The sequence below is a fragment of the Tetrao urogallus genome (genome assembly GCF_951394365.1).
Source record: "Tetrao urogallus genome assembly, chromosome: 2".
Classification (NCBI taxonomy): Eukaryota; Metazoa; Chordata; class Aves; order Galliformes; family Phasianidae; genus Tetrao; species Tetrao urogallus.
In genome coordinates this window covers 33252175-33318170 of record NC_136814.1, presented here as the reverse complement: position 1 = coordinate 33318170, position 65996 = coordinate 33252175, and the positions used below count along the sequence as shown (strand labels likewise).

Genomic DNA, 65996 nt, shown 5'->3' with positions numbered 1-65996 from the left:
CTTCAGACGTATTTGTAACGTGTGATCGTATACACCTACCTGCTCCCCAAGGAACTGCTGTTATACCCATGGCTTCAAAAAGTTTGTCAGAACACACGGCAGGAGGTTTCACTGCTCCAGTAACCAAAGGATCCAGTCTGAAGAAATCACCGTAAATTACCTTTAATTGTCCATCCAGGCTATTCTCTAAGGACTAAACCACATTAAGTTTCAGTTGAAGAAATCTGAATGCAGTAAGCTGCCTTACCAAACACTCAGCCCACACAAAAAATTACTCAAGCGCTACCGAAAATAAATATCCAGTGAGAAAGAGTCAGGTCTCAGAGCTGCTTCTTATAACTGACTGACAGAATAGCTTCCTTTATTACGCAAGGCATTTTTGTGCTGCTCAACTGGAGCTTTAAAACCTTCCCCAGGCGAGTCATAAGTATTAATCTGCACGAACCACTACATTTAAGTGATTTACAACCGCAATCTTCATATACGCAGAGAATCATGCATAAAATATGACTTTAGAGCACATTTTAAAACAGGTGAGAGTTTCAAATTCCTCATCTCTATTGTAACATAGTCCATGCAGTGCAAATTCTAAGGCTCTGTGTCTGAGAACATTTGAAACCATGCAATGCCAAAGTGAAGAGAAGAGGCAATGCTTGTCAAAATTCCAGTATTGCCAGCCAACAGCAGGACAACGGATTAAATAATACTGTGAGATTATAACCAACACTATCTTCATAAATTTTTGAAAGCTACATTGCAGACATTCTGCCTAAGCACACACTGCTACAATGATTTTGATGAGCGTTAGTCCCTACTTTATGTATGGAACTACTCACAAGGAGACAATAAACTCGAATGCATACAAGATGTCGGATGAACAGGTTACAAAATAGACTGTTACTAAACATGCAATGTAAAACCAAGCAATACTTAATAATACTCAGCATCATCTCAGATGTTTCAGGTAATGATTACTAGCTAGTTCCTTTTTGATCCAACAGTTACTACGCATTTCTTAGTTCCCTTCTTACTTCTCTCTTGGATCTCAGATATGGGATATCGTACCAGATACATACCTGTAGTTTTGAAAGGAAAGCTGGGTGACTTTCTAGAGCTACCACTCTGACACCTGCATTGAGCAGGGTTCGGGTCAAGACTCCAGGACCTGAAAGGAAAAAAAAAAAAGAAAAAAAAACCACCTCACATTATTTTTTGAAGTGATTTTCTTGTGTTTTTCTCAACATAGCCCCTGGATTGTGTCACCTTCAATATATATACCTCACGTTACCTAAGCATGCTTCAAAACAGTTAGAAAATACATTTACACACAGCTTTCCTCTGATTATTCACTGCGTTACACTGAGGGAACATCAGGCCTATCTCGAGTTTTTCTGCTGCTTTTTCTTTTGCCAACTGAGAGACATTTTGAAACCTCACCCACATTATCCATGCAGGCAAAAGAGAATCATAGAATCCTCAGGGTTGGAAGGGACCTCTGAAGGCCATCTAGTCCAACTCCCCTGCAACAAACAGGGACACCACAACACTCCGTGGAGCTGGTCGTATCGCTCCTGTAAGGGGAGGAAAGGGCTGACCAGATTTGCAAGCGTAAAAGCATTCGGTAACTGCAGAGGATGAGCTCTGTGAACGGCCCGCAGTCTGTGGCCATGCAGAGGCAGCGTCAACCTACAAGACCCGCCGCCACCACCCAGAGAAGGACTTCAATCCCTACTTCATAGCGAAGTGTTTAACGGCAGTGACTCGAGCCCCAAGCAAACACTCACGCTCCCGCCGAAGCTCCGTACAACCCAAACGCCACATTCACACCCCACGAGCAGCCCGGCCTCCCCCGCTGCCCGCCAGAGGAGCACACACGGGAACCGGGCAGGGAGCGGCGCGGCCCCGCAACCGTTTCGCGGCCCGCACCGACTCCGCAAGGTCACCGGGACGCGCCGAGCCCCAGCAGCGGCTCGGGCGGGAGAGGCGGTTGGCTTACCGGGCGCGCACTCCAACACGACGGGCTGCGGGCCGGAGCCGGCCTGCAGGCAGCGCTGCACGGTGCGCGCCAGCTGCGGACGGGCGATGAAGCGGCCGCAGGGGCCGCCGGCCCGCAGGACCTGCTGCTCCGCCTCGGCCGCCTGCGGCACCCTCAGACCCGGGTTCGGCCACCGCCCCGCGGCCCGCCGCGCCGTCGCCCAGCTCGGCCCCGGCCCGGCCGGCAGCAGCAGCGGCCGCGGCCCCGCCACGAGGAGGCGGCCGCAGCCCGCGGCGCCCGGCAGAACCCGGCACGCCCGCATGGCGTCCAGCCGCCGCCCGCGCTCCGAGCCCCGGCCGCGATCTCCGCGGCAACGGGGAGCGTCACTTCCGCCTCGGGCCGGCCTCTCTAGCGCCCTTCCGCTCTATCGTCGGCGAGAGGTCCTCCTGGCCGCCGTCTTCTCTACGGAGGCAGCCCCGCGCGGCCAGCTGCTGCGGAGCGAAACGGGGAGAGAAAGAGGATCCCCGCTCTCCCGACACACGTACACACACCGCGCTATGCCGAGCGCCCGCTCCTCGCTGCCCTCAGCGGGCGCCTGAGCCGCAGCCGAGACGAGGTGAGCTGGGGGGCTCGTCCTCGGGAGGAGGAGCAAACAGACAGACAGACAGACAGACAGGGAGCAGCGAAGGGCGAGCGTCACCGAGCGCGGGGGGAAGCCGCCGTCTCGCCCCGCGCGGCGCTAGGCGGGCGGAGGCGGCGCGGGAGCCACCGCGGAGCCCCGCACTGCCACCCGGCGCCGGGAGGGAAAGCGGAGAGGCCGCCGCTGGGCGTGCGGGGGTGCCCGGGGCCGAGTGGAGCCCCGCGCCTCTCCCGGAGCGGTGCCGGGCAGGGCGGCCCCGCCGGCTACAGGATCGCTATGGCCCGTTCCCGGTCGGCGGCTGTGGTCGGGGGCTGCTGCAGCGCGCCGCGCCGGTTGCGCGGAGCGCTGAGTCTGTGTTTGTGTGTGTCTGTATCTGTGTGTGTGTGTGTCCCGGGAGCTGCGTCTTTCGCTTGAGCTTGTCTCGGCTTTCCGACGAGGCTGATCCCCGCGGCCGCAGCTGAGCGATCAGCCCGGATCCCGCAGCGGGTGCACCGCGGCGCTGCTGAGGACGGGCCCGGAGCGGCCTTCCCGCTCGCTGTCCGCGCTCTGAGCAGCACCGGAGGTGGTAATCCCGGTTTCCCAAATGCTTTCCTAACAATGTGTGCGTGTTGAGTGGAACTCATCGCATCCTGCCTTCACCTGTGGGCAGATGGGTGACCGTGCGAGACACGGAGCTCTGGAGACAGAACCAATGCATGTGGGTCGTGCAGGAGGTGACAGGGATCTGCGACCACGGAACAGAGCGGTCTTCAGATCAGTGGTTCACAAATAGACATGCTGTGGGTTGTGTGCAAGTTCTCTGTCTTCACAGAATCACAGACTGGCCTGGGTTTGAAGGGACCACAAGGATCATGAATCTTCAACCCTCCTGCCACAGGCAGGGCCACCAACCTCCACATTTAATACTAGACCAGGCTGCCCAGGGATTGTTTTCACAGATCTCATTTCCCTATTCATAAAATAAGAAATGAACACTCATCCACTTACTGAACAAAGTGTCATTCTGTTTGATATATCTCCACCCCACGGAGCTTGGGACACAGAAATGTGGTTTTCCTATCTTCTGTCTGCCAGATGTGTGCCCAGGAGCTGGGCTGAGATGGGTGAAGCCTGCAGACCCTTTGCTGACTGCAGCGCTTCTTCCCGTCTGCAGTTTATTTTTAAATATTCTGCTGTTTGTACTGAGCACTATTTAATAGTTTTCCTTGAGGGAAATGGACGGGATGATGGGACAGATGTCGATCCATTTTTAAACTGGACTTTGTGTTTTAAATAGCTTTTTTTCCTCTCTTACTAATTAGTGTGTTAATTCTGTAATTTGTAGGTCTTTCAGAACATCAAAGGGAACTTGGTTTTCCTATACATGGTGGTGGTTAGTAATGGCCTAATTCAGCATTTCTTGTTGAAGTTTCGTGGTAAGCTATGGCTTACGGTAGTTATTATACCATCATTTTCTATGCCATAGCTTCAGAGACTAAATAAAGAATTTTGGAAATATCTGTTGCCAATCAGCTGTCCCTTTGTACATATTACTTGTGAGACCACATCTTAGATGTTGTGTTTGGTGCCTACAGAAGGGACATTGAGTTGCTCGAGTGTGCGCAGAGAGCAGTAAGGAAGGGATGAGAAAACAAGACCTACAAGGAGCAGCAAAATGAACTGGGGCTGTTTAAATCTGAAGCTGAGGGAGCTGAGAGAAGACCTCACAGTCCCCTGCAGCTGCCTGAAAGGAGGTCACAGTGAGGAGGGTGCTGGTCTCATTCCTCTGGTGACAAATGATAGGGCATGAGTCAGTGACCTCAGGTTGCACCAGGGGAGGTTAGACTGCATATCAGGAAGAACGTCTTCAAAGATAGAGTGTCCAGGCATTAGAAAAGACTGTCCAGGGAGGTACAGGAGTCCCCATTCCTGGAGGTATTAAGAGATGTGTGGATGTGACACAGAGGGTCACGGTTTGGGATTCGGAGGGTCAGGCTAATGACTGGACTTGATGACTTTGAACATCTTTTCCAACATAGATTTTTTTTTAATTCAAATCACCTGGGAGCATTAGGGTCTTCTTTGTATGGGCTGGTCAGAGTCGTTGAGATCATTCTCAGGTGTTTGCTAAGTGAGGCCCAAAGCTATGCCCTGACATTCTTTGTACACTAGAAACTATTTGTTTTTCTCCATATTTTCATTTAACTTAGCGTATTGCTTGCCTACATTTAACCACAGATTGTTACATTATACATTTATGATTGTCTTTTTTTAATTTTTTCCCTTGATAAAGGAGCCTACCCTATTTAAATATACCAAATCTTGCATGCATAGAGGACTACGTGGCTACCTCTTTCTGACCTGGTCATCATCCTTGAAAAAACACTGAATCCTTAGGAAAATGGTAAGTTCTGTACATCTCACATTTAGAATTACAGTGCAGAAATTTAATATGCTAATGTATATCCCAGAGCCATTTGAACAATCAAGTTGGGGTTATTTGTAAGTTAACAGCTGATCACACAGCTTATATTTTCTAATCTAGCTATTACCACAAACAAATATTTGAATTTACAGACTTACGTCATAGGGCCATATGTCTTTGTAATTTTAGATCATCGTTGGTTGCTCTGAAATTGTTTTCTCTTAATTATTGTTTTTTGAAATAGAGGACAAATAAGAAGCATTCCAGCCTGTTTCAACCTAAAGAGCTCATTACTGAGCTGGGTCTTACTGGGTCAAGAAGATCAGTAAACGGATGCTTTTCTTCTCAGTGGTTCTAAATGTCTTTTGCATTTACTTTTGTCTCCAAACAAGTTTTTTTGTTTATTTGTTTGTTTTAATTTTAAAGAGTTAGTCTCTTCATGTTATTTTGCTATGCCAATATTTACTACTCAACAACAGTAAATATTGACAAGCACTTCTGAAGGGGAGGATTGCCATAGTATAAACATATTGATCTCAAGCTTTTCGAACTCTTATGCAGACACTGTATATACAAACTCAGTAGAACTTCTGTCTTGTGCTAAAACAATTCATACGTTAAAGGAAGTTTGCATGATCATACTTTTTCTTATCTTGGTCGCAATACTCATCATCTGACTCTCCTTGGCTCAGAAGACAGATTGGTTTGCTAGCTTTATTTCAGAAACTTTCTGGTTTATTCATCATATCACATTTTGTCATTGCATCATTGTGAGAGGTAATCTTAATCATATTAGCTTCAGTAGTGTGAAAAGAAAAGAACTTGCTGTGTGCTTGAATTGACAGAAATAACTCTGTGCCTTACTGAGATGCAGAGTGTTACAGAATTATTGTTTTCACTTGCACTTTACCTGGTCTGTTTCATTCATCTTGTTGTAATACTTCGGATGGTGACCAAGGAAAGTGATAGATGAGCGGTAAGAGATACCTTCAGAAGTGCTGTAAGCATCTGCACTCATCAAATGGCAAAGTAGTATCAAAATTTTGGAAATAGGCCATAGGAATATATATATTTTTAAATTGTCGTGTAGTCTCATTATTTTGTCTTGTTCCCTTCTCATCACCACCCCTCCATTGCAGTACCATACATGCACCAAAAAAGAGTCCCAGAGATGCAGTAGCATTTAATTCTGTGCCACAATTTGGTTTAAGATACAACCAACGGGTAACAAACTTTGTGTTGGAAATCTTCCAATTAAATGACAATTTGTTCCTTATAATGAGCTCAGTAATTTTACATTTGGAGCCACTATGCTTTATAAAGCTTGACTTATTGCTATTTTATGTGTAACCTGTTGACAGTGAAAAGTAGCTGGGCTCTTGGATTTGAGGGATTCAGTTTTGGGGTGGGTTTGTTGTTTTTTTTTGTTTTGTTTTGTTTTTTTGCTGTTTAGCCAAATTATCAGTAGTAAGAGAAGCAGAAGTCCAAGGTTCCTTAGAAGCTTGCCTGCTACGTGTGACAGCATAGCTTTCAGCCTAGCATTACAAACACATAAAACCTCATTAATTGGGAATTACTGACCTTTTAAATGAGCTAGATGAACTATGCAGATCACTGGAGAGTTCCTAGATACTAATTAAGTGAAGCAATTAAGTTATTCTGAGCACTAGATGCACACTCATGTATCTGACCATAAACTTTCTTGAAAAAACTGTTAAATCACTTTTCTTTGGTATTTTTCTGTTGGAATAACACCCTATTTAATAATTGTTTTCATACCCAGTTCAGTTTGACTTTTCAGCCTGTCAAACAGTGCAGCAAAATGTACAGCTGACAACAGAGCCATTCAGCACAAAAATAAACATTTTTAAAGGAGCTGATGGCTTGAATTGTGTCCCTGCGGATGTTAATAACAGCATCCACATCATATTTTGCCTTATAATGAACACTAAGCAGCAGTATTTTTAACATTTTCAGTGGCATGGCAAAGGGTTCTGTGGTGTGCAGACTGTTGCATAAGCTGTGTATTGTATGGCATTCTGGCAGGGGTACAACTTTTCTCACTCTGTGCTATATCTGTTCTCTGTATACAGAGAAACTCAGTCCCTAGGGCTATCAATCTGGCATCTTTCATCCGCATTAAGTTTACTGCAAGTTGTTTTTGTGTGCATGCAAAAAAAAAAAAAATGCTCTAAAAACCTTTGCAGACAGGAATAAAACATTCAAATAAGTGCATCTACTGCTTACTTATCTCAAAATTCCTTGTCAGTGAATCCTGATATGTACACAACATTCAACACATTCTGCACTCTCAGATTCACCAGACCTGGTTTGTATGTATCTATTCTCATAAGTCTTTAGTTTGACTACTGTGACAATGCTGTCTTGCTCAGGAGTTCGTCATGCTGAAGATTTATTTTTAATCCTTTATTATTTATTTATCTTTTTACTGTATAACTGTAACATCTTTGAAAATGCTTTGGTTACTTATAAACAAGTATAGAGAAGAAATGATGTAGTTCTTAAATATTTCTGTAGACAATTTTGTTGTGTTACACACTTGGTTTTTAGGAAAAAAATTTCTTAGGAATATTTTTTTTTTTTTCTGCTGTTGTTTCAATACACTGCTTCTTCTCTCCAAACAGAATGACTACCACATAAGCTCATAACATGAGCTTCAGCACTACTTTTCACTACCTGTGGGGCAGATTTTCTCATGAAAAATATTACACTGCAGGGAAAATTGAGATTGGTTCACAATACTTTTGGCATTAAAAATGGTATATATGTGCAATTACAGCATCTGTTAGAAAGACTTTTAGGTTTATTTGAGGAATGTCATTGAAATTGAAAGCGTACATTTTAGAAGTTCTTTCCTAATGGTTTTAGAATCATAGGATCGTGTGCTTTACTTTTGCTTTTAACACTTCAAAGGAGTTTAATTTTTCCAAAGGCAGTAACAACTGCACATGTTTGTGTAGACTTTTAAAATTGCTGCAGCAATGAGAAAACTTTTAAAATTGCTGTATCTTGTTCCACCATCTTGATACCCTTAATAAGTCTGGGTGCTTTGCTGCAGACAAGATAAAACTAATACATCAAATCACAGAATCATAGGGGTTGGAAGGGACCTCTGGATATCATCTAGTCCAACACACCTGCTAAAGCAGATTCCTTACAGTAGGTTATGCCCTTTAGATATTTGTAAGTACTGATAAGACCCCTTCTGTCTTCTCCAGGCTGAACAGTTCTAGGTCTCTCAGCCTTTTTTTCCATAAGGGAGATGCGTCAGGTCCCTAGTCACCATACTAGCTAATGGTGAGGTGCCACCTTATTCTCATGCATAAATAAAGCCTAGTAAAACTTGAAATCCAGAACTTTTCACACACTGAAGGGGATGATTTTGTATCTCAAGTGCTGAATAAGCCCATTTGTATGAAAGAGTTTGGATGAAAAATCTCGCATGTTCTAACCACATATTATTCATTCCCAGACAAACCTCTTGTATTCGGCTGGTGACTGAGACATACTCTTAGAGTAATAGTACATTTGGAAGAGTAGATTATGCCTAGCAGTGTATGTTTATCGTTGTTTACCAAAGCTGTGAATAAGCAGTATGACTGGGAAGCTTAGAAGTTGAAAATAGCATGTAGAACTTCCTCTGAAAACCACATTATCCCAGCTCTTTTAAACTGGGAAGATCATAGAGTGGCTTAGGTTGGAAGAAACTAAAGAATCATCTAGTTCCAACCTCCTTGCCATGGGCAGGGCTGCCACCCACCAGATCAAGCTGCCCAAGGCCACATCCAGCCTGGTATCGAATGCTTCCAGGTAACTTCTTATTGGCATTCTGTTCTACCTAATATCTAAGCTGATTTTACTTTGGAAAAGCTTTCCCTTGTCTTATTACCATCAGATAGTGTAAGAAGTCCATCTTCCTCTTGTTTATGAGCTCCCTTTAAGTACTGGGAGGCCACAGTGAGGTCTCCCTCGAGCCTTTTCTTCCAGCTCCAGGCCTGGATGCAGTACTCCAGTTAGGGCCTCAAAAGGACAGAGTAGAGAAAGACAATCATCTCTCTCTCTGCTGGCCATCTTTTGATGCAGCCCATGATACTATTGGACTTCCAGGCTGCAAGAGTACATTGCTGGCTTATGTCCTGATTTTCATCCACCGGGACTCCCAACTTCTTCAGTGTTGCTCTCAATGAATTCTTCTCAGTCTGCAGAGATATCCAGGATTGCCTCAATCCTGGAACAGTATCTTGCACTTGGCCTTGTTAAGTCTCATTAGGTTCATGTTTGCCCACTTTTCAAGCCTGTCCAGGTCTCTCCAGATGACATCCCTTCATTCTATTGAATCAACTGCATCACTCAGCTTGGCGTTATCAGCAAGCTTGCGTGTGATGCACTCAGTCCCACTGAATGTGTCACTGATAAAGATGTTATAGAGCACCATATCCAAGACAGATTCCTGAGGAGCACCACTTGTCACTGACTTCTACCTGGATGTAGATCCACTGATCACAACCCTTTAGCTGTGACCATCCAAACAGTGCTGAATAACTTCCCCCCTTCCCTACATTATATATTTCTAATTTAGAGATGATTAGAGGTGAGGATGTGGTGTGGGACTATGTCACAGGTTCTGCAGAAGTCCAGGTAGACATAGTTGCTCTTCCCTTGTCCACCAGCGCTGTCACTCCATCACAGAAGGCCACCAGATTGGTCAGACATGATCTTCCCTTGATGTAGCTGTGCTGGCTGTCTTAGATCCTCTTCTCACTTGGCATATACCTTAGCCTAGTTTCCAGGAGGATCTGCTCTATAATCTTCTCAGGCACACACATGAGGATCATCAGCCTGAAGTATCACTTCAATGTCAGAAAGTACCAAACCACCAAGCTGCTCACACTCAGACATTTTGTAAACTCAGATATCAGATAAGCCACTCCTGCTTCTGTGTTCAACTTGGAGAATAGTGGAATTAGCATGTTTCAAGGGAGTGAGACCTCATAAATCATGAAACAGAAGCAAAAATCATATAGGAAGATATTTTCATGTCTAGTAGCTTATTTCAAATCAGGACATAGGGCCAACTGAAGGAAGTTAATGAGATTCTCTCAGACAGAGGCTATTCAGTAATGGGATTGTACCTAAGACTATCTTGTGAAATGGTAAACCTCTAATGAGCCTGTGCTCACAGCATGGCAGTATTTTACTGCAGGGGTGTCAGGTTGTAAAATTGAAGTATTTATACGTGTTCTTTTCCTTTCTTTAGGAAACAGAAGCATTCCAACCATTAAATACTGTACATAAAGCACAATGCAGAGCAAGCAATTGTAGAGAAATGGCACTTTCACAAAAGAACTAGCTAGTGCACTGTTTCTTCTCACTCATTACATCTTCATTTTAGAAATAAATATAATTGTTCATTAAATAAAAATCAATCATCTTACATGCTGCAATGGGACAGAAAGTACTGCAATAATGGCAGGGTGGCAAAGGCTTTGGCTGCAGCAAATGTGAACATGCCCAAATTGCAGCAGCCATAGATGTAGAAATAAAGGAAAAAAAACTACTTACCTTTTGAAAGCCCCAGTTAGGCAGAGATCCCCAACAAGAGGTGCCCTCACCTTTACTGCCAACCCTTAAATTATGTCTGAGAAGGGCTGGATCCTGTCTCCACCCCTTCCAGTCCTCAGGGGCATTGCATGCACCTGAGTTCCCCTGGGTTGGCCCTGCCTTCCCACCAGGTGCTCAATCACTGATTCAAACCTTGACTTAGCATTTTTGTTGCACATGCATACAGAAATTAATTTGCAATAGTAATAATCTGTAGTACGCATTTCATTTTATACTGCCATTCTGGTTTTCACATTGGTTTAGATTAATTTGTGAAAGACTATTGTCAACATGAAATGAGATAGTAACATTTCAGTGTTGTCTTACAACGTATCTCCATGCTGGCTCTCACAAAGATCATCACTTTTATTTTTCTTTTAAGAGATAAATAGGTTACATTTTGTGATTCTTGAAACTATACATTTTCTGCTGTTTTCCTTTTTTAATTTATTTTTATTTTTTTCAAGAGCTAAAAGCCTTAACTCTGTAAAAATACCATTTTTTAGCAGAATCAAATGATTTTCATTTTCCTCTAGGACTTGCTAGGCTGTTTGTGTTAAAAATAATAATAAATGTATATGAAAGCAAGAGACAAAAGCCTTGCAACAATAAAGAAAATTAAATTCCCTTAATCCTAGGTGCTATCTCTTTTTTTCCTGTCCTCACAATTAAGTCTTGCTTAATCTCTTCTTTAAGAAGATGGCAAATCCATATCTCTAGACAGCCTGCTTGCTTGTTCTTATGGCAACCTTTCTAGGCTGATAACTGTTAACACATGTTGTGCTGTCCCTTTTCCTCTAGAACTTTTACCTCTGATCTTTCATTTTTTTCATCCAGATAACTGTATTGAAGGTAATGTTCCCCTAGTAAGGATTGATGAAAGGAAGTCACGGTACACATACACAGAAATGAGCAACTAAAAAAGTTGTTGGAATTTAGGAACTACATGAGAGTGAACACTGAAGAGTATGGCCTTTCTAAAATGGAAGTTGATTTACTTAATGGAATTCCTTCAAAAGTTCAAGAGCAGGACTAACCTAAATTCTTTGATATAGCTCTTTTTGGGTTCTCTCTGAGTTGTCATAAGTAGATTTTAAAGGCTGATTTTATTTGCAATAGTATTGTGTTTCAGACTATCAACCAAAAAAAGTTGTCCCACGTTGGCTGCAAAGGCTGTCCAGTGTCTCAGCTAGAGGACTGTCATTTTAGCCACATGTTAAAAGGAAATGACTTAATATTTTCCATCAAAATGTTAACCTCTGTTGTATAAAATGTCATTTATCAAAAGCATCTTTTCCTCATTTTGCAATCTAATAGGAAACACCTTGTTTAAATGTTTCAGTTTTCCCAGTGATAGCTGTTGAAAGGAAGAGCAGTTGTCTACTGATAGATGCAAAACAGTGGTAGAACATCACAGGACATCCTGGTTTTTAATTATTGCTGATAAAATTAATTCCTCATTGGCTTTGGGCAGTGCACTCTAACTTCTTTTATTTGATGTACCATTCAATCCATGAGCTGAGTGGGGCAGCAATAATTACTGTTTCATGTGCTAGGAAGAGTAAGAATTAGACCTCTCAAGTTTAATGTGGTATTTGGGCTTTTTTTTTTTTTTTTTTTTCCCCAAATGATTTATAACAGTTACCATCAATAAATGTTACTTCTATGTGGGTGACTATAACAAACATATTCTGGTTCTGATTCTTACAGGAATAGTTAAGTTCTGTTCTCCTTTTAGCTCTTCTTTTCATGTTTAACTCTTGAAGAGAAAGGGGCTTGAATAAGGAGCATCCCTCTTATGGACAGATACATTCTTCAGATGAGCATCTCCTCTTGAGATCCCTTCCTTGTCTTTCTGGTACTTGAAGAAAGCCATTTCTCTTGTTAGTTTGACAAAGAAAATTACAACTTGCATCTTTCCCACTTCAGTGTACAATTCATTAATCTTCTAGACTGAGTTTTGTTGCTTTTTTTTTTTAAGATGCACATGTGTTATAGGAAGGCAGTACTTTTTTGTTGGACAGGTATGGCTGGAAGTGGCTAACAAGCTCTTCAGGTTGGAAGCAGAAAATGAGTTGTACTGACTTTGCTTTTGCATTGCCCAGCTGCTGGTGGCTCATCCACCTCTGTGTGCTTACAAGGAACTCATAGAGCATTCTTTCTGAAAACACCATGGGCACCTGGCACGCAGTCATTCCAATTCCTAACCTTCACAGAGCATATGCTGGTTGAAGTATTATCTAAGGGCAGGTGTAGCTGCCCATGTCTTGCCACTCCTGTAGAACCAGTAGAACGGTATTTGATGAAGTGACCCAAGAATACCTGAGTGGAGGAGAAGTAAACTTCTGCTAATAAGTGGTTGACTACTAAAAGTTATTTTAGCACACTTCCTGGCAGCTGTTATCTCAACAAAATGTATGTTGTGTTAAGAAGGAAGTGTTTTAGAAATAAACTCAGGAATACTAACAAGTTGTGTCAGGACAAGTGTAGAGGGCAGTCACAGAGGGGCAGAATACTTGCTGTAGTGAAGAAAGAGGAGTGGATTGGTCAGGACTCTGTCCAGTTGCCTTTTGAAAATCTCCAAGGATGGCTACTTCACAACCTGTTCTGGGTAACACCTTTCCAATGTTCAATCAACCTTACTACTGAAACTAATTTTTATGTTTAGCATTTCTTATATTTAGCTTGTGTTAATTGTCTCTACTCCTTTCTCTGAGAAAGAGACTCTGAGAAGAGTCTGACGCATCTCCTTTACTTCCTCATTTTATATTTATATATGTTGATAAATTCTCTGAGCCTATGCAGGCTGAACAATTACAGCTCTCTCAGCCTCACCTCCTCTGACAAATGCTCCAGACTCTTAATCCTCTCTTTGGCCCTGTCCTGGAGCTGCTTCAGTATGTCCATATTTTTCTGCTAAGGGCCAGCCTAGGACTGGACCCAGCAAGATGTATCTCACCAGTGCTGAGTAGAGAGGAAGGATCACCTCCCTTGACTTGCTTATCATAATGCAGCTCAAGATGCTGCTGGCATCTTTTCCATAAAGGTTTCTTGCTAGCTGGTGATCAACTGCTGCCTGCAGGGACCTCGAGGCCATTCTTGCAGGCTACTTTCCATCTGGGTGACCCTCAGTCTGTACCAGTGCATGAGGTTATTTCTTCCCACGTGCAGGACTTTGCATTTTCCTTTGTAAGACTTCATTAAGTTCCCATCATCCCATTTGTTTTCAGCCTGTCAAGGTCCTTGTGAACAGCAGCACAACCTCCCCCTGTATCATCATCAAACTTAGTGTAGATAGACTTTCTTATCACCTTGGTCATTAATGAAGGGGTAAACAGTACTGGCTTGGCTCTTAGCTCCTGGATGTATACTGGTCACTGGTCTGCAACCTTCAGTCACCTGAACACAGTGCTCCGTGCTCAGACATTCAGCCAGTTTTCAGTTCACCTCACTGTCTATGTAGCCTGGTTTTTTGTATTTTTGTCTATAGGGATGTTATGGGAGAAAGTGTCAGAAGCCTTTCTAGAGTCAAGACAAATGGTATCCACTGTTCTTATCTACTGAACTGGTCACATCATTACAGAAGACTATTAAGTTGATTAAGTGCCATTTATCCATCTTAAGCCCATGCTGAGTACTCTTTATGACCTTCTTGTCCTATACATATTTGAAAACGACTTCTGGGATTACCTTCTACATCATCTTACAAGGATTGAGGTAAGGTTGAGCAGCCCATAGCTGGATCCTTCTCCTTGTCTTCCCTAAGATGAGAATGATGTTTTCTTTTTTCAAGTCCTATAAGCAACTACAAAGGTTAAAGAGGAATGCTTATATAATTCTCCCTGGCATTTTTTCATTTTTATAATGCAATTTGAATTCTTCTAGCAAATAAAATGAAACAATATGTTGCATATTTAGTAAATGTGCATTTTAGCTATTTCAGTTATGTATATTCCAGATCACAATACCTAAGAATTCAGTGAAACAGTTTTCCTAAAATGCTTTTTCCTTTGAAGGAAAAGATAGGAAGCTACCTTACGAACCTTGTCAAAGCTCTTCCATATAACGAGACTGCTAGCCATTTTTTTGCTTTAATTTTTAAAATGCTTGAGATAAATCTAACGAGCTGTACCTAACAGAGCTGCATTTCATCAAGTTGCTAAGTTAAACCAACAGTATTTCTATGCTTCTAAAAGGAAGCATATTTATAGGATATAAATATATTTATAGGATAGGATCCTAGCATATAGGATTATTTGGTTTCTGAGGAAACCAAATAATAAAGTCCTCTGTGAGTACCACATGAAGGGTTATGCTTTTTTCTTGTAACTGTGTGCTTAATTGAAGCATTGATTAGAGCTGTGTGTTCACTAAAAGGGAAAATTGACCCCTGTTGAGAGTAGGTGGTGGATTTATTTTTTTATTAGCAAACCATCTGCCTGTGTGTATACTGAAGACATGTTGAATGTTCTCTTGAAAATAAACTGACAATCTGAGTCAATAAACAGGTTCTATTTGCATCTAGATCTTGTAAGAGAATTAACCCATCTACATGTTTGGTGTGGTGCCATGAGTGACAGAAATGAAAGTTGTTTGGCTTTTGTTTCTTCCTGGCTTATTTTTATTTCAGACAAACTGTGATCTTACGCGATAATAATGTTTTTATTCTGGCCACGGATGTAAGTGGAGGTGGTGCTTTTTGTTATCTTTTGGTTTTTCGTGTTACTTCAGTTATAACACTGTGCACTGCTGTGAAGATCAGCTATGCTATTAGTCACGTAACTTGAACCAATAATAATTGCATGAAAATAGAAATTTATAGGTCATTGTTGTATGTAGTTAGCTTTGCTTTACAAAACTTCCAGCAGGGCAATGGATTGCTGTTTGAAAGAATTTCCCCATGCCTTTAAACTGTATCACTTTGCTAATGTGATTCTTTATTGACTGGAATTAAGCATGAGCTTAATTATAGTACCATTTATAAGTGCTTCTTCTGGTTTTGTATTTTAGGTCTAAAAATATCTGGAAGGGGATTAAGTGGTTCAACAAGTAACGCTCTGATGGACGACAGAGAATTTCCACCAAATGATCTACAAATAGACTCAAAGGACAGTCTTCCTGCTGACTATAGGGTCAAATGTTTGACCTCTCATTTGGTTTCTACAGCTGACGAAAATGAAAATCAACTTGACAACGATGGGAATGAAGTTTTGACCGGTAGTAGAATTGCTATGGGAAGACAGAATGAAGGTGAGCAGGACAGCATCAATAATAATGAGAATATGGACGGTGGAGATTGTAAGGAAAGTGAGACTGAGAGGAGATCTGTGAATGTCCATATGGACCCTCAGCTGGAGGAAAAGCCTATCACAGAAAAACAGCCAGGTGGAAAAAGAAGTCCAAGAAGCAAAAGAAGCTCCAGTAAAAAAACTAAAGGTACTTTCTAAAAAAGATGTTTCTGTTCTGTTTACTTAAAAAAAATAGATCTATAGTTTTAATCTGTGAACTAGTAATAAAGATAGGTTTTATGTGCCATATTAACTATTTTAAAAATTCATTTAGCTTTTTTTTTCTACTTCAAAATTACTAAATCAGATTAAATTCTAGATGTTTTAATTGCATATATTTCAATTAATCAGCTATATAACAAACGAAACACATCACAGAAGGATGAGTCGAGCAAGTACAGACTTTCAGTATGGAAATTGGGCTGACTTCCAAATCAGAGTGGACAGAAATTCAGGCATTATGTTGTTGCTGAAGTGCTCAAGTGCAAGATTTTGGTGTCTGGATACAGAGTCAAGATTTTAAATCTTGGTATGAATAATGTCTAGACCTGTTGCTGTCAGAATTTAAAGCTTGGTATGTAGTCTTAGGATGTGCATTTCAAGTAATGAGTTGTTTAAGTATTTTGAGTTCCTTAAGTGTTTTGATGTTACTTCTCCTTTAGATATTTTGCATCTGAACTGGGGAAGGAATATGTAAAAGTTTATTACATGTCCTTTTTTGAGATGTTTCTTCCTTTTCAAAGGAGTAGGATTTGTCTGCATCAACATGCATATTAAGTTTGTGCCATAGATCATAAAGCTTATGTGACATTGTGCTACAAATACATTAATTAAATTCAGTGTGTTTCATCCCATCAGTATCTTTGAGAGTTACTTGGAGCAACTTAGTCACTCTTGCGGTTTTTCTTTTTTTTTTTTTTCCCCTTCTAAAAGCTGAGAAGATGGGGAGTTAGGGGAATAAAAATAGTAGAGTACAGTTTTACAAATGACTTGTGTTTTTATGGCCTAATTCTGAAAAATGATGATCTGAGAGGGTTGCAAAATATGTGGAGCAATGAAAAGGAAGTTTTGTGTTCCGTGTCTTTTACATACAGGCAAGATCTAGAAGAGAAAAATTATGTTTTCTAGTAAAGATAAGAGGATACCAAAATATGTCATTGTGAGGAGAATTGCTCATTAAGTGATACAGAACATCAGTGAGTATATCTTTCAAGTGTAGATTTTATATTTAAAAAGAGAAGAAAATAAAACAAGAGATTGGATGAAGTAATTGGTAACAGCAGGAAAATTTAAAAAAAAAAAATGTAATGCAGATATGTGGACAGAAATGATGGGGAAAAAGTGAAATAGTTGGGATAAATTTGGAGTTGCTGCAAATGAAATACGTGAATATCAAGTGGTCAAATTGTAGGAAAAGCCATGCAGTGTCATTTTACTTGTTTGTTGTGATAAACATGATTTTGAGCTCACTCACATATAGTTAGATCTTTATTGATCTGTAATAGATATAATATAGATCTTTAATGATCTATTCCCCTCCAAAATACTCCTGTTGTCTGAAAAAAAGCTTCTCTCTTGAAAATGAAATATTTGAAGTGAACTATTTTTTTTTCCCCCAATATGTTTTGCAAAGTGAAAAAACCTTCCACCTTTGCTTCTTCAAGTATCAGACATATACATAAGATACCTGTTTTTAGGAAACAATTAAAAGAACACCAAAAAACAGGTGCTTTGGACATTAAGATTGGATTCCAAGAGAAAATGGTGTTTTGTGCTCTTTTTAAGAACATGGAGAATAAGTAAATGAAGAGTGATCTTGGCCCATAACATCTTCATGATAAAATAACATTACTAAGTGTTGCAGCCTCAGGAAATGTTCTTGGTTATGTTGTTACTAAGGTGCAAATATTGTCTTGTATTTAAAATAAAGTGAGGTAGAATTAACCTGAATGACTCTGATGTATTGTTTTAAATCCAAGGGCAGAATTGGATTCCAAATGAGTGACAGCTCAACTATATGCAGGAACAATATGCAGTGTCTAGCTATGTAGTAGAAGTACCACAACAACATTAAACTGAAGGGGTTTTGTGGTAGTTGTTATTGAGCATGTTTCATGTTTTGATGTGACAGCTGATTATTAACTGCTTATTAAAGTGCATTTTTAAGTTACTTTTTTTCTCCTGAGGTAGGTTTGCTAAAACATCTGGGTCCTCTTTTTGTGTTTCATGACCATGTGCTGAAAAAAAAAAAAAAAAAAAAAAAATGTATGCATCTCTTCTTAAATATAGCCTTCATTCTATCTAAAAACACCTCCTGGTTTGTTCCTTGCACCCAGTTATGTCCCTTGTTGCATTTGGTCATAGCAAGCATGAGTAAATATTGGAAAAGCAGAGGCATACATTAATAATGAAAAAGCAATGTTAAATTACACCCATATTTTGTCTGGCAATAAGCCCTGCAAAAATAGCCACCAGAGATTGTTAGGACTCCTGACCTGGATAATTTACAATAAAGAGTTTATAAATAACCAAAAATAGAATGATGGAGCCTTCCATTGACATTCAGTGCCTTAACCTCTTAACCTCTAAATCTTAAACCTGGATCATCACTGTAGGGTTTCAGTTGCAGTGAACACAAAGGAATTTGGAATATGCTGAGTGCTTGAGCTGCAGGAACAACAGAATCTAAATGATTACAGAAAGTGAGGTTTATTGTTGGGAAGGGGTTAACTTGATGTGGCCCCGCGTGTCCTGCTTTTAGCTGATGAGTTCTCAGAAATGGATGTGGTTTGGGAAGAACATGCTTACCATGTTAATATAGGTTGATTGCACAAGTCTCAGTGTATTTGAGTTTGTCTATCTGTGCAGGTTGCTTTTTGTATTTTGTCTAATTAATTCAATTTCAAGAATTCTTTAATTTCACATACATATTTGCTGGCACTAAAAATAGTCATGGTGCTGTCACTGGGTTTGGGGGGAAAGTTGGTGGAGCTTGTGTTGTTCTTTTCATTTTTTCTTTATTTACTCCTTTATTACACTTTACTGCTATCAGTTGTTATGTACAGTGTTGGGCTTTTCATTAATCAGTAGGTTACAGTTTTTCTGCAGCAACACTCAGGATGTGTTTTCTGAGAAATAGCATTGTTTGCTTTTTTTATTCTTCAAATTGAAGATGTATTTCACAATTTCTTCCAAAATGGAATTGGCTCCTTTCAGAGACTCGAATGTACTGAGTGTACTGCTTTCTAAGAACAAGATGCACTTCTATACGGAAAAAGCAGCGTCAGTCTTGGCTGACCATAATCTTTAATGGCTAACTCTAACTTTCACTTTAGGCCATGCCATACTTTGTTCATCATATGGACATTATTCACTTACAGCAATTTCACCATTTGAAATAATGCTGATATTTAAACAAATATCTAAACTTCATAAATTTGTAAAATTATGTCCTCCCTAAAGATATCAAATACATTTCATTATTAGAGAAAAATAATTTGTTCATGAATTGAGAAATCAATTGTTTTAGGACTGGGTAGGCATCTACTCTTCACTAATACAGTATGTTCTGTAATGGCAAAGTAGCCTGCTATGCAAAAATAAAGCCAAGCTTTGTGGTAAAACTGGTTCACTTAAAGGAACAAACTTACCAATCAAAGCACTTTCACAGAGATTTATGATAGTATAAATGTGTCTGCGAGAGATCCTTTCTCTTCATATGGAGTTTTCTGGGAGATGATGCTCATATTCTAGTGATTCTACAGAGCTACCAATGACTCTTAGATCTTTCCTTCATTTTATTATCTGGTTTTGAAATTGGAATTATACATCTATATAATCAATGAATATACAGAAGTTATAATCATGAAATAAACAACAGAGTCTGGGTAAGCAGATTATAATAACAAAAAGAGAATAGATAGTATGCTTACCCACATCCCGGGCTCACTGCAAAACTCCAGATGAAGGATCTCCAGAAAAGATCCTTCCCTCCTCGTAGCCAGCTCTTAAAGGAATCTAGGAGAGGTGCAGCCAGGCTCCACCCCTTCTGGCAGCACAGGTGAATTGCCTTCAGCTGTGCTCCTGTGGCTGATTCATTGCTCACGTCAGGTGATGGATCAGAGGTTCAGGCCATACAACAGGCAATAGTTTAGTTTTACCTACACTGCAGCTGATCAGCCATCTTTTTGTCAGCTCAAGTTCTTGAGGTCCTTCTGAAGTTCATCACCATTCATGCAATATTTGACTGCCCAAAAGACCTTTTTCATTTGCACAGTTTGAGATTTCATTGGCCATCTTTGATTTGGAGAAGGAGATGAAGATACTTAGTAAAAACGGTCCATGAGTATGCCACCACTGACTTTTCTCCATTCGGAAAAGTGACCATCAAGCCCTACTCTTGCTTCCAGTCCTTCAAGAACCTCTCTTCCAATGCATTGGTAACTTTGCATTTCTAAAATAAAATACAGAATTTATGCCCAGAATTTTTTTCCTGCAATATTTTTGTGCTGTCACGCTTTACATTATACTTCACATTCATTGCCAGTCATTCACCAGTGTACCTGCCTTTTTTTTACTTCTGTAAAAGTGGTAGACAGGCAGCAATGGATTGGGAAGTGCTGGTTTCCTGCCTAGACAGAAATTCTGTTCATTAAATTCCTTATGTTGTTGGTGCCAAAGGGGATCATCATTACTGGCTTGTCTCCTGGACTCCCAAACAATCTTGCTATCAAGGGATGTTTTTGTTTTCACACAGCAGCACAATCCTTGCCAGTGTCTGTGTCCCACAGCAGAATTCCCACATCATCTGCTTCTTTCTATCCTTTAAGTTCCTGTCATCACTGTGAGGAGATGCTGTGTTGTCATCCAAAGAACAGGTTGAATTCACCTTCTCAGCAGGAGCCCTTCCTTCCCTGGACTTCTCCCTTTACAAGCTCCTTAGCAGGCATGAAGACACCAGCCAAGAGCCTACATGACATAGCCATCCAGTGCATTCTCCAGGCATTTGTCTCAGCAAGTCAACAAAGCTCTTTCCTGGAAGTAGGTGGCCACCACCAGAGTACTTACTCAACACAAAGCATTCCCTGCCTTTCAGGAACTCACTGTTCCTCCTTTTCTTCTTTCAGTCCATTCAGAGAAAAACTTTTCACCTGTTTTAAAACGGAAATTTGGTGTCTTGAATCTGAGCTCCTAAGTATTGACTTCAGCTGCTGAAAATAACGTGAGCCACAACACTTCAGTTTGGATTCTGGTCTCTTTTTAATCACTCTAAAACAGTTTAGGCTAGGTGATTTTTTTTTTTCATTCCAAATTAAAGTTGAGTCCTAGTTAGTAGTGTACAAAAATAGCTGATGTGTGTCACTGTGTCTTTCCAGGTAGGTGAGCTGACATTGAGACATTGAAACCGATTGCAACTAGTTTTGACAAGACCGATGTTTTATTTACTTGCAGGGCTATTATTTAAGATAATAAGATTTTATTCACAGCTTTTGTATTGAAATTTCCTAAAAATGCAGCTCAGCGTATTTTTTGAATCCTAACCTGAGTACTTGTTCTTTTTAAAGGAGTTCCTTCAGTGGGAACCACAGCAATCAAGGAGGAAAATACTCTTGTTACACATACAGAGTCTGTGCATTCTGAAGGTGCTGTTGAAGCAAATGAAAATTCTCACCAAAAAGAACAAAAACAAACGTTGCAGTCCCTTTTCTCTTTGCTCCGTGAAGAGGTTGAGCAGTTGGATTCAAAGACACTGCCCCTGTGTCTCCATCAGGTACTTCCTATGATTCTGGATTGCTGCACACAACTTTGTGATTGCGACTTTTTCTCAGTGGGAAAAAGATGCACTGATTCAACATATGTCAGTATTCATATCTGGACAGTGTATTTTCAAGTTTTTCTGCTTAACAGAGGATGAAGGCAAATATGTCCACTCTAATATATATATATTAACTTACAAGCTGTCTCAGAAGTACATTCTGCTGTTGAAGGAAACTCTTAAAGACAGGCTTTGCATGATATGTAGGACACTAGTGGAATATTTAGGACACAGAAATGCAGATGGCTGATGTCTAAATCACATTTTGCACCAGGAATTACTTTTGCTATTGCAGACTTCTTCCTAGCTTGAACTTCATGTGTGAATGCTAAGATTCAAGATTCCTTAGTATATACTTTTTCTCGCACAGTCACCACATCTGCACTACCGAGAGAAATACTGTGTAATTTGAAAAGCACACTTTGAAAAGTATGTGGCTAGGACTCAGTGCACTATTAACGCATAGTTCTGTTGTGTTGGACTAACAGTGGGCTGGAATACTTTTTGTTTGGATGAAGTGACTCATAGAGACATGATAGTGTCTGACTTGACTTAGTTACGTTGTCCTTATTGTGGAAAATTGGGCCACTGTAATATTTTAAATATTTTCACTATGTTAGTGCACCTGCATTCTTATTCTTTTTTGACTGAGATGAGAGATGATGTTAGGAGAGGCTTCTTCTTCATATCACAAGTTCCAGATGCTTCACATTTAACACAGGAGGGGTTTTTTGGTTTTCGTTTGCTTTGTTGTTGTTTTTTTAAGATTTGTATTTAAGTGAAGTTATTTCTTACTGTTCCTTAGTTTATTTGAAACTTAGCATTAAGGTTAACCATTTGTACTTACAGCCATGTCAAATTTGGTGTTTATCTATGAGTCAGTACAAAGATCTACTTTGGAAAACAATACCGTTAGGGCAAGAATTTCAAAACTCTTGACAAACGTGAAGGAGTGTCATTGACCGCAATAGAGATGAAATCTGTTCACAGCTTCATACGTGAGGAAGCCAAACCCTAAGGCAAACAACCTTTTCAAAGTCGCACAGAAACTGTGACAGGACTGAAAACGCAGTCTGGGTTTCCAGATTCAAACATGTCAACCAAGCACATTCTCTTTCTTCCTAAGACATATCAAGCAATCTGTATTGGGATGTTTGAAAAACACGTTTTTACTTCTGAGCTTTATATTGCATTTACCAAAAAGCACATCACAATTCTTGTGATTTCTAAGAAAAGTCTACCTACTTTTCTGGCAAGCACAAATAAGTTTTTCATGTTGTAAATTTCTAAGACTATTTGTCAGAGGGGAGGGATGGTCTTCTTTGGTAGAGCTGTCCTGTTACAAACCCAGTTTTAATTATAGAAATGTCAGTTTTAGCAACAATTCTAATCAAACAGCTGCTGTCTGGCTGAACTATATGACCTGCTCTATACTGAAAGAGCTTCAGATTCCAAGGTGCTATGCTTTGGGAAATGACATAAGAAGCAGAGTGTCTTTAGATCTTTTTAACAGAGAAGAGTAGCTTCATGAAAGAAAGTGGAAGAAGGTTCCTGCATTGCTATTGTCTGGATTCTGCTGGTGAACTGGGAGTAACAAAAAAAAAAGAAGAAATTAATTCCTCTCATGTTTATCTCATGAATTTCAAATGCTTAAAATCTGAATTGTTGTAAATGGGGTATAAACCGGAAGCTTGCTGGTATATCTCTGATCTTGCTGTAGGTGTTACTTTCAGTGTCTTTGATCCAGAGATTGTTGTTTTCTCATTAGCCAGGAAGTCTCTACTTCTCCATTTCATCACATTGCACTGTAATGCTCAGGAGAGCTCAACAATGATCTTACATCATGGTCAGAAATAAAACTCATCTATCATTAAACACATGTACTTCTGTCATTTTATAACTTTCTAATATAATCATTTTTAAAAATTGCTGAAATAAATGTTGTTGTAACAAGACAAAACCCAACATATATTTGAGCAAATTCATTTGTGCAGGTAAACTTGTGATATCTTTGTTTGATATTCTCTTTAAGCATCTTTCTTAGAATAAGAGTATGTGCATTTAGTCCAAATATTTCTATTCTCTCAAAATTAAATATGAATCTGCAAAGCAGACATTTAAATCTATAATGAAAAGTTCAAATTATATCCCTGCCACTCTCATAAAAATGAAGGAACGCTAATTTTCCTGTTGGTTTTTTTTTTTTTTTCCTTTTCAGATAGCTGAGACCTATTTTCAAGAGGAGGAATGTATCCTTTTACCTGTAAAATTTGTTATGTGGTATTAAAATAATCTGACACAATAAAACAGATAATACATACTTTGACGTTGACTCACAGGTTGTGGGTCAGAGTTAAAAAGAAGCAAAGAGCCATAATTTACCCATGAGTGAATATACAGTACGTAAGCAGTTCCTCCCTAATCAGACAGCTGCAATATAATTTACGTAATAAGTCCACTTTCGAAAACTGTGCTGATACAATTGTTTATAGTTGTGCAGAAATGAGGAAGTAAGAAAATGTTTTTAAAGGACAGCTGTTTTATAGGATAAAAAAAAGTTCTGTTCAATGTTCTAATAACTGAAACTATGTCCAATCTAGGTAAGATTTATGTTTTATTGTATCAAACAGAACACTGTCATAGTAAGAACAAGATTATCGCAGTGGCTAACTAGACTGTGAATGATTAGTGATTAAATGAGAATAAAAATACCAAACACGTTGTACTAAGGGAGATCAGTAACCCGCATACAACAGCAACGTGTTCTTTGTCAAGTGCTAAGTATTCAAGGTCATGCCAAAGTAATCTGAAAAACTGTCACAGGAAACCGGGTGTGACTGCCTGGTGGGAGTCCAGGAGATGATCCTAGATAATGTGAACAAGTTTGGTCAATCAGTTCAAACAGTCAAACTGGTAATAATTAAGATATTTCAGTAATTCTGGGAGATAATAATTATATTAAACCTTGAAATATATATATATATGTATTTCTTAAATCTGGTCTAGCTATTTCTCTGTTTGCTTTTGAAGAAAAATGTTCAGGCTGTAAAAAGAAGAGGAAAGTTGTAAGCCCTTCATGGGTATATGACTCACTAAGGTGTGTCGTGAATTTAACACAGTCTGTACATACACGTTATTTATTATGTAATTTGTAAAAAAAAATACTGAGCATGTAGGCAATTATAATGATTGAATAACAAAGCGAAAGAAATGTCCTTAAATCATGCCAATTATATTTGGCAATGGTATAAAAACAGGGCAACAGCTATAGCAATGTTTTAAAGGTAATATGTGAAATTACCCACCATTGTCTTCAAAAACATCCATCAGAAAAAGGAAAAAAACCCACAAAAATGTACAGCACAAATTAGCAGAATAGAAAAATTCTGCAGGAACATTATGGCTGTTCATGGAAAAACACATTAAACCTTAAAAGACATCCATCAGTATGACAGAAATGGCTCTGGGCAGCCTGGTCCAGGGGTTGGCCACCCTGCCCATGGCAGGGGGGTTGAAACTAGATGGTGTTTGAGGTCCTTTTGAGGCCATTCTATGATTCTATGATGAAATACAGTTTCTCTTTCATAGAAATTGCTTTAATGGAGGAACCTTATATTTATATCTGATCAAAGGATATATTTAAAGTGCAAAACACACCTGACTTGTGGAATTCAACACCACGGTATAATACATATTTATGAAGGAAATCTCCCCTGTACTTGCAGCCATCAGTTTCCCAAGGTTAATGAAGAACTTACTTGATCATTTTACACTGTGTTAATTATCCATGATGTGTATTTTAATTCATCCAATGTAGAACTGTGTATTTAACAATAATTCAGGGTTGTTGCTGTGATCCTCTAAGGCTGTCTTTCTGATCTCTATTTCTGTTCCCAGTAAGAGAATTCTTGAGGGCAAGGAATATTCTTTCTGTTAATGTTGTTGTTTATAAACCATGCCATTTATTTGGTGCATGAGCCTAACAAAAATTACAAATATCTCTTATGTTTTTATAATAATTACTTCAATATTTTAATTAAAGTGAATAATGGAAATTATTTTTTCTATATTATTAATAAATTTGTTCAGAATACTTCTATACCCATTGCGCTGTATAATTAAATTTGAAATAGCTGATAAACGTGGCCTTAAACAAAATAACAAACAACCTGAGTTTGATGGAGCAAGAAATACCCTCCACTATTACAAATTATAAGGATACTTTGATGGTTGTACAAATATGATAATAACCCTGATGGGGAGAAAGAGTTCTTCATGGAGACAAAAATGAAGCAGAATCTTTATGAAGAAGGTGGTGTAGCTGTCCAACAACGTTGAATACAGTGGTTGAATAGGGGAAGTGTGTTTTGTAGAGTTTGAGCTGTTGATGTTTTTTTGATGCTGATCTCCAGTTGATGAGTAAAAGGAGTTGTATTTTCAGTCAGTTTTGTTTATTGACACATAATTGTATTTCTTGAGAGATATGTACTAGCATTTGTATCACTGTTTTGCTTTTCACTTCCAAGAGCTTTGATTTAACTTACAGTTGTCAACAAAGTAATGTGTTGCTCATCTCTTTTCTAGACAATCTTCCGTTGGCTACAAGACATGTGAAGAGGTAACTGCTGAAAAGAATAGAGTTTTCATTTTTGGAACTTACCTTTGTTCTTATTTGCAGTATTCATTTTCTCCCTTGCACAGAGATCTGGATGCTAATTATTGTTCAGTCTCACTTAAAGATGTTTCAGATACATTACGATTTTCCATTCAAATATGATGTCAAAAACAAAGAAATAGAAGTATGTCTGCGTGTGTGCGTTTTTCTTTAACCAGCCTTTAAGATGAGAAGGCAATGAAGTTCATTCAGCTTGAACGATTGTATCATGAACAACTGCTTGCAAATCTTTCTTCCATACAGGAGCAGTGGGGTAAGTACAGGCTAAACTAATATGATAGTAGGAAGAGTTCACTCGTTTTGCCTTTGTAAATAACAAGAGTATTTGTTTTGCAAGCTTAAAGCCAAAAAGCAGCAGAAATAGCATTTATACCCAGATTTCTCTAGTTTGTTATAAGAAGAATATTCCTTCTTTGGACCCCTTCATGCATGTTTCATGAAAAAGGTGCTAATAATTTATTTGTTATCTATAAGCCCTATAGCTTTTGGGGGTGTATTTTTACTTCAAGTTTCAATCTGATGTGATGTAAATAAAGCATGGCAAAATATGATGCTTTTTACAGTCTGAAACAAGATTGTAGAACATAACAGTGGAGTAGTTGATAACTTTTTTCCATGAATTAATTTAATATGCATGTTTTATGATAAGCAAATATTACTTTTGTAATAGTGTGGATATTTGGATTTAATTCAGAAAGAAAATGGAAAGCAGCAGTCTCTAGTCCAGATAGGACACTGAGGAATTCAGCTAAAGAACTGAGTAGTGAAGAGTTGGAAAAGCTTACTAAAGTTTGTTCTTCACACCAACAGTAAGTATAGTGTTACTTCTTTAGTGCTGACATGTTAGTGTAGCTGTTGTCTGCTTACTATTACAGCGTGTTTTAAAATGGTTGTTCAAAATGGTCAGACCAAAATCTGCATCATGTTGCCTTCAGTGAATTTGATAATACAAGCACATGAGAGATTATACCCAATCCCTGGGTCCAATAGACCTAGGGAAAGATCTACTGCATTGGTGAATGCCCTACCTGCTAGATCTTGAGTTTAAAGGACAGACAGAAACAATTATACTAACTGCTACTTAAAAGTGATCAGCCAAAAGGCACTCTCAGTCAAATGGGGAGAGAGAACTTCTTCAAATATATTTGCATGGGCTTAGTCAGTCTGGATAGAACAGAAGACAAAATATTCCTGTTGTTCTTAGAGTATGGCTTATCTTCCACATTTTTTTCCTGAGTGATGTTGCAGAAATTGGAAAACTCCCAGGCTGACCATCAGAACCCAGGCTGAGGTTATTTACTTTTGTTTGGGAAGGAATTTGCAGAAGGCATAGGCCTGCATTTCCACAAGAGGAAGAGGCAGCTCTAACGTGGCAAGTTTACTGCCACTGCTGCTGCTGCTGCTTCTGCAAGGTCACTCTGAGTGCCTGCAGGGTTCCTCAACCTACGTTTCATTATACGTGACCTTGCAAGCTCACACAAAAATTAGGACGCAAGACTATTACGATTTATGTGCTGCAACTTGCAGCACCTCCCTGGGCAATGAACTGTTGCCTCGTTAAACATTACTCAGCTTTCTCCTTCTAATTTTTTCCATGCAGCCTCACTTCTAAGTACAAAAATTCATTTATGTAAAGTCATTCCTAGTCCTGAGGAAGACTGCAACTTGAGAAAAAATTAAGGATTGTGTTCATTTGCCATGATTAGTTCTCCATATTTAATATTATCACTTTTCCAAGCTCTCCAGGCACAAGCATATTTGCTTTTCTTGTTTCAGATTTGTTTTCAGTGCTTTAAAATCAATTTATTTTGAAATTAAAATGATACTTTAAGCCAGGGTCTTGGAAAATATGAGCTTTTTGTTTTTGTAATTGAAAGTAATTTACACGCCGTGCATGAATGTTTGCACAGTTTGCAAAGTCCTCACGATTAACCATGCTGACACACCTGTGAATCCCAGTGGAACCAGTGGGAGCTCCTATGTCATACAATACCCAGGAAATACGTCCCAGTGTAAACAGTTTAGGGGAAGGGAAATAAGGGTGAGGAGGTGGGTTTTTTTCTTTCCTCAACGTCTGTTACAGCCATCAGTGTTTTTATACTAGTAGATATTGCGCCCTGACATTTTTTAAGTTGGCAACGTTCTCTGTTAGCATAAAGTTGTACAGGAATTTAGATCACAGAACTGAAAGGGTTGGGAGGGAGCTCTGAAGATCATGGCTAAAGCAGGTTGCACAGGAAGGCATCGTGATTAGTCTTGAATATCTGCAGAGGAGACTCTCTGAGCAGCCTGTTCCAGTGCACCCTGCCAGTAAAGAAGTTCTTCCTCATATCTGTATGGAACTTCCTGTGTTGCAGTTTTTGCCTGTTACCCCTTGTCCTGTCACTGCACGCCACTGATTTCAATGACATCTGTTATGAAGAATGCTGTTGCTGAGTAGTGTAATTTATGCCTTTTTTTCTTTATTGCCACAGGCCACAGGCACCCAAAAATAAGGTAAGCAGCCATTTCTGTATCTTCTGCTTTGCTGAAGGTTGCTAATAAATGTATTTTTGACATTATTTTAGTTTTTCCAGTTTAGCATAGGAATAGTTTGAAGCACGAATGTTTCAAAAAGTCATAGTATTCCTGTGTAAGCCCCAAACTTACAGGAAATACGTCATATTTTACAGCCAGGAGTTGCAGAAAATACGTCAGAAAGTGGTTGTTTGCTCAAGTTAATTGGATCAGAGAATTTAAAGGAAAGAGAAGCTGCTGCTTCCAAACCAGGTATGTGTGTATGAATGTACATGCATTTGTTTGAAATAATATCTTGCGATGATGTATTCGTATAAATACTATATAAAGCCATTTCATTTGAAGCTACTTTTGGAGGACCACAAATTGATCCATTTTTTGCATATTTTTACACAACAATTGCACAATGCACATACTATGCAATTTTAGTTAGTCACTGATATTGATATTCAGAAGTGTAGTAAAGTAATTCTAGCCTCTGTCAGAAAAGGTTTTTGTAGATGAATATGCATTTATAGCAGCCTCCCTAAGCTAAAATTTGTCTCAAACTAGAGATAAGATACATAAATGATGACAAATATTCTAAATTGTGGCCATTTGATATGTTTAAAAGTATTAGAAAATAGTTTTGTTTCGGTATGATATACTGATTACAAGCCACATCTTTCTGTAAAGAGAACAGAAAATTAAGGAGCTTTTAGGAGTCCAGAAGAGCAAGCTATATTTCAGCTGATTTTTTCAGTACATGCTTTTATGTCAGCTTCATTTTCCTCCTCTTGCCTTGGGGCAGCAGCTGCTTTATTTGAGTAATGTGTTGAAATCATTGGAAATTAGTACACTGTTACAGTGGAGACAGAGAGGAAAAGAGCATTGTTTGACTACTATGCTACACTTCATCTTCTATCTCAGCTTAAGATGTTTTTTTTTTATGCTGTATTCAAGTTGCCAAAAATGGCCTAAACTGAGGACATTTCCTCAAAAACAGCTGTAACTTCTCACAAGATGAGAGTTGACCTAGATACCATCCAGAGGCCCCCTTCAACATAAACTATTGCACAAGTGTATTTCATCCTGAATCCAGAAAGTTCTGGAGAATTTGGAGTTAATGGCAATTCTCTAAGTAGGTGGATTCTTCTCATCTTCATCCTCTTCTGCCATGACCACTGTATTGCCCCTTCTCTGTCTTTGTTCAAGTAACCAAACCAAAAACAAAATACAGAACAAACATTCTGTACAACTCAGAAAGCAGATCAAAAGGACTGAATGCTTTTTTAGTTTGGGATGATTGAAAGAACGTGGAAAAACGTTAGACTTCAATTTGGTCATTGTTTTTGTTCCAAGTAGGAACAACAGCTTTCTGGAGAGCAAAAATTCTGAACTTTTGAGACTCGTGAGTTGAGTACCATTTTGTGTCATTGTTAAATCACAGCATCTAGGCATGTTAAAATTAACGTGTAATTGGTGGTATAAATGATGGTATAAATGGACTTTCTTTGTGTTTTCAAAACATCATCAAAACCTTTGGGTTCCTTTGGAATGTTTGCAAATGAATAAAATTATGTAGATCAATAGCAAGCTGTTCTAGCAGTGCTAAATACTTTTTCAATACAAAGTTAGAAATATTTCAAGTGTAACTCAAGATTAAATAGGACTTACAAGAGACACCTCGCACAAGGGTAGTATGTTCTTGGTAACTCCTTACCCTGGCTGATCTACTGATTTGTTAAGGCAGTGCATCTTTTAATGAAAACAGTGGTAATGCTGCCCCTCGCAGTGTCCATATGTCAGCAGCATGGGGCTTTTGTCACAGTTAGGATTTGTGTAAGGAGGACACCAGTATGAACTTAGTGCAGAAAATGAACAGAGATGATCCATAACTCTGGATTTGTATGTTTCACTGAGTGCTGCATAAAAAAATAGCCAAGCTGTGGCTGAATTGTACAGAGCTCCAGTGATAAGGACTAGAAGCAACATTTGCATTTCATAATTCATCATTTTGTCTGAACTCCAGCAGAATCCTATGCTACTACAACTCTACAGTTGATAATATTTAAACTAGCCTCTTCAGCATTGGCCCAGCATTGGCCAAGCATGGGCCTTTAAATTGCAAACTTAAAATGCTTACCCTCTGCTTTTGTGGGCTTTTTTTCTACCTCAGAATGAATCTTGTTTTGTTTTGTTTTTCTTTTCCGACTTTCTACATAGAAATGTATCTGCCAAAATGAAGGGTGAGCTACTGTACTGCTAGTAAAAATATGACTTACAGCAAGACAGGAAAAGGGTACACTCAAGTGGCTTGAAGGCAGTCCTTCATGTGAATTCATATTCTATTACTCTCTTCTCTCTGGAAGATTTTATCTTTGATTCTATCAGCAGAGAGACTGGCCCATTAAAGCTGTGTGTATATATTAAAGGATGAGAATTGATTCATTCTATATTCATCAATTTAGTTTCTAACTGAAAACTTTAATGACCTTGGTGTTCACTGAAGAGAATCGAGTTCATGTGTCATGAAGCATTCTCTAAAGAAATGATAAACGAGTTTAACGGCACACTTAGCATCAGTTTGCGGTGCGTACACATGTAGCCCAATTTCCAAGGTGGGGATAAACTTCTTATTAGTTGTCCTGAGGTGCGTACCTCTGTAGGCAGATAGCAATGCTGGGATCGTTTATTACTTTCTTAGGAATACACGCCTGTAGAGCTCAAGGGCCATCTTTCACTGTAATGAGTTCTATTTAATTTCTGATTCCATTTAATCTTTGATGTTACAATTGGCACTGCCAACAAAGATGCCTATTGTAACGTAGATGTATTCACTAGGAAAAATTGACAGATGATAACAAAATCTTGTCCTAATAATCCAGGTTGTGTTTGACCTCATGACCCACACGTGAGAGGCTCAGGATCCCATTACAAATCCCTTGGGCTACCTACTCATCTGTGCCTATTTTTCAAAAAGTCCCTGTCTCATAGCCATTTCTTCATTCATAAGCCAGGTTCTCAATACCCTTCCAAGTGTTAAATCTCGTTCTGATTTTTGTCTGCATGTTGAGATGGCTGGATATTCTTTCTTTTTAATTCCCCATCCTGTCTTTTTTATGCTGCCTTGCACTTCCATTGTCTTTGAAAATGGGGATAGCATGGAATTTAATAAGAGCGTTCAATAAAATGAATTAATGTGAACATTTCTTAAAAGACAAAAGAATGTGACCTTGTTTCATGTAAAAAGTGGAGGAAAGCGCTCAGATTTAAAGTGATGTTTTAACAGGTGGGGGAGGATGAGGTTATCGTAGAGATCTTCAGTCATTGTCAGAACACATTCTGTTAATGAGGGCAGTGTTTGATCTCTTTGTTAATCTATCCATGAGACCTTTCTGCTTTTGGATGTGACCCAAAAAAATGCAAAGAAGCATTTTCTAGAAGTAGGAATTTTTTGTTTGGAGCTACTACTATTACTGCAACAGTAGTTTTTAGTAAAGTATGGAAAAAAAGATCATTTCTGTTAGAGTTAGCTCTGACCACTCTCTTCTCTTCATAATCCTTAAGGGCAAGACTTGACTTTGAGATTCTTATAATGGCCAATGTCTAGTAATTTCATGCACAACTCAGACCAGCCATCTATTCCTTCATTAGCAGATCATATCAGTGGTAGGTGAATCACAAGCCATGTAGAATTCCTTTCAGTTCTCTCTGAAATTTCACGAGAGAAATCAGCTTCTATTTGTATTGTAAAGATGAGCACATAAGTTTAAGCTGAATCCCATTTTTAATATGTAAACTAACATCCAAAAAGCGACTTGTTACACAGTGTTACATAAAATATTATAACTGGATTTTTAATTTACAATTAATCAAAACCATTACCCACTTAAAATGATGTAATTTAAAATATATTAAATTAGCATGATTTCAGCTTTCTTAAAGAACTAATGAGATCTTCCTGAGTGGTAGATACATTGGCATCAAAATACAGCTTTCAGTAGTTATTAAATGCACTTATTTGTGCTTCAGGCCTCCATAATGCGTGCTCACTAAAAATATGCTTTAGAAGGAGCCTAGCTGTTCAGAAAGACATTCGAGTGCATATTTTTCTGAAAGCATGGGAGTGACTCTCTCTCTTTTCAGGTGGACACTGAAGTGTGTGCTCAGCCTGTAAGAATGCACATAAACACTTTGTCAAATCGGGAGTCAGCTCTTCAGACCACAACATTTTTATTTGCCTGGAGCACAGAGTCCTGTCCTTTATTGGGAGCGCATCTCAAGGATTAGATGACAGCATTATCAAATCACTGTATACTCTTTCTGCTGATGCTTTGAATCATCTAAAAACACTGCAACTGTTTTCCTGTTGCACTTAGGTACTGAAACTTGTCCTGGCAACCGACCAAAGAAAGAAGATCAACAGCCGAGCACCCGTCCTAGCGGTGAAAAGCAAACTGAGGAGCAGAAGGAGGCAGTGAGCCTTCTGGTGGCTGCAGGAAAGGACCACATGGAGGAGCAGCACCGCAGTGCAGAATCAGCACTGGAGCCGCACACCCAGTCCACAGGGACAGTGGGCAGGCCTTCTCCGGGCTGTTTATCATCAGGGGATGCTGGCAAAGATAACAGTTTGCTGCTGAGAGAAAAGCAGATCTCTAAGGATGCGGAAAAAATAGAAGAGACAGCTGGCAAACCCGGAGTGAAATTCTCTCCCAGGCCAATGGTAGACGCCTTGGTTTTAACAGATGCTGATTATATGCCTGCTGATTTGGTTTCTACTGATAAAAACGTACAAGCTGATAAAAATCTTCTCAGATCAAAACTTGTTGCTAGCTCTTCAGAAATCACTAGTGGCCAGTTTGGAAACAGCGATTTAAACCAGCTACAGAAACGGCCTGATAATGACGATGATGAACAATTTTCCCAGGACAGAACTGCTTCAAACGTATGCTCTGAAAGCAGTAAAGTATCTGAGCATGAAAGTACTGCCCATTCACGAGTATGCAAGGAAATGCAGAGAGCAGCAGGACAGGAGGAAAAGGTAAAAAGTGAAGAACGAGAAGATGTCTATCTCAGATTTTTAAATGGCAACATAATAGACACTGAAGAATCATTTGCAAACTTAGCAAATCAAGAAGAATTTGACACTGTCCCAGATATTTCACCTGAACGAGCATCTTACAACTCACTGGAAGCTTTATCACTAGATGACAGCTTTTCTTCTCTTGATGAACTTGCAAGAAGGATAGAGATTGCTGAGGTAAATATTGTGAATCCTATAAAACCCCCCATGTCATCTCAATTAAAATATTTTAGGTATTGCCCATTTCAAAATGTGTTCAATATCTCTAATTTCTTTAATCTGAAGTCTGTATGTATTTACTTGTTCTGAGTTAATCCAGAGGAAAAGTTCCCTTTTATCTGTTTGCATCCTTCTGGCAAGAGCTGCTCTGTGCATCTAAAACCATTGATTTTTACTTATTAGCGTGAACTCTATTTTTATTTGTAACATAAGCTGTTAGGAGAGAGGTTGACAGTTCCTGTTAAATTATGATTTTATTTAAGAGGTCTACATAATACCTATGTTTATAGCATGGATTTATTCTATTCAAAGAATAAAACTTACTTTTCCACTCCGACTAAAGGTGAGAAGAACCACATATGTAATAAACTCCATAAATACATGTATGGGCTTCTAAGTTTCCAGGCTCAGGCAGTTTTGTTATTCAACCAAACTTATGGAAGAACTTCTAAATCTGAACCCACCATAGGCCGCAACAAGGATAAGTGCTTCGCAAGCTGAAGTGCTCTTCTGAAAATAAATATACTGAATTTTATTGCTGTATGACTTGGTCAGAGAGCGTGTGATGCCTTCCTCGCTTTATCTTCTGGTTTTGTTGCATTTGCAAATATTGGGCTGTAAAAGCTTTCCCTTTAAATGTACAACTGGGATTATTTTGAGATTATGTGATTTCAGTTGCTGGAGGGGAAAGACAGAAGAAGGTGCCTTGTTGGTTCATCTCTATTTTTAATGAATTTAACAGTGCAACATCCCTTGACAATAAAAAGTAACAGCACTTTTCTACAGATCAAAAGTTAGTACACGTAGATCAAGACCCATAATCACCCACAGACTGCAGCCAAGCAGGGAACTAAATACTGGAGATGCACACTGATGTTATTACATCTTTGGCAAGATCTCCAGATCTGGAAACAAAGCATTTCATGTTGTTCTTTTTTTTCCCCCACCTAAGCAGCTTCTTTTCTGCCTTGCAATATCAGGCATTCTGATCACCCTTAAGACACCTCGTCTTTCTGTGGGATGTCAGGAAACATGTCAGATACCAGGACTGAAGGTCCTATATACAAAGCTGGTTTTAGTTCAGCTTTTTTGGATTCAATGGTAGCTATACATGAACACTTCACAGCACATACATGTAGGATCCCAATTATACGTTAATATGGGTAATCAAACTTTGCACTGGATCCACTGCCTTATGTTCACTGATTTCCAAGGAGAGAATTGTTTCATGTAGAAAAATCATAAATTAACCATATAGCTGCTATTTTTAAGTTGCTGTGCTTGAGCTACTTGCATTTAAAGGATTGCATAGGAAGGAACATATTGATACTGTTAGAATAGGGATGCTTGTATTGATTGGGCCCGTGGCCAATGACGACAGTGCTTTACAGGGAATCCAGTGTCATTTCTGGATTTAGTTTGCAGTCCTACTGCTAGTACTGCCAGTACTCTGATGGCAAAACTGAGTGTCTAGAGAGGTAAAAAGTACCTTGAGTCTTTCCATAGCATTTTTTTATTGTTGCTATGTAGCTCATGATGTTGGCTGTCACTGGTGGGAGTCTTTTCCAGTCTTTCTTAGGAAGAGACCTGAACTGTCTAGGGCTGGGGGATTGAATCGGGGAGAAGCAAAGATGCGTTCATTTTGACACCAATTGAAACTTGTAATACGCAATGCCTGGGCTTGTTTTACAGTGCCTGAAATTACTAGGTGCAGCACGGTGTGTAGCCTGTATTGTTTCATTATACATTTATATGCTGTTTTCCCAATTATCTTATTGCCAGTCATTACCCTAGGGGCTGCATTTCAGACTTGGTGTTCACCTGCAACTTCCTCAGAAGGCACCAGGAACTGACAGAGCATGCCACCTCTCAGAAATGACCACCATTCACTTACGCTGACTTTGTTTTAGTGCTAAAATAAGATGCTAATCATGTTTTGACAAGCAGACTGATCTTTGCATCCAACAATAACATTTTTTCCTTTCTTGTTCTACTGGTCTGCCTTTGAAGGTGAATTGTTCTGGCTGTGGCCATCAAATAAGTTTACAATGTTGTCATACAATAATTATGAAAGATGTACCACAAATGCATTGTGTAGACACAAGCACGCACAACAACATCATATCCTTACATGAAATGTGTCAGTATAACAATTTAAAAAAAAAAAAGAAAAAAAAAGTCAATCAATGTGATTATAATCAAACTTTTCCTGGAGCAAATAGTTACAAAATTGTCACAAATAAGTTAGAATGGAGGGCAAAGATAAAGACCGTTTTGAAATACACTAGGTACAAAAATCATATGGTGGGACCAACATTATTCAATGGGGGTGTAATATTCATTTATTGTAAATGGGGAAGGATAAGTACTTGTGTAGGAAGGGATTTTTTTACCCCATATTGAGCACAGTTGTCTCACAGAGTTCTGTAATTCAGATTCTTTATATTCCTTGCTTTTAGGCTACTATTTGCAATAATTAATTAAAGACTGAAAATCTGCTTTTTTTTTTTTCTAGCTTTAAATAACTTGAAATCTGAATTAGTGTTTTACGTATTTTACAGTCAGTTGTACTGGGTATTTCTTCACTAATACTATCCATGCAAACCTGTGTGCAAATGATGGAAATTCACTGAAGCCATATAGAAAGTGCCTTCATACACCTAGTAAAGAGCTTCAGAGCATATCAACAGTTGGCAGTGACAGATTTCAGAAGTATGTGATGAAATGGCACACTAGCAATCACACAAATTGTAACCTCAGTGACGTAAGGTGTGTTTTGCCATATGAAATAAAGCTTTCTATCTGCAAGATCATTAGCGAAATGAATAAAAATTTGGTTTTTTTCTTAATGGCCAATTATCATTTGAAATTTGTTTCAGAAAGTGAAAGTATTGAGAGTCCTTACCACAGTGTAAAGTAGTAGCTTTGGATTGCACTTTCTGTATACAAAGATTTCAAAATCTATTGAATACGTACTGACTGGCAGCTGATTTGGGTGCAGAAATGAAGCCTTCACCTACCTGCACGAAGTGTGGAGACAGTGCTTTGTCGAGACCCTTGTCTGGCTGTATGGCTCAGGTCCTGCAGTGTTAAGTTTGCTTGGTGTCATTTGCAAGCAGATTTTGGATGGCTGTTGTGAAAGCTCCACTCAAATAGTTTTAACGAGGCAGGGCTAAGTAACTACTCTCAGTTACATAGAAAGCCCAGTAGCATCTGTTGTTAATTACTGAACGTGGAATTAAGGAAAAAATCCATGTTTCAGTACTGTCTGATACCTGTAGCTCTTGTATGCCGCACAGAGCAGCCCACAGCATGGCCTGGTGCAGGCCTGCATTTTTCCTTTTGTGGTTCAAGCCAAGCACAGGCTTGACTTGTGGTTAGCTGTATTAACCACACTTCCCTCATTAAATTCAAATTTAAATAATGATTTCTGGCTTTTTAAATTCCTCCTACCTCAAACACCGGCGTGGAATCCTTCTAGTCTTGCATGGCTGCTATATCTCTGTTCTGCTGCTTTTGATGGCTGTTTAATTAGTGGGAGATGGTTCTAATGTAATCCATTTGTATGCTGCTTTGAAGTCTTTCTAAACGAAAGGTGCAAGAAAAAATATTTTACTTACAGTTGTTTTAATTGAACGAGATTTTATTTGTAGTGAGATGGGCGTTATTCTTATGTGACAGTCCTAAGTGCAGGAACGATATTTTTATGACTGAAAATAAGAAAAATAAAACGTGGTATTTTTGTTAGACAGTTTTCAGCTGCAGTTGAGAATGTGGTAGAAAGAAAGCTGTAAATAGGGCTTTGTGCAGAACTCCATATGCTTGTATTTGTATTTGCATTTTAAGAATAAGCTGTCCCTGAATAGGAGGCAGAGCTTTGTAGTTGCTTTGCAGAACAAAAGGCAAAATCTAGATGCCATGTCAGATGAAAGGCAGATGAAATAATGTAGGTATGAACTGCATATGGTGCAAAGACATTCTGATCAAAGAGAGCCTTAAAATGTGATCTATGGCTCTTGCTGGGTCAGGAGCGTAACACTGCCATAATGATTGTGTTGCAAAATCAAAAGCCCTTGCTCACTCTTTTTAAGAGAAAGAATATGTTTAGAGTAGAGAAATTGTGCTGTATCAATGAAGTCTTTTACACTTAGAAGTAAATCCTGAACCATTCACGGGTGCTAGCAGCAAAAGTAAGTGAACTTCACTGTAGCAAGCCTTTTACATAACTGTAATCGCTGGGACACATTTCCAGGTAATCCCATCAGACGTAGCCCTCTGCTTTCCAGCATGGAGGGCACAGAGCCTGTGACGCAGTCATAGAAGAACTAGCAGGAGCCAACAGACAAAATGAAGTGTGCGGAACAGACTGCTGCACTCTTAGGACAGGAGGGAAAATACCCCACTGCACCCAGGTGGGATTCCCAAGTGCTATCAGAACCAAATGTGAGCAGGCAAATCTGGCAGCAGCTAGCTTGCTGCGTGGGTGGCTTGGGAGGAGCCATTGATCCTCTTTATAAAAGCAATGCCATACATAGAAGCTTAAAATAATCCACTCTTTTAAAGGACATAATGTCATCTCGCCCTCCTAAATAAATGAGTCAAATTAATACACTCCTCCACAATCCCCCTTCCTTGTCACAACATGGAAGCATAAGTATTTATTTTCCGGCTGACCTGATAAATTTTCATGGCAGCTCTGCAAAGCTAATTCAACATCACCAGTAGAAGCTTCAACCCAGCACGCTTCCTGTGATGAGAAGCATGCAGGCTGTTACTGCTGCTTCCTTGGTACCACATAGCAGTCTTCCACATACTGATTTAAACAATTTCTTTTCACACTTTCACTACTTTATAAGTACTTCCTTGCGTTGTTTCATTAAACCACTCAAGCTTTTACATAGACGATCAAAAGGGAAAGTGAGTATTGAAAGGGAAGTGCGTCAGAGATCAATTTTATCTTCTCAGTTGCATCTTGGGAAGAATTTGTAGGCATATACACACTGTGACCAGCTCTGTGAGTTGTTGAGATCAACATCTTAGGGGTGTAAAATACCACTGGAGCAGATACGTCAAATTTAATTGCCACATTTATCAGTTAAGTGCCAAATGGCACAGTTGGGGCAATGCCTATTGCATTGTGCTCTCCGTTTGTGCTCAGCACACAGTCTCTCTGATCATAGCATGCATAGATGCATTACATAAGCAAGTTTAGAATGTAAGTTATGAAGTCACTCGTTTTTCTTGTTCTCCACAACTCTTATAATTGCATGGTCTTACAAATTGGTTAGATTATGGGATGGTTAGGCAGTCAGTTGTCTGCAACTACAGTATTGTCTAAAAAGTTGTCTCTTCATGACGAGTTTTTGGCTCACATCTGCTACATAGGTGAGTTGCAAACTCAGTTGCAGATGTGGTATGCTTTTTTAGATTTGTAGCACAAATGTATACAGATTATTTTTGAATGTAGCAAAGGTTATCACTGATATACAAAATAGGTTTTAAAAGGGACCACTCAAATTTATGGAGAGATGGATAAGACTTCTTTTCAGAAAAGAAAGATTTCAAGATAAGAAGAGCATGGCAACTGCAGGACTAAGGAACAGCATTTGCTTCTGTATGTGTTTCTTAGGTAGTACTTATGTCTTAGATAATGCTTAGGTAATATTTGTGTCTGTTTCATCAGCCTCTGTTTCATCAATAGATTTTCTTTCTTCCTTAAGGTGCTGTACTTGTAATAACTTTAAACAATGTGCATTCTCATTAAAGGGGCATGGTAATGAAAGAAAAACAGGAGGTGCTTTAAAACAGAATTGTGAAGCACACAAGCAGTGAGTCTTACACTCAGTTTAACCTTACGCTAACGTTAGCGTGTAGATTGTTTCACCTGTGAAATATCTGCAAGTTCTTGAACCCTTTCAATTTGCTAAAGCACGGTCTGTCAGTATGTTAGCATGTTTGGCACATGATCCTGCAAACCCAGTTGCAGGGTTTCATCAAGTGACTCCCTACTGGCATCTGCTTCACAGCCAACATATACTGCTGCCATGGCAATTTTAGCTTTAGTTTTTGTACCCAAGTAATGTATCCTGCAAATACAGTTGCATCCACTTTTAGTGCCTACAAATTCAGATGTTCCTGTATACTGCTCACCTAAGTTCTGCTTGTTGAAGACCTTTTCTTTTGTATCATTGCATCCATGTTTGGCAGAAATGGAAGAAAAATGGGATAGTTGAATGTAATAAGTATAGTTCTGTACCTATAGCACGTACCTTTGCATTAATGTTGTCCCTTGCTTTACTGTTTCAACTCAAAGTGTTCCTTTTTCTGTTTCTGTTTTCTTTGACTTCAGAAAATTGGCTGCTACTTTTGTTTGTAGGGATCTAGTTGGTATATTTGCTGTAACAAGGAAAAACATTTTCTGATATGTAATTAGGAAAAAAAATTCTGGTATGTAATTAGGAAAAATTATTTTCTGGACACAAACAGTTTTACAAAGAAAGGTGGTTTGGTTTGTATTTTTAACCGATGAAAGTTTTGTTGGGGAAAATGGTAACTTATGCTTCGTTTAGAGGGTCAAACACACAGGGTCATCAGTACTAATTCATTTGGGCGAGGATCTTCACAGTGCCAGTTCATGACAGCATTCTCAATTCTCCATTATGCATTTTTATTCTAATATTTCTAATATTTTTCTTCCTATAATCATAAGGAAATTATGATCTTCTTGATCTAACGTCTTAACACGGCTTTGTGGGAAGAAAAGTATATACTATTGCAGCTAAATCAAATGAAGTAGGAAAGGACAGTTAATGACTTATTGAATGTATCACTGCAGGGAAGCATTTTCGAACTGGTGCTTTATCCAGAGAGTTTATAACAATATGGAGCTGACATTTATCCGAAAGCACAAAGATTTCTTTTTCCCCTGGTGTTTTTATTTGCTTGTCCTCTGCTATGGCCTGTTTTCTCCCTTGGGGAACCAATCACAATGCTGAAAAATTAATCTCACAATAAGTATTTGATAGGCTCTGCAGGATTATGTCTTTGGAAAGGCAGCTGTGGTGTCTTTGACCTGTTACTGTCCTCTATTGAGAGTGGTTTTGACTGGAGCCCACTGCCCCAACCCCCATCATTTAATGACATGAAGGAGCTAATGTATAGTTTAGATCATACTAAGAATTCATTGCATGTTTAACTTTGATAGTGACCAAAAGCAAACATTGTCATCTTAGTCACCTTCTATACAGCAGAATGGTACTGCAGCTTTCCTTCATGCTGTGAAATTCTTTGTTCAAGAAGAGAGTTTCACAAGTACTGCGATGTTTAAGAAAAGCAGAGTAGAAACCATTTGTTTTCTATTTCTCTCATTTGCTCCTCAAAGTCTTTGGTAAGATCTTATGCTTTAATTTCTCACATCTGTTGTGCTAATCACTGTCAAATGGTTTTTTGTAATCTTTCCCAATAGATTGCCCCAGCAGAAGGATTGGTGTCTATACTAAAGAAGAGAGATGACAGGGATGGAAAAACAATTGCCCAAGTCCAGCAAAGGCAAACAAAGAGAAGAGTCCGGTTCCAAGAAATGGAAGACACTTTTGATCAAGGTGTTCTAATACTGCTAACTCACAGCATGTGCTCTCAGCGTGCAAGTGGTGTTGAACTTTGGTTCTCAAGAGCTCAGCGAATGTTCACTGTACACTGCACCTTGCTTTTTTTAAAGTTGAAATGAGAAAAGGTTGTCTGGTTTCAGTGGTCTCTAGAAGCTGAGGCACTCTAATGCTCTTGAGTCACTTCAGGCTCAGAGATTTGGTATTTTTCTTTCATTTCTTCTTCTTTTGTTGTTTTTTTTCTTTTTTTGGTTGTTTTTTTTTTTTTTTGTTTTTTTTTTTTTGAGAGAGAGAGAGAGAGAGAGACAGCTCTAGATTGCAAAAGCCTTCCATGCTTTACTGTTTTGCCCTAAGATCATTTTAACTGAAGCCCAAGGCTGTGTTGCAGTGCTGGAATAGTTTCATAATACTTCAGTACAGTCTGCTAGAGAAACTGAGCAGAATTTGAACACTTCATGACATGTCTCACACACCAAAAGGAAAATCCATTTGCTGCCTAGTCACATTTTTTTTCTTGAAAATATTTAGAAAAAAATTATATTGTACATACAATTTCAGTAGTTACCTTTTTTAATATTATTTTTGTTTCTGCATGGATTTACTGATTCAGAAGGGAAGCTGGTTTTCATTATTATCATTTTAAATCAAATTATAAAAAAAAAGCTTCTATTTTTCCCCCCAGTTCCGCTCCTGACGGATGAAAGAAGCTCAGAAATTTTCTTAGAGCCTGACAGAAAAGGCAGGTGTTGATCACGGAAACAGCCTGTGAAGAAAAAGTAGTGAGGGTGCAGCAACACAGCTGCAGCATCCTCATCGCAATAAAGAGTCTTGCAAAGAGTTACCACAGATAACAGTGATGTAAACTAACCCTTCACAGTGGGCTTCTGTGAAGGTTTTGTCTCCACTCTTACAGTCAAAACGTGAGAGTAAATACAATCAGTTCATCTGGCCAGTCAGTGGCAGTACGAGTGAAGGAAGAACGTTCACATCTGTTTTATTTTCAAAGCTTTCATTTCCTTTCAGGTATTTCCAGGAAGGAAGGCTTTGGTTGTGCAACATTCTCTCGTTCAAATCTGTTATACCTCAGTATGGACTGATTCCACAAGTGATACAAGCAAGGATAGGGACGTGGGTTTGCAGAAAAGGCACTACATAATTATTTAGGTTTCTGAAACAAATCTCAGGTTTTCTGATAGTCACATTTTGAAGAGTTAATCACACAACACCCTCCATCCCCTTGGGAGAAAGAATGGGGGGAAGGAAGAAGAAAAAAAAAACCAATAGGATTTATTAAAAGGAATGTGAATTAATACAGAATAATTAAGAGTAATTAATGAAAACGAACCAAAAATAAAGCTGGAGGAGTGACGTCAGTCTGAGTCTTTATCGGCAGGCTCTTCACGGCTTGCCTCCCAGAAAAGATCAGAGAGCTCTTCCCCCATCACCCAGAGTCAAAAATCACATGGATTTGGGAAATGCAGAGCATCCCAGCGTATCTTCCTGTTGGAGAGTCAGAATTCATGTGAGGCTGCTAGAGAAACCAGGAAACACAGCTCCGCAGTGCAGTGTGCCTCTGTACCCAAATAGTCTGTTGCATGATGTCATGATACAGAATACTGGTAAAACTATGGCACGTTCACATTCACGTTGCTTTGTCTGGTCTCTTATTCACCTTTTCTTTTCTTCTGCTCACAGATGAAGTAGCTGGTGGCTCCTGTATTTTGCTGATCCTGCTGTGCATAGCAACCGTTTTCCTTAGCATTGGAGGAACTGCATTGTACTGCACCTTTGGTGACATGGAATCCCCTGTGTGTAAAGACTTTGCAGCCAACATGGATTTCTATTATACCCAGATACTGCAGCGTGTGGAAGAGCTTAAGCACTGGATTGCCTTCTCGTAGCTGAAATAGACTGAGACAGCACATTGAGCTCACCACTGGTTGCTGGAGAGGCTATTAAAAAAACCTGTGATTTCAGTTCTTTGTAACACTTGCCACCTGCAGGTGATGTGCATCTGATGATGTACTTACACTGTTATTTAGAAATTGAGAAAAATTCCCTTTTAGCAATCAGGTGGCGAACTGTTCACATCTTAAGCCGTAGCAGTGTGGCATGGGAGAATAACAAGTCATTCTCTACATCCTTTTAAGATTAGACGAGCAGCTTTTCAACAGCTTGAGCAACTGAAGAGGAAAGAAGAAAATTAACTGTCTTCTATACGCTCTCCCATTACCACACACTGTGTAAGCAATCTCTGACAGCTTAGTTAAAGAACAGCTCTGATTTAAAGCTGTTTGTGCAAAGGTGTTGCTTCCAACTATCACGCAATAAGTCTGTGTTTTATGAAAACATTATTTTTCTTCTAAGTCTTACTATTTTTCTCCATTTTAATTCTCCCAGTGAGCCATGTAATAATTTGCGTGGAGTGAGAAGAATGCAGCAGCATTCACGGAGCCCCCATTCAGTGATAACAGGCCGACCTGCACCTTACAGCATATGGGGAACATCATGTGTGGGATAAATCTGCTGGCAGATTTCACATTGTTTCCTGGAACTTTACTCCCAGTGTTGTGCGGGCTGTTTTAGAAAGAGGAGGATAAAAAAGAAATCATTGGTCTCACTATATGCAGAGAAAGGAGCAAGATGTTCAGTAACTTATTCACATTAATAGAAGAGTGGCTTTGGCCAATTCTAAAGCACCTGGTTGTAGGTGTCAGGCTGGCTGGGATTTCTGCCCAGCTGTGTCACTGACTCACAGTAATCACTTTGTGCCTCGGTTTCTCCTCCGTAAGCGGGGAATAATGATCCTTGCCTTTGTCTGTGAATACATACTGCAATTAGGGCTCATGTCTGATTCCCTACACCCCGGAGGAGCGCACAGGATCGCCGGACTGTGTGATTGCGGCCTCTCACCCAGTGAGTTCCTAACGTACAGTGGAACTGATCCAACAGAAGGTGCTCAGAGGCTCGCTGCAGACCCACAGCCTCTCGGTAGTCCAGGGCACTTGTTCCAGCAGATAAAGCACATTTGCATCTATTTGCCCTCCAGTTCTGAGACTTGTAAAATCTGCTCTCTTTTTCTACCAGCTCTACAAACAAATTTAAATCAGTAAAAAGAGTCATTTTAAATGGCTGTTTCTATCACTTGGTGCTCAGCCCTTCCTGGGTGGTGTATGAGAGAGACACCTACGTGACGGTGAAGGTCAGGACTGGCAACGTAGGCCCTCGGTCCGCGCTGTGGTCCGAACACAGCAGCTGTCCTGGCACAGAGCCTGTTGGCCTGGCCCTGCTGCAGGCCTTGTGTGAGACGAGTCCTTCGCGCCTCAGGAAACAGCAGTTTGCAGGGGGTCCGCTTCACTCCGCTCCATGGTTTCCAGCTTACTAACGTACAGTGCAGCACCTTCAGGTCGAGCTTATTTTGTAAAGTACCACAAAGTGAAATCCTCGAGGCGTCGCTCAGAGTTATAACATTAAAAGATCGTGCTTTCTGGCATTTGCGAGCCAATTGTCCCTCTACTAGCAAGCTTGATTGTTCCTAATGCTCTGTTATGCTTAACAGGATTTTAAAGCAAAAGTTAAAACCATACTTCTTCTGAAACAAACTGCACGTATGATTTCTTTCTCAGTTCTCACTGCCGAGGCTTAGTTGATACCTTAGGAAGCCTCGTGTGGCAGCTCTTTATTAAACAGTAAATTTAAAATGCCTCAATTCATGACAACGTTTGTTTTCAGAACGTAGCTTAGAACTGTAGTTTGGTGTATTTTCTGCTGGTTGCCTCAGGGCATTGTAAGGCTGGACTGATCTAGGGGAGAAAGGGAGAGATGCTTTTGTATTTTAAAGAGTTACTGGCTGGTTCAGTTTATTATTTTAAATCCTGGTTTATGTATTTATTTAGTTTTTATTTTAAAGAAAATCTTAATTTTTTTCTTTTTTGGTAATTTGCTCACAGAGTAATTAAAAGCATGCATTCACTTAGAATATATATTTATAGTGATTATGTAGTTAGAATATATTTTGCATTTCTGTAACTTCGCGTTGAGTGTTTCAGGATATTAAGTTTATTTCTAAAAGACAACGGTTGATTTCAGCTTAAAAATCTGCTTAAGTTTTTGTGCACTTCCTCACCAAAAAGTCAAGAGGTATATATAGAACTATTTATTCAAAGGTATATCAGATATGAAGATCAAAGATCTTCTACTTCTAGGTTTGTTTAATTAGAACTATTTAAAAATAATTATTTTATTTAAAACGGTAAAGCTATTTAAAGTCAAAGCAATTTTTGATAAGCAGTTCAGAGTAAATCTGTGGTCTGAATCCTGGCATGGCAACCTTGTGTTGTGTTCCCAGTGCAGAGTCTCACTAATATCAGCAGAACTGCCAGTGAGAAGATCACGGAAAGGAAGGGCACCGCTTCACCTGCACACACCGGAGGAAGAATGAGCAGCCAGGTGTTCCATGTGGCCCAGCTGCCTTGTATTTGCACTGCAGTGTGAGCACCTCTGCAGCCTCCAGGCCTGTGCCCAGGTGCCAATGCTGCAGGATCTGCCAGGATCTGGGGGATCAGATGGGACACACACGCATGGGCTACCAGGCTCCTCTTCTGAGCTGTTGCAACCGAGTGCTCAAGTCTGGATCTGATTTCTGTTGGCATTCCTTTGTGAGAAGATGATGGCACTAATTCTTGCTTTGCCTGACAATTGTCAGTATGGTTTGCATAGTCTGCACTACATTATCAGACTTGTGGTCATCAACCATAAAAAATGTGCTTCGTTTGAAATGCAGAGAGCGTGCAGGTTGGCCAGGTGTTGGCTGTCCTGTGTATTGTGTTCCCTTTTGATTGCTGGTGGCATTACTTCCATCTGGGTGGCCCCAGGGATCAGAACCTTGGTCAGGGAAATCTAAGCCAAAGGGACTTGAACAGTTATCCTCATCCGAGGAGTTTGTGCTCAACTGATGCTGAGCAACAGCTACGACTGTTACAGTAGGAAGAAAAGAGTAGAAGCTTTTTCCTTCCCTTTTGTGCATTGTAAAGCCCTTTGCATATAAGTTTTCACTGGATAGATAGTTGTTCTGCTTGGCAGTAGGAGAAACAGACCACTGTAAAAGCATTTGTAGTCAGTAGGAAAATTCAGGGAATGGTTCAATACAATATTAGTTAAAACTCATTTCTAGAAAGATGACTGGATGTCAGGTTGATTATTTGCCTTCAAAGGTGACAGCTGTGGCCACTTACCACCCGCCACACTCCATCAGAAACCCCATCTTCCAGTTTATCCTCTCAGTGTAATGATTTTAGAGAGATGCTTGCAATAGATCAAAACCAACAAGGCTCTCACTGTGCGTTCAGTGCACAGAGCCAAGAAGAGCTTTCTGATGGCATAATTAGCACCCTCACCCCAAGCAATGTGAAGTACACAGGAAGAACGCTGTGCTGTAGCATAGCTGTGCTGTACCACAGTCTGGTTCTAAGCAGTGTAGATGAGGAAGCATTTTCCACAGCCCAGACATGCCAGCAGAGATTTGCAATCTAGACACGGCTCATGTTTTAAAATGTTTTTCTACTATTTTGCTTTCATACTTGGAAAACACGTAGTGCTGGTGGCACCCTGTGGGAAGTAGTCTGACCAGAGGGGAAACTCTTGTTTAAGGATTTCTGTGGGTAAAGGGCAAGCTTGAAATATCAAATGAGTGGAGTAGGTCAGAAGTCCAAATTCCTGTGTGATTGCACTGGATAACCAAAGGGGATGCTACCCTCCCAGGAAAATATGTTTGCCTATTTTGTACCATAATGTAAAGCCAAGACCATCTGAAAGGACTAATAACTATTTGTAACAAATCTAGCTTCTTTAGCAAAAGGAGTAAATAATTGTGTTTGAAACCATCACCCAAGCTTGTAATTTAAATACTGTAGCAAAAAATAAAATAAAAAGTGTCCCAAAGAAACTATATGAACCTTTCTGGGTACTGTGATTTCTAAATGTATGAAAGGACTGAGAAGATCAGTGAAATTAAGTAAATGAGCAGCATCTCCAAAGAGAATTTCATGATACAACCAAAACCAGGAGAATAGATGAAGATAAAATGCATGACGTTTGGTTTGGATTTTAGCATGATGTAAGTTTCTTGCGTTGGTTGGTTGGCTCACTTTTCTTTTACTGTCTAACTGAAAACTCAGCCTCCCCACAGAGCACTGTTTGTCCATGGCAGTGTGTTTAAATGTGTGAAATGTTGCCTTGCTGCACTGCTCTAAAAGATGTTGGATGGTAAGTTCGAGAAATGCTGGTCACAACCCAGTTTGCTCTTTGAGTTCAAGTAAACTAAACTGACTCCAACCCAACCCAAGCCAGCCACCTCCTGTTTGCAGCGTGCAGCATTGCCTTTAGCAGCATCCCCATTCCTCAGCACCACCAAATGAGGCCACCCGGAATCTTAGACTGGCTGAAAATGCAGTGAAATCCTAAGAGGAAATGAGTTGTTTTTATTCATGTTGGTTTTGTTTTGTGTTTTGAAATTGTTCTTCAGTGCCAGAAAGAGGGACAATTATCATGTGAAAAGAGAAGAGGGATTTTTGTAGAAAATAATTGGAACTTGTGAGGTAACATCTCATGTAGCTACCCAAGGAAGCTTAAAGCATAAACTGCATTTAGCTTAAAGAAATGTTTTAATGTTTGTTTTTTTAAGTTTAACAAAAAAAAAAAAGGCTGAGATGTTACAGAACTGATGTTAGTGAATTTCAGCCAGAGTTCTGATTCTGCCCTTGGGTTCATCCTGAACGTGTTTTTAATGGAAAAGAGGCTGTAATCAAAACATAAATATCAAACAAAAAGAATAAGAGACTGTACTGAAGCACCCACAGTTTCAAAGGCATGTCTACTATGTCACCCATGGAAGCAACACAGTGTTTCCTACGGGGCACCGCTGAGCTGCTTAGTACATATGCTGCACTGGGAATCAAGCCACAGGAATCCTCTGGGGATGTGGGAGCAGCAAGGAGACTGTCACACTGCTTTTCTAGGGTAGCTCAATTCAGTGCACTGTAGAAAGGATGCTCTGAAAAGAGGAGAGCAAAAGGTTTGAATCACTAAGGATCCAAGCAGCAAACTTCAGCTAGATAGAATGTCAGCATCTACCATCATAGAAGTGAGCAGAATGTTTACAGTAGGTAGCAAGTAAGAGATGATTTGAAAGGAGAGGACTGGTTTTTTAAAAAAAAACATACACTGAGAATTTCTAATGATTAATCAAAGTTCTGAGGTTTTAAATAGAAGGTAATGATTAAGGGGAAACAACTTCTCAAAGGTAATGGCAATATTCTATAGGCAAATGGCTGCAGAAGGAGTGTAATAAAGACATTTAATATAAAAAGATTTTAAAAAGAAATTGGTAAAGGGTGAGAAATATTTCTGATACTTATGCATATCATTAATGGAGGGCTATAAGAAAGAGAGGGACACACTGTTAGCAGGACCTGTTGTGATAGGACAAAGGGAAATGATTTCAGACTAAAGGAGGGGAGGTTTAGATTGATCATAAGGAAGAAGATTTTTACAATAAGGGCAGCGAGGCACGGGCACAGGTTGCCCAGAGAGGTAGTGGATGCCTTATCCTAGGAGACATTCGAGTTGAGGCTGGATGGGGCTCTGAGCAACCTGATGTAGCTGTAGGTGACCCTGTTCATTGCAGGAAAATTGGACCAGAGGGCTGCTAAGGGTCCCTTCCAGCTCAGATGAGTCTATGATTCTATGTTTGGGGGTTTTTTCCTAACCAGATTTTGTAGGGAAAAAAAAAAAAAAAAAAAAAAAAAAAAAAAAGAGCCACAGCAGTTCAATGAAGACAGAGGAAAGAGGGAGAGTAACCATTAAAATACAACCAAATTCTTTGCAGGACTCTCTAGGAGTATTTCCGTGGTCTGCACAAGGTCATATAGCAGACAGAAACAAAACAGGCCTAGAGCTTGTAAATCCTGCTTCTGATCTCTTGCCTGCTAGGACAGTATGGGTTAGGGAAGATAAATGAGCACCCTGTCATTCACATTGTCTTTGACTTCACAATTTGAGGACTTTGTTTAAAGATCTTTTTAATATTCTTCTGAATGTTGCAGTGATTGTAAGGAATTAAATTAATTCAGGAGATGAATTTCCTTTCTAGCATGCAGCAGTAAGTCCAAAAGCCACTTGAGTGTATTTTTAGTATCTGATATCATCATACCCATGGTAGCTGGTTGCTATTTACATACACTGAAACAAATTGTATCAACGGACCACATGGGAATACAATGTAATTGCAGCTTCTGTCGGCAGAAGAAGAGGCTGAAGCTGCCTGTGGTGGCTGCGTGCTTTGCTGTCCGGCCCTTCCCGCTCCCGCTCTGTTGAGTAGCAGGAAAGCAACAATGCTCGGCAGAGCAGGCACGGTTGAGAAATCTGTTAAAAAAATCTAGTCTCACAGCTCCACTGGGCTTCATACAATACCTGTCACTGTGCCACGAGGGGAAATCAGTTGTGAAGAAACGCAGCGATGCGGAAAGAGGCAGCGGCCACCAGATCCTGCCTCCAGGCAGAAATGGAGATGGGAGAGGCACAGAAGTGTTCTGACCGTAAAGTGGATGTTGTCATCTCTGTCTGCAAGTAAGAAAGATGAAAATAATTTCAAATGTTCTTGGCGTCCCCCAAAATGTCTTCATTACCCTTCTTTTCTTTTCAACTTCTGTGTGATTTAAAGCTCTCCCTTAGCTGAAGGCAAGAAGGAAAATTAAGCAATGGCCAATCTTTTTTAAAGAAACACTGAATGTATCATCTCTTATATTTTTCTATAAATAGGGCATTATTTTCCCAAGCCAACTCACTGCAGCATAATAGCCCACAGTTTACCTACAATGGCAAAATAGATGGCCATTAGCAGTAAGTAACTCATGTATTATAAAACAGCCCCATTAAAGAGAACCACCCATATTGGCTCATGCAGTAGGACAGTGAAACAATATCTTCAGTGAACCAAAAGAATTTTGCACTACAGAGCAAGCCTTGCACAGCCTGGCCATGCTGCCCAGTCTATCTGGCACTGCCCATCCTTGCGTGGCACCTTCCATAGCTGTGACACCCTGGTGAGAAGCAACCAGGGAGGTGAATCCTTTGCCCCAGCAGCCATGCATTGACTGTGAAGACCTGTGGGTTTTCAGTAGGATGCTTCCGAACAGCCTGTATTTCCCTGTGCTCCCTGCAGCTAGAGGTCAAGTGGAACGTTGGTCCCAGGAATGGTCTCGTACCCACACAGACCTGGGGCAGTTGCTTCATTCCATCCGTGGGAGACTGTGTGGCAGATGTCCTGCTAGCAGAACAAGCAGCACCCTCCAGAGGCACTAAGATACCCAGCACAGAGGGGTGCACAGTGTGTCCTGTGGCCCTTTCTGAAGTATTTCAAAGTGACTGCTATCCTGAGTAATAACACAATAACGTGTTAAGACTCTAAACCTGCTGATCTTCCTTAAGAAGAAATACACAGCATAAGGGACCAAAGGAGTAAATAAGTAAAGGCATGGCTGAAACCACAAAAGCTTGTAAAAAGTTTTCAGTGGATGCAGAATTTCCAAGAGTGCCTCAGGATTTCAAGGTCACTCAAACACAAGTAAGAAGGGCAAATTGAAATAGTTGGTGGTGGTTTTTTTAAGGAAAAAAGGCTGTGCTCTGTGACACTTCTTGTTGGAGAGCACTTAGCATCACAGACATGAATTCTAATATGGTTAGTGGATTGCATACCATAGGGCAGCGATAGGGTGAGTTTAAAATTCATTTTCTGCCAGCTGTTGTCCTCAACTGTAGGTTTACATAGCACCTCACTTGCTTCTCAGTTCTTTATTTGTATTCTGGACTATTTTATTTTTCTTAAACCTTCATTCCTAGTGGCTTTCTTTTTAACCATCTGGCCAAGAAATAAGCTGTCTGTGGCTGAAAAAGGCTGTGGCCATTTTTACAGGACATTTTTACAAAAACTCTGCTGTGAGGAAAGCAACTTAGTATTCATTGCAGGAAGCTGCTTGTGTTTGAAAAGCTGTGTGAATGCCTTACATGTTACTGTTTGCATTTACTTCATATTGCTCTCTCCAGGTAGCTCCTTGTTCATATGAAGAAATATTTTCCCTTAGACTCCTTCCAGGTATCAGTGACATTCTGTGAGAAGACCCATCTGAGCATCTTGACTCAGGGGAAATCAGAGACATCTCACACAAGACTTGACCAGAGGCTCAGCAACCACTCTAAAAGCTGGCTGCGTGCTGTTTGTACCTCCAAGGAGACAAATCTTGTGGTCCTGACTTGTGATGGCATTAAGTGACTTGAACAGAAATGACACCAAGACAAGAGGAGTGGACGGTTCCTTGTTTCTTTATCTGCTGTGCATCCACTGTGGTTTTGCCAGAATAAGGACTTTCCGATATTAGCACTGCAAGGGCAAACAGAAAGGTATTATTTTTAGGTATGCTGCACATCCCGTAGCACTTTGGGCTTGTTGTCCAGCTGTAGTTTGATGATCCCTTTCCATTGGATTTCAGAAATAGAATATAACTGGCACTGAGAGACACAGGGAGTTATGTGAGCAAAAGCCACAAAACGAAAGTGCAACAAGGAGAAGAGGAGTCAGCTGCTTTCCCCTTGTACTTAGCACCTCAAGCACTGTGTTCAGTTTTGGGCCCCTCACTTCAAGAAAGGGCAGAGAAGGGCAATGAAGCTGGTGAGGGATGTGGAGCACAAGCCTTATGAGGAGTGGCTGAGGGAGCTGGGATGGTTCAGTCTGGAGAAGAGGAGGCTCAGAGGAGGCTCGTTGCACTCTACAACTTCCTGACAGGAGGTCGTGATGAGGAGGGGTTTGGCCTCTTCTCCCAGGCAGCAAACAGGACCCGAGGAAATGGCCGCAAGCTGCACCAGAGGAGGCTTAGATTAGACATAAGAAGAACTTTTTCTCTCAGAGAGTGGTCAGGCACTGGAATGGCTGCCCAGGGAGGTGGTGGAGTCGCCGTCCCTGGCGGTGTTCAAGAGGCGTCTGGATGAGGAGCTGTGAGATCTGGTTTAGTTTGTGGTAGCAATGGTAACGGGAGGACGGTTGGACTAGATGATCTTGCAGGTCATTTCCAACCTTGTGATTCTATGATTCTATGATTCCATGATTCCATGATTCTATGACTAATGGGTCCAGAAGTAAAACACAATGTTTAATGAGTCTGCATGTCCCGTCAATGGGGCAAAGCTGCTGTCAAAACTTTGGCTGTAAGCATGGTTGAAATGATACTGAACCAGTTACTGCAGTGGAGGGAAGGGAGCAGGGCATAACAGTCACTCTGGCAACTGAGTTGTTTCTCTTGTGTTCAGTGAAGACACTTTTTGAGTAGCTGACTTTGATATAAGGGAGGTGTTTTGTGCTTGTCTGTGGACAGTGAGCTATCTCTTTACAAAGCACAGGTTTACTTCTCAGCCACCACGTCCTGTTCCAACCTGCTAACTTGGGGAGAATGCTATTTATTTAAAAAGAAATACAGCACAACTGAGATGGAAGTGGCTGAAGTGATGACGTGGACTTGTAAGCTGGAAAAGAAGAAAAGATTTTTGGAGGCACAAAACTGGACCTTGCGAGACTGATTTAGTTGCCTGCTATCTAATAAATTTCTTACATAGTCTTAAGCACATCACATAATCCTCAGTTTCACTACATGCCTACGTAATGGGTAGAAATATTTTCTGATGCTCTCTGGCAGTGAAGCTGTGAGTGGGGTCATGGTAAGTTTGTAAGTAAAATATTTTAGGTGATATCTACAAATAATTAGTTATGGTTCTGACTGGAATATTACTTGTAACAACACAGGATACATTTGCAAAGAACCCCACATCTGAGGGAAAAGGAAAAAAAAGGAAAGAAAAAAGAGAAGAACTCTTCGTTCTTTTTGGAGTTTTCAAATAATGTGATAGCTGTTTCAGGAAGGCTGTAGGAAAGAAATATTTGAAAACACAAAGGTACACTTTCATATCACTGGCATTTTTTGTGTTGTGTTGCTAGATGTCAAAACTGCACCCGTTTGGTTTTGGAGGGTTTTTTGTTGTTTTTGTTTATTTGTTTTTGGGGTTTTTTTTGTTTGTTTTTTGTGATTTTTTTCAGCATTATAATAACACTGTGAGATTTTACAGCGAGGCAGCCTGAGAGAAAGAATATAGAAGTATAAATGGCTTTTGCATCTTAGCATTTCCCTATGGGAGTAAGGGGTAAAAGCATTTGCTTGATGGATTCAGGTGGCTGGTATCTGCAGTACCCAGACTGCCTGTCCTTCCTGATTGACTCTATCTGCCTGGGACAAAGCTTTTAACAATCTCAGTATTACCAGTGGCATCCGAAAAGTAAGCAGACTGTGAGCAATATGTCCAGATGAATTCTGAAAGTCTTTGCACTACAGCTTTCGAGAGAGAATCCAGAAAAATCCATCTCCAATACTATAGCATTCATTCAGGTTAGGATGACTGTTAGGAGTGACAGTGAGGTCCTGTAATTTAGATATATTTGTAATTTAGATTCTCTGGATCATTATCATCTATACACCAAAAAACACTGAAGATAAAACAGAGATAAAACAGACTGGATGACATAAAGGAAAAGGCAAGCTCAATGAAAGAACGGCTTCTGATCCAAACACAGGAGAATTTACCATTCTTAAGTCCTTGGTAAATTTATTCGTAATATTTATCTCTGTTTTCACAATAGAAGTAACTGCTAAGTATTCAGAATATATGCTACAGTTATTCAAAATCTGTTACCATATAACACAGTACCTTCTGCGATAGTTGGCTGTTGTGGGTTAAGCTACTGGGGGACTGCTTGCCTACATTTTCACATCTTTTTCCACCAGTGTTTGCCTGTTGGTGTACTTGATATTTGGGGTCTGAAGACTTTGAAACCAACATTTTTGAGTAGTTGTGTGTAATTATGCAAAAGAGCAGCTTCAGTATTATTTCAATCAGCATGTTTTCAAATTGGAATGACGAAGAAATTAGTGTCTGAAATAAAAGCTTATTAAGGGCTCTATTATGCAAAACAATCAGTGAAACCTCACGGAATTATTTTTATAAATGATTGAATATATTTCAAAAACTGTATTTTTGTATTTTGTTGGGTTTATATTTCTTCTTGTGATATTGCTGAAGGTTGCAGCTTTGCCATATTTAGCACTCTGCGTGCAATGAGGACAGCTGGATCTTTCTTTAGAGAGCTAGAGGTGGGTTTCAGTGCTCCAGAGCAGCCACCTCCATCTGCATCTCACTATCATAGATGTTAGCTGTGAAAGTGGCCCTAACTACAGGAAAATTCAGGCATCTTGCCCTCTGCTGCTGTGTGCTGCCCCATTTACAAGTGATTTTTCTGGTGGGCTTTTGTGGAGAAGGCTGAGGTTGCAGCTTTTGCTGAACTCTTTCTAAACATGTATGCCAGTGGAGGCAGAGTAGAATGATACCATCATTGCCACGTAGCAAAACTTTGAAGGAACGGGGCCACAGGAGGCAGGCAAGGCACTGCTGTGTGCTTATTTTGGGACGCATGCATGTTAATTCAGTAGATACTGGGAGTAATAAATAGAGAGGAGCCAGCATTTAGTGCTGCCCATCTCTATCACACACAGGCAAACCAGAAATGAACATGGCAGATGAATAATCCAATCAGTCTTCATGATCTGAGGTGCTCATCTGAGCTCACCTCACTGAAACACTGCTTTTCAGCACTTGCCTCCATTTCCAAAGGCACGGTAATGTAAATGGTTAAAAACAAAACCAGAACTAAACAAACAGAACTCTATTAGGGGGAGGGAATGCGTAGGTCATGTAAATAGATGAAAATAGGTTCTATGATTGGAATTTTCCTTGTGCAGGAAAGCTCACTGCTGCTTGTTTACTTAAAACATAATGAGGAGAGAGAGGGGGATGTAACTACTGTCCTTCTTTCAGGCTATTTCTTGTTTCTCATTGGATGTTCATTTCAAATATTTCATTCTGAAAAAAGAAATTAAAAATGAGACTCCTATTGCTGCTGTTTCTGCGAGAAACATTGGCTTTTTCATGAAATGTACTGATAGACTAGCCTTTTAATGATACCAGGCCTTCACATTATCATTACAATCTTATTTGCTTCCTTCTGAGTTCTCCTCCTCAGGAATAGTTTGATGTAGATCTACTGCAAATTTCCACTGAAACTATATTGGAAGTTCAAAATCAGCTCCAAACAAGCAAATTAACAGCCTGTACCTGCATTTGACCCAACTTGCACTACTTTAATGCAAATTGTAGAGCAGCTTTTCCTCAAAATATTTTGCAAACTCATTGGCAGAGATCAAGTATTCTAATCTTTGTGTCCTTTATAAGGTTACAGGAAGGACTTCAAGCACTGCAATAAGATGAGTGCTAACGCATCACTTCAAGTGAACAGTTTCATAAGCTGTTGGAGAGGAGGCACTTAGTTAATACCTGAGACCTGGATTCATGCACTGAGTAGCAAACGTGAAAACACTGAACAGATTCCCAGTAACTGCATGAGCAGGAATCCTTAAGGACAACAGGATATGCTAATGTAATTAAAGAAAACACATAGGTACTGAAAGCCCAAGTCATAAAGTACAAGCAGGCTTATTAAGTCACTGACTTTACAACCTTATTAAATAGTGCTCTTCAGAAAAGCTGCCACAGAGCTGCATTACTTCAAGATTTGCAGTCTGAGCCAAACTAGAACGTTTTGAGTGTTGGCCTACTTTCTTCCAAAACATCATAACTGAGTGGGAAAAAGCCTTCGGACTCTGTCACATCATCCCTAGCTGTGGCTAAGCCAGATTTTGATATTCTCACGGCTGTTCTCGCCCAGGAAGTCCTGCATGGGTTTGTTACTGATAATCTTCTAATTTTGGAGCTATTACTTTTATTTCTATTATAATCAGTGCTTAAAGCACGAGGTGTCATACTGTTTGGCAGTGTATGAGCCTTCTGTACTTGGTACCACAAGGCTTCTCTATATGTTTCACTTCTTATATATCCTTATATATCTCTGTAAAGCAGAGCCACTGAGCAGGGAGAGCAAAGTCTCTCTCTGCTCCTACCCCCTCATACCTACAGGGAATAACAGCTCAAGAGCAGCCTCAAGCTCCATCTTTCTGACCCACAAAGGTTCTTCTTTTCCCTCTTACTCCTGCAAGGCAGTCTTCTCGAGGAATTCCATTCCCAACAGAGTAGACACCAACCTAGAACTGATAAAATGCTTTGTGGCTCTTGATTCACTGTGGTTTGACACCAGCATGAATTTATTTCAAGCAGTCTTTTTCACGAAAAGGCAAACTGAAAGAATTCCACACCCTGCTGCTATAACTTTCCTGCTGTTTCTCTGCCTCGTTGTTCTGAAGTAAACCTTCTCTTTCTAGTTCAGAAATTGGAAAGCAACATGACAGTCCCTAATTCCTTCTCACGAGAATGACATTCTGATATTACTGTTGTTTAGGGTTTTTTTCCACTCTGAGGTGGACTAGCAAGAGAGGGTGGGGATCTAATTTGATAGCAGCTTTTAATTTTGCTGCAATTTGTTTGTTCAAGCTGGCTGGATAATTCAGTTTGTTATTGACCTAGTTTCAGTTGTAAAAGATGAGACTATTTGTTCTCACAGAAGTTTCATCCTTTGGCCCTTAAAATAATTAGACTTTTTGAAAATATTTGCCATAGATTATTAATAAATGTTACAATGTTTTGCTAACTGAGTTCCTTGCTTCATATGAAAATATTTTGTTTGCATATAGCCTTGATGGTGAGTCTTTTTTAATTGTAAGGCATAATTACTATGCAGAAGGGCAACACTGAAATTCAGCAGTGAACTAGATTTTGATCAGCGTGGCACATGACATTGCTGTCACAGATACTGTGGCTTCATTGCATGTTTCTTTCCCTCCAGCAATAATGAGGCAAATGCATTCACTGTAATTAGAGATCAGAAACCTGTGTTGTGTAATTGGTTCTGCTACACTGAGCAGAATGAGTGTCCTTTTTAAAAAGTAGAAGAAGACAGAAAAGCAAGTTAACTGAGCGATCTGTGTAGTCTCCTGCCTGTCCTGCCATCCCCTCCAGGTGACTGATTCTTCCTCCCTTGCTCTCACTTCAGCAGTCCTGGGAGGGGCAATCAGTTCCTCAAAGCAAAGTTTCTCAAAGCAGCTCACCTGGCTTCTAGCAGGTTTCTGGGGAGGACCTGGATCCAGCCTTCCTTGAATAAGAGCTCTGAGGGAGATGGCTATGGCTCTTCTGGTTCCACCTATCGTGGGAATTCACCCTGGCTCCATCCGTTGTGACTAATTTCCTGGACAGGTGAGCTGACATAAAACTCTGGTGTAGGTAAGGAAAACTAAATTGTTGCTGGTTATGTATTCCAGTAGATTTAAGGCAATTTCAGCAGTATTTGATGGTACTTGGGATCTGGGTGCAAATCCAAGGTGTCGCTGGTTGGCTAGAAGTTTGGAAGACTCTTGGACATACACTTGAAGTGCCTCCAGTAGGTTTCTAGGGTGGCAAAATCAGCAGAGCAACATTCCTGGAGCTGCTCAGGGATTAACAATGAGGGCTGTAATAACACGTTCACCATAAACATTTCTGCTGTTTCCCCTCCAAGGCATGTATTGCAAAAGAGCCCATGGAGACCTTTGTGCATCCCTATCCAGCAGAGCCTGTGGCTGCTCTGCCTGGCTGCCAAGGGAGCCACGGGGATGTGGGGAGAGGCAGCTGGCTTGCCAGGGGAGCTGGCTCAGCCTTGAGAGAGCAAGGGGAGTGGCAGGGAACCAAGTGGAAAGCGCTGTAGATGCAGCTTTTGGATTCAAATGAGAGAGTGGCTCTTTGTGGGCTTTATTTGTAAGGGTTTTCAGAGATATCCTTTTTGCCACCCAGAATGCTGTTGAGCAATTACAAAATGTTAGCTGCAATTTCAGACATTTACGCAATCAGCTGTATCACTGGGATCAGAGCTGAAGGCTTCCTCTCTGTGTTGTATTTTCAGCACTTTGTGCTTTATCCCAGGCCAGACAGTATTTTTGTAGTCTCAATTAATGGATGTATATTCTTACCAGAATCTGACTTTATTTTATTAAAATATTCTATCCTTGGAACAGGGATAGAAATGTGTGCCACACACATAGAAGTATTAGATAGTTATTTGCAGCTAAGATGTTGAACTTCCAGTATCTGGAGGTAGTTGTGCAGAATCAAAATGAATCCTCAGTGATTTGCTGCCAAAGTGAGGAATTGCTCTCTCCCACCATGTTCATCAGCAGTGTGATGCAAAATATGGGTAACAGCTTGAGGGTGTGTAGTGATGTTCTGTCTCTAAATGTGGCACCCTCAGTGCACCAGAGAGAATGCAAAGAGAGAGCAAATTAGAAGAGAATACAAGTGGAGGATGGGGTGAGAGGAAGTGACCTCTGGGCACAGCGGGATGGCTTCAAGGATCTGGAGTGAGATGGAGTGAAAATTTCGGGACAATCTGCCTTAAGCAACAGGCCAGCTGCAAAAGCTGTGCCCTCTCATCACGCTTAGGCTAATTGCATGGGCATTCATCTTCACTCTTATTTTCGGCAGAAATTATTATTGCCACTTTCCTTCCTTCCCTCAGCTCTGCTGCCTCTCCAAGAGAGAGAACGAGGCATGCATATGGGTTGATGCTTTGAGAGGGATGACTACTGAGAACTCAGACCAACGAAAGCTAACCATAATCTCAAAGACCACTGATAAGGAGCAAAACATTTAGTTTTAAACAGACTTAAGCACTTCAAAACCAAATGAGCATTCTGATTTTTTATGTAAAAACAGACGTCGACCTCTGCACAGTAAGATTTTCCCAGACTTCTGCTTCCAAAATAGAACTTTTCACTCCACTTTGCCCTTCTTTGGATTTTTCACAGAATCACAAGGATTGAAAGGGACCTCTGGAGACCATTGCGTCCAACCCCCTGCTAAAGCAGTTCTCTACAGCGAGCCACACAGGAAAGCATCCAGCTGGGTCTGGAACATCTCAGGAGAAGAAGATTCCACAGCCTCTCTGCGCAGCCTGTTCCAGTGCTCTGTCACCCTCAGAGTAATGAAATTCCTCTTGGTGTTGGTGTGCAACTTCCTGTCTTCCAGTTTCTGCCCATTGCCCCTTGTTCTGCTGCTGTGCACCACCAAAAAGTGTCCAACCCCATGGACTTGATTCTCACACTTTGTTATTTATAAACAGTGATGAGATCCCCTTTCACTCTTCTCCAGGCTGAACAGACCCAGGTCTCTCAGCTTTTCTTCATAAGGGAAATGTTCCTGGCCTTTTATCATCTTTGTTGCCTTCCATTGAGTTCTTTCTCTATTCTCTTCCTGCTTACATTGAAAGCAGGACAGCACCATGGGCCTGACCCTAGGTATACAATAGTTGATAAGAGCACAGGGCCATTCCTCAGATCTAAGTGATGCTGAGCAATTTCTCTGCTCCAGGTTTTCAGTGCAAAAATCCACGCTCACCAGTGCAGCTCGTTAATGCCTGAGAGTAACCTTCAGGTTATCTGTAATACTCTCTGAACCAGACATGCAAGTTTAGCATCTGTTTTTAACTGGTAATTGTGAGTATCTATGGCCTGCTTTCAGAGGTGACTTACCTGCCTAAATCCTAATGAGTTATTTTTAAGCTAGAATGTCCTACTTTCAGCTTCAGGTTCACCTACTGGACCTTGTTATCAGTTCTTAGAGACAAGATTGATTTTTAATAAAATGAAGAGGAAAAAAAAAGGGAGCAAATAGTACAATTAGAACTCTTAATGTTTACCAAGGGCATGGAACCATTGTAAGACTTAAGCCAGTGATCATTAGAGATAACCTTTCTTCTTCTGGGAGGTACTGATGTTAGGTATACAATGAAATGGAACAATGCTCTATCTTCAGGTCCTTCACTTTGTTTAAATGACGTGCTGTTTTTAAACAGGGCTTGGTGTGCTGCCATTAACTTGGTTTCACACCTCTTTGTGCTTTCGTTGCCGCAGGCCGAAGGTTTCAGCATTACATGCTTCCTCTGATATGGAGTCTGACCACACTGCTCCAGGCTACCTGCACAGGAGAGGAAGAGACTGCTGTGGTTCCTGCTAACCCAGCCTCTGGCTGCTTCATCTCCGCCTGAGATCTTCTGTAAAAACAAATGCGCAACCCTCCTGTGGGTGAATCTGTCACGAGCCTGATACGGTGGGCAGGGAAACGTTACTGCTCTGTACTGTTACACGCATAGCTCCAGCTCTTTGTTCTCTTCCTCACTTGCTCCAATTAACTTCCCCTGCAGCTTGAGCTTTCCCCTGTCAGATGTGCTCACAGCCTCTCACTGGGCTCACGTCAACTTCATGGCTCGCTGGTGTGCCCACTACTAAACTTGCGCCTAGATTTGAGATCTTTGGAACAGAAGTCCAGGCAGAGCTGTAAGGGAATTATTTCTCTGCTGTAGAAGAGCTAGGACTGTAGAATACTGTCTGTGGCATATATCTCAGAGGTAAGGATTTATTTAGTGGCACGAGACTCCTGAAGAGGATCAGTATATGAACAGCACTTCATTTGTTGTTGTGGCTGAGTGGTGCAATCACATCTCAAACACATCTCAAGCCACATGTTCAAGGAGACAGAAAGAAACAATGCTATTAAATGCTTGCTTTTGTTTTTAAAACCTCATGTTTTAAAAAGGAATTATTTGAAATATTTTGAAGTTTGTAAAGGAGATTTGAATGGGAAAATACCTCATATTCTGGCACTTAAATGAGTGGTAGTCTTTCCCTTTTAGGCTCACAGTGGCCATGTTTCAGAATTCATTCATCAGTTCAGAAAACTGAGCAGCTGAGCAGTTTGACTTTAACAAAAAGTTAGAGGTTCAGCCGTTTTCCTGATTTATACGATGCCAAGGGAAATGATTTATACACCAGACCCATTTCTAGTGCTTGTTCCTTAACCATCATGGCAAAAGCCCTCTTTCACCTCCCCTTCCAGAAATGCTACTTCAGAAAATAGTTATGCTATCTAAAGTAGGAAGTTATATAAAGCTACTGCTTTTGTTTTACAGGAGCTTTGGAAGCAGTCTAGTCTCAACTTGTTTCTAATGCCATTAAAACTGTATTTGTTCTCCTTTTTACTTCTCTAGCAACTTCTGAAAAAAAGAACTTAGCTTTGTGAAGTACAATTCGTAGAAAATGTACTGGACAGGTACAAAGACCCTTTGTCTGCTTATTAAAAAATATACATATGTATATGCACGTATGTAAATTTAGCTATTCAGTCCGCAAGTACACGGCAGCTGGCAGCGATCCCCGAGCGTCGGAAAACAACACAACTCGCTAGAGGGAGCTCGGACACAGTTTGTGAGGCCAGCAAGGAGCCGCTCTATCTCATTCTGTTTGTGTTTTGTAAGCCTTTCGTGCCGGTGCGGTTTCTGTGTGGGCAGCGGCAGACGCTGTTCGATGGAAAGCACACTGAGCTTTCGATTGCAGATGACTTGTAAAAGACTGAACTGGAGCAGGGAGGTCTCGAATTTTAATTTGTTTGTGAGCCAGAATCAGTAGCTATTACCAGCATACGTTTTGTGCAAATCGTGAAGATGGGTCAGAAGTGGTACGTTTCCATCCTTGCCTGCCTCTCCTCTCTTAGAGTTTTCCTTCCCTTCATCAGATCCCCAGATGCACATATTTCTGCAGGTCCCACTCCCACAAACTGCTGCACTACCCCAGATCTGCACGACCTGATCTAGGCGTTCCTGCTCCAGCAGAGAGACTGGACTAGATGATCTTTCAAGCTCCCTTCCTGTCCCTGACATTCTGTGATTCTGTGATCTTCTACCTTCCTGTCCTTGTAACTCTCTTCACCAAAATACCATCTTTTGCCCCTGCCCACCTACTGCATGCCCTCAGCGTAAGCCACTCAGTTTCCTAGAGTACATTTCACCAACACTTTGTGCTTCATTTTATCCTCTCTCCTTATCTTCTCTTTTTCTACCATGCTGAGCCGCAAGTGCAGGTTGCTGCACCACCTGGCTTGCTGCTGCAGGCAGTTTGAGAGGAGCAGTTGAACACACCAGATGTAGCAGTGAGGTTCTGTTGACTGGCTGTAACTGCTGTTGTGAAAGAACTTACCTAATGTTCAGGAAGTTACTGATGAGCAAAGACTTTTATAAATACGCTTCTCTGGTGGCCAGGTTATCAACGGTCAGGTACCCTGTCCTCCCCTCACACAGCAGCTGCTGACCTGGAAATATTTATTCCTCTTCAGATAAGAGCTGGTACAATGGAGACTTTGAATCTGCTACTGGAGATACATAAGGTGTTTGGTTTTTGTTTCCTTTAAAAACCTCGTGTGAAAATTGTGTGCCACATCTTGGAAATCTCTTTGTGGAGAACCACGAATTTAGAAAAGCCATCTAAACCACCTAGGGCAGTTGCAGGCACTGTGCTCTACAGGAGGAGGTGAGAGAATATTGGACTGTGGCCTTTGTCCTTTATCCATTCTGCGCATGTTCAGCTGTACAGAGAAAATAGTATCTTCATCTTTCCATGACTTTCCATGAGTCAAGCAAGTTCTTACAAGTTGCAAGATAAGATGGTGTTGCTGAAGTAAAGCCTTAAATAACTGATTCTCAGTTCACTCAGGACACATTGATGCCATCTCAGAAATTCAGAAAAGAGGAGAGAGTTGTCTCTGTAAGTAGACAACTGCGATGTAAACCAATGCTGGGCTCTACGCAGACTTTGCAAACAGTCCCCTGGGGGTGCTGGAAGTATGTCAAGAGTGACAAAGTATGCTTCACCGCACGTATTCCTGCACTAAAGGACCACTTGGTTCTTCAGTAATTTCTCAAAGTCCATTTACTGGCCCTGCATGCTGCTGAACTGTCCAGCTTGATAAAATGAGGAGAATTTGCTGGCTCTGCATTACATGCTGTGTTTTTGTCTTTCTGTCCTCACAGCAAATGGTACGTGTGCCAGCTACTCAATCTAAACTCAGTCTGTGGGGTTACAGTGGTCTGAGGGCTAACCTTCTGTTTTCTACAGACTGAACAAAAGCAAATAGTTTATCATTCTTGTGGCAATTCTCAGAAAACCTCTTTGATAGGACGTATTTCTGAGCTGCACATTTTGGAAAATGTGCCCAATTCTAAAATCACAGACACCAGAAATCCATTAGGATCTTTCCTGCAAAGAAGATGTCTGCCAGTGTGTTGGACAATCTGAGTACTCTTTGCATGAAAGCAGACTGTGTACAAACTGAAAGAAGAGAAGTATTTATGGGTATTCTGTGTGAACACTGACACAGCCTTCAAATGCACTGAACAGAGGCACGTGGCTGTGCAACCTGGCCACCAAGCAGTTCTGTAGGCAACTGAAGCCAGTAAACCACAGCACATGACTGAGAAACTGTATGTTCATGCCTGCAAGCAGACATAGCTCATCAGTGCAAATTCTCTCTAGAACGACATGGCTTAAGTAAGATACAAGAAACATGAAGTTTGAAGGCTATTTAGAACCTGTTGTTGCACTCATGAGGTAGTTGAGGGAAAGGTGGCGAAAGAATTTTGCAGTTCACTCCACTGCTGCAGATTGCAGACGGTAAAGAGCAGGTGAGCTGTGTGGTCCATGTGCTCACAGTTGCAGTAACACATTGCATCCTCACAGTCAATGTCCTGGTGTTTTGCTCTGCATACTTGCACGTGCAGTTCCAGGAGTCCTATCCTCTGGTGCTTACCAAATCACTGCCCTCATCCTCCCACCAAATCTTTTGCTGGGAGGATTGAGTGGTGTCAGCCACGTCTGCTCAGGTGCACAGTCCCTAGAAGTCCCAAAGTGTTTTCCTGACTCTGTAGCTATTTTTAGCTTAATAATATAGATGGGATCTCTTTGATTTTTCCCAGTAGGAGACTCCATCCTTCTGGCTAATTCATTATTTTCTGGATTATTTTCATGGAACTCTCTGCAACTTATTAGGATATGCATTGTAGTGAAGCGGCTGAGCCAGGACACAATGTTTTAAATTAGACTTTCAAACGTTTTATTTCCTTCTCTGTGATCTCATGATTCTGCATAGCTAATACATCCCACACTTGCCATTCACCAGGAAAATTCCCGTCTCTCTCAGCACCACTACCTTCCGTGTTTTAACCTCCCACTGAACGTCTGAAACTCAGATTGCTTCTCCAGTACAGCCTGAATATTCTTAATTTTCCCACTTTGTAATTTCTTAGCTGCCTTTGAATTTGGAGTCCAACTCTGGGAGCTTCAGATGACCTTTAGAGGTCCCTTTCAACTCAAAAGATTCTATGATTCTGTGAATTATTTCTGTGCACCTAAGGGAGGTATTTTAAGTGCTTACCTTATGGCCACATCTCAATCATTAGACTGTTGTCACCAAAATGGCTGGTGAGATGTCAGGTAAGACAGAGCCCTGTGAAACCTACCAAGAGCACCATCTTTTAGCTGCTTAATATACAATGTGGTCACGTGTATTACATGCTGTTCTGATGCAGATTTTGTTGTTGTTCAGTGTTGTCAGAGAAATATGTTCTTCTCCTATGCTTTCCTGCTTGGTCTCCATAAAAGAAAGCTGGGATTTGACTGCACTACTGTAGGATTGTCAATCTTTTCATTCCTGCACACATTTCAGGTTCGGTCTGAGAACTGACAACTTCAGGATGTGTTGAATGACCTCTGCTCTACCTCTGTGGGTCAAGTCTGCGTTTATTTATTCTTGTAAGAGATTTCTTAGAGTTGGGTATGAATGGGAAAGCGTACACACATGACTTAGAAACAAGAGGGGGGGGTTCGCAGGTGTCATAAACTCCCATCTGCTCTTTTGTAATCCCCAAATTTAGAAATAAGTAAAATAGGCAGAAATAACTTTGCTCAGTTACCATTACTTGGCTGAATACATCTATGTATGTATATCACATATTCATCAATTTTTAAAAGTGTGAGGCATTTCAGAATACTTGGCTTTCCTTCCTATCACCGAGTGTCAATATTTGCACCCATTCTACTTTGTGTTCTTCACTTTTTTCATCTTTAATTCCATAAAACTGGCTTACCAGAAAATAAAATATTCCCAAATATGTGGAAAGCAACTCCCTGTGGAATGGGATTTAGGAAATGCAGTTCTT

The 65996-nt window shown here is 40.3% G+C and overlaps 2 protein-coding genes across 2 annotated transcripts in view; one reads left to right on the top strand and one right to left on the bottom strand.

Moving 5' to 3' along the window:
- Window positions 1–2297, bottom strand: part of TFB2M (transcription factor B2, mitochondrial) — a gene marked incomplete at both ends in the record, with an annotated part of 7135 nt that extends 4838 nt beyond the window's left edge. Inside the window, 3 exons of the mRNA XM_079549958.1 lie at window positions 40–193; window positions 1077–1165; window positions 1997–2297. Of these exons, the coding sequence (XP_079406084.1) occupies window positions 40–193; window positions 1077–1165; window positions 1997–2297 (544 nt within the window). The remainder of the gene's footprint in view (window positions 1–39; window positions 194–1076; window positions 1166–1996) is intronic.
- Window positions 2298–15656: 13359 nt separating this feature from the next.
- Window positions 15657–43725, top strand: CNST (consortin, connexin sorting protein; the record flags this gene model as incomplete). The annotated part of the gene is made up of 10 exons (XM_079550725.1): window positions 15657–16077; window positions 21494–21699; window positions 23963–23993; window positions 26586–26672; window positions 27114–27228; window positions 28894–28915; window positions 29092–29188; window positions 33298–34178; window positions 41686–41821; window positions 43520–43725. The coding sequence occupies exons 1-10, from the start codon at window positions 15702–15704 to the stop codon at window positions 43723–43725; spliced, it is 2157 nt and encodes a 718-aa protein (XP_079406851.1). The 5' UTR covers window positions 15657–15701.
- Window positions 43726–65996: the final 22271 nt, after the last annotated feature.